The sequence below is a fragment of the Arachis stenosperma genome, chromosome 10 (assembly GCF_014773155.1).
Source record: "Arachis stenosperma cultivar V10309 chromosome 10, arast.V10309.gnm1.PFL2, whole genome shotgun sequence".
Classification (NCBI taxonomy): domain Eukaryota; kingdom Viridiplantae; phylum Streptophyta; class Magnoliopsida; order Fabales; family Fabaceae; genus Arachis; species Arachis stenosperma.
Window position 1 is genome coordinate 127,263,465 of NC_080386.1, and position 72,089 is coordinate 127,335,553.

The 72,089-nt window shown below is 32.0% G+C and overlaps 4 protein-coding genes, 1 long non-coding RNA gene and 2 pseudogenes across 10 annotated transcripts; 3 read left to right on the plus strand and 4 right to left on the minus strand.

Annotated features, from left to right (window-relative positions):
- Positions 1-9,413: 9,413 nt before the first annotated feature.
- On the plus strand, positions 9,414-13,046 carry LOC130956320 (uncharacterized). 2 transcript variants are annotated; one of them, XR_009077072.1, is made up of 4 exons: positions 9,414-9,787; positions 10,327-10,448; positions 10,982-11,789; positions 11,890-13,046. It is a non-coding gene; the product is annotated as an uncharacterized LOC130956320 (long non-coding RNA). The 2 variants fall into 2 exon arrangements; XR_009077071.1 differs by having other exon boundaries at positions 10,982-13,046.
- Positions 13,047-22,140: 9,094 nt separating this feature from the next.
- Positions 22,141-26,501, minus strand: LOC130957677 (uncharacterized; annotated as a pseudogene).
- A 3,033-nt stretch (positions 26,502-29,534) lies between these two features.
- LOC130957678 (uncharacterized) lies at positions 29,535-29,912 on the minus strand. The gene has a single exon (XM_057884524.1). The coding sequence runs from the start codon at positions 29,910-29,912 to the stop codon at positions 29,535-29,537; it is 378 nt and encodes a 125-aa protein (XP_057740507.1).
- A 4,794-nt stretch (positions 29,913-34,706) lies between these two features.
- LOC130954980 (transcription factor TCP13-like) lies at positions 34,707-36,562 on the plus strand. 4 transcript variants are annotated; one of them, XM_057881759.1, is made up of 2 exons: positions 34,707-34,930; positions 35,200-36,562. In XM_057881759.1, exon 2 carries the CDS (start codon positions 35,288-35,290, stop codon positions 36,266-36,268), a length of 981 nt encoding a protein of 326 aa, XP_057737742.1. In that variant the 5' UTR covers positions 34,707-34,930; positions 35,200-35,287; the 3' UTR covers positions 36,269-36,562. The 4 variants fall into 4 exon arrangements, with proteins under 4 accessions (XP_057737742.1, XP_057737744.1, XP_057737743.1 ...); XM_057881761.1 differs by having other exon boundaries at positions 34,712-34,892; XM_057881760.1 differs by having other exon boundaries at positions 34,863-34,941.
- A 9,974-nt stretch (positions 36,563-46,536) lies between these two features.
- LOC130957679 (uncharacterized) lies at positions 46,537-47,761 on the minus strand (annotated as a pseudogene).
- Positions 47,762-51,422: 3,661 nt separating this feature from the next.
- On the plus strand, positions 51,423-55,033 carry LOC130954576 (transcription initiation factor TFIID subunit 8-like). 2 transcript variants are annotated; one of them, XM_057881337.1, is made up of 3 exons: positions 51,423-52,493; positions 53,448-53,526; positions 54,998-55,033. In XM_057881337.1, the coding sequence occupies exon 1, from the start codon at positions 51,467-51,469 to the stop codon at positions 52,454-52,456; it is 990 nt and encodes a 329-aa protein (XP_057737320.1). In that variant the 5' UTR covers positions 51,423-51,466; the 3' UTR covers positions 52,457-52,493; positions 53,448-53,526; positions 54,998-55,033. The 2 variants fall into 2 exon arrangements, with proteins under 2 accessions (XP_057737320.1, XP_057737319.1); XM_057881336.1 differs by lacking the exon at positions 54,998-55,033 and adding an exon at positions 53,839-53,961.
- LOC130954575 (protein LONGIFOLIA 2-like) lies at positions 53,612-58,309 on the minus strand. The gene is made up of 5 exons (XM_057881335.1): positions 58,129-58,309; positions 56,864-56,916; positions 54,945-56,786; positions 54,712-54,865; positions 53,612-54,611 (listed from the first exon to the last, which is right to left on the minus strand). Exons 1-5 carry the CDS (start codon positions 58,274-58,276, stop codon positions 53,821-53,823), a joined length of 2,988 nt encoding a protein of 995 aa, XP_057737318.1. The 5' UTR covers positions 58,277-58,309; the 3' UTR covers positions 53,612-53,820.
- Positions 58,310-72,089: the final 13,780 nt, after the last annotated feature.

Below are 72,089 nucleotides of genomic sequence, written 5' to 3' on the forward strand. Positions count from 1 at the left end.
TTTCTTCTGAGCTATAGGTCGAGCGGCAAGGTCAATTGCCAACTTGTGACACATGGCATTGGGGGTGATTCCTGGCATGTCGACAGGTGTCCATGCAAATAGGTCAGCATTATATTGTAGTACGATTATTAGCCAAGATCGCTCTTCAACTGAAAGTGCACCCCCTATATATGTAAATTCATTTTCATTTTTAGTTAAGGTTACCTTCTCAAGATTTTCCATTGGTTAAGGTCTTTAATTTTCAGAAATATTCCCTGGGATTGAGTTCAGATAGCAGAGGTAATTTCTCTGAGTTCCTGCATACGTGCTAGCGGCATTATCTTAGTAGAGCTTTGTTTTAGGCTTGCGTTGTAACATTGCCATGCTTCTTTATGGTTGTCCCTTCTATTGCTAGCATAGCCCAATAACTTCTTTTCCGAGCTGAGCATGTAGTTCCTCCTCCCAGCATAGCCTCCTGAAATGCAATTTATAATTCCTATTGGTTGGTTAGAATTTCTTCCATTTACCTTTTTCTTTTTCTGTTGAAGTTTGGTTGTTGATGTCTCGAGTGGAGCTGCCGTCTTTGTGTAGTTGTTCGTCTACATATTTGTCAAAGAGATCTTGTCGGGCTAGTCTTTCTAGGAGATCCTTTGTCACTATGCATGCATCTGTAGTGTGGCCAAATTTCTGGTGAAAGGTGAAATATTTTATTTGTCCACAAACCTTTGGTCTTGGTAGATGCCTGCTCTGCTTGGAGGTTTAATAATCTTGGCGTGGAGGATTTCTTCTATGATATCTTCTCTCGGTGTTGAACCAGGTATAAGTGACAAATTTTGGAGTGAGTTTAAATGGTTTTTTAACTTCCTTGTTATTTTGCGACTTGGGAGTTTTCTCGTTATCACGCCGAGGTTGTTGTTTGTCCACCCTCCGAGCTTCGCGGAGCTCTTCAATCTCCATTTGTCCAACAGCTTTCTCCCAAAAATTGGCTAACGTCTTTGGCTTTGTTACTACTATAATCTCTTAAAATTTACCGGGACGAAAGCCACTTTTGATTGTATGTAAATGTACATCCGGACTGAGGTTTGGAATTTCCGTGGTTGCTTTGGCAAAGCGTGTCATATAATCTTTGAGACTTTTGTGCTACCCTTGTTTGATGGTACTAAAATAGTCTGATCCATGCACGTATATTTTTGAAGCGGCAAAGTGGTTAGTAAAGCCTTCGCCAAGTCCTCAAAATTTGAAATAGACTCTACATGCAACTTAGAGAACCAAAGCAAAACAACATCATCTAAAAAAGATAGAAAAGAACAACAAAGTATAGGGTTAGAAGCACCATTAGAAAACATCATCGTCTATAATTTAGAAATGTGGATGTGTGGGTCTTTGAGCCCCTCGTATGGTTTGAGGGTGGTAGGCAACGTAAAGTTCTTTGGCATCTGAAACTTCATAATGTCCTCTGAAAAAGTATCGGATGTTGTCTTTTTCTCCATCGGGAGTGGTTGTTTTTTCTTAACAAACTTTCAACACATGTTCGTCATTTGAATTTTTGTTTTTGGGATTTCTGTTGTCTTTCTTCTCGTTCTGGTTTTGGGCTAGTAGGTCAGTCACCCTCTGAACCTCCGCTTGGAATTCCGCATTTTGAGCCAGTAGGCACCAAATATTCCGTTTGTGATAGTCCTGCCGAACTATAGCGACTTCTATACCCAAAGAACTGTTTTTGCTGGGAGAGCTATACATCAACTTGATTCAAACACTGTGGGTGGAACACCTGCAAAAGATATTCTGACGCTCAGGTCATCAGAAGTGAATCTTTAACTATAAAGGAAAGACAAGCAAAGTAAGTAAAGAGTATGAGTGTGTTATGATGTGTTGCTTTTGTTTCTTATATAGAGTAAGAGTTTGTTCTGTCAATTTTGAGATTTGCCGAGATCCTTGGTCAATTCGAGCATATCGCTATGTGAGTTCTGGAATTAAACCGTTATGCTAATCGTGATTGATTTGCATCCTACATGTTTGAGCTTTTCAATTTTTTTTATTGCCAAAATTTTAGATACGCACCAGTAACTATGAAGTGTTTAATTTTAACAATAATTTTTAAAATATTATAATTATTGTAGTATAAACATCTTATAATAATAACCCATCTTGAAACCGTTATTTACATAACTACTGTGTTTGTGAAAACGAAAGGTTATTGTGCTAATAAAACCAATGTTCTAAAAATCAGACAGGACCGACTAGTCGAATCAGTTCAACCAAAAATTGGCATGTAAAATGGTCCGGTCTCCCTCCTAAACCCGCTGACCCTCAAACCATTCTAAAACCATTGAATCGGCTAGTAGAGAACTATCCAGTTTGTGTGAAATGACGTTATTTTCCCTAATTAAAAAAAAAATCCCCCTCGCGGTTAACCACCCCCACCCCCCACACACACCAAACACCCCTTCCTTTGAAACAACTAGCCCTAAGGATCCTCATACCAAAAACCCACCTTCGTCGCTGGAATCGCCGCCGCCATCCGTGGTTGTCGGCGCCTTCATGACGTCCTCCTTTCCCTGTCCCAAACGCATATGGCCAGAGCTTCTCTTCTAGCTCGGCACGTCATCCATTCTGCCCGTGAAGTCGCTGTTTGAGGCTTCCAGCTGTTGAGCCGTCGTCTCGCTGTCGTGTCGCCATTGACGTCCTACTGTAGTGGAAGGTTAATGGCACTGTAATTTCTGTTGGGTACTTAGATTATTGAATTTGAATGTCTCTGAAGTCTGAATGAGTGATTTGTGATTTTGAATGTCTCTGATTACTTGATTAGTGATTTGTGTTTTGAATCTGAAATTTGTGATAACTGATAAGTGATTGATTTGTTCCGCTGCTGTTGCCGATTTTAAATTTATGTTAGTTCTTAGTAAACTCGTAACCATTCAACTGTGGCATTTTCCCTCAAATTAATTTTGGTTCATGTGAGGTAATTGGTGTTTAGGGTACAAAGTGGAAACCTGCGACCTTCAAGGTGGAAACCTATTTTTACTTTTTAATTGGATTTGTTTGTTGATTTTTGGTTCTGTTAAGTTCTGCTTTTCATTTGGTAATGGTGTTTATGATTGGGTTTATCTATTTTTCATTCTTTTTTATTTTTGATTTAATTTAGTAATGGTGTTTATGATTGGATTTATCTGTTTTTAATTCTTTTTTATTTTTGATTTATTTATTTATGCTTATTTATAATTTATTTATTATTTTATTCTAAAACGATTCTTCTGATTGAACTATCGGTTGAATTGGTTGGACCAATAAACTAATAAACTAATAGTTAGAGCGATTTGATGACTAGTCCAATTTTTCAAACCTTGAATAAAATAGGTTTAATTACTCTGCAGGTCCCTATAGTTTCATCGAATTTTCAATTAGGTCCTTATACTTTTTTCCTTTTCAATTGGGTCCTTATACATGATTTTTTTTTCAATTTAGTTCCTATTAACGTTAAACATCAAAAAAATATTAATGTATTATGAAATTACTTGTATACCCTTGAAATGAAAAAATAATATATAGGGACCCAATTGAAAAGAAAAAAGTATAGGAACCTAATTGAAAATTCAGTAAAACTATAAATATTCAATAAAAGATATTCCTATAATCTCTATTCAATGATTCTATGACATGAAAATATTCCTATAATCCCTTTTATTTTGTCACAATAATTCTTTTGTTTATTTATATACAAATTGTACCAAAAATACATTCTCTTTGTTTTTTTTTTTTACTTTTAAAATACCTTATCTTAAGGTCATTAAAAAAAAACAAGTAATAGATAAAATAAAACAGAAATAGTAATAATAAGTATATATAAAAATTTGGGATAAGTACTTTTTTCGTCCCCAAGGTCTGGGGTCAAAATCAAAATCGTCCCCGACCTTTTTTTCTTATTAAAATCATCCTCAACGTTACAAAACGTTATAAAATCGTCCTTATTCGAATTTTTGGACCAAAATACCCTCATCATCATCATCATCATTCTCCTCTTCACCTTCCTCACCCAACCACCTCCACTGCCACAACCACCATCAACACCACCACCACCACTACCACCACAACCACCATCAACATCAAACTCCTCATCGTAACCCCCCACCTCTCACCCCCTCACCCCATCACCCCATCACCGTAACCCTCCCCACCCCCTCACCCCCTCACCGTAACCCCCCACCCCTCACCCCACTCCCTCACCCCTCACCCATCACCGTAACCCTCCCCACCCCCACACCCCACTCCCTCACCCCCTCACCATCTCACTGTAATCCCCCATCCCCCTTTCTCATGCCCCTCTCTTCATGGTCAACATCATCATCAACAGAAAATTCAAGAAATTCAGAAACAGAAGAAATTCAAAAATCCAGAAATCCAGAAATAGAAGAAATCCAGAAATCCAGAAAATTCAAGAAATTCAGCAACAACAATATTCCATAACAAATTTTACTAAAAATTCAGAGATTTTACAAAAAATCCAGTTAACAAAAGAAGAAGAAAAAGAAGAAGAAGCGGTGGTGTGTGCGCCGTGGTGGTCGCTGGAAGAAGAGAGAGCCAGAGGAGAAAGAGAGCAAGTGAGATCTGAGGAGAGAGAGAGAGTTCGGGAGCAGAGGAGAGTGAGGGGAAACCCATGCTCAGCCATCGTCATGTCTCTGCCGCCGAGAAACGCCGCCGCTGCCACTGAGATCCACCACCATCACCTTCGAGCAGTCCGCCACCGGCGCCGCCTTCTTCTCTGCCATCGGAGGCGGCGGCGTCATCGGATCTCCCACCACCGACGATCCCCTCATGGAAGACCCGATCCAAAAGAATGAGGAAGAAGGAAGTTGAAACTTGGAAAGGAAGGGGTGAAGGGGGGAGAGACCGAAGAGGCTGGGAGTGGGGTGGGGTGGGTGGGGTTTTTTTTAATATTATTTTTATTTTTATTTTAAGGGTAAAATTGTCAAAGTGTTATTATTTTTTGTAAAAAGGACGATTTTATAACGTTTTGTAACGTTGAGGATGATTTTAATAAGAAAAAAAGGTCGGGGACGATTTTGATTTTGACCCCAAACCTTGGGGACGAAAAAAGTACTTATCCCTAAAAATTTCTACTAACTTCTTGATGGCATTTGATGTCTTCCCCTTGGCAATTGGCAAGGCATTCCAAATACTTGCTCAACAATACAAATGTTATGAGCATGTCACTTGTTTCAAAGTATACTGGAGCCCTAAATCCAGTAAGAACACCATATAGAAGAGCACAAACAGAATAAGCATAAGATGCAATAGTTCCTACAGCAATTAGAATATCCATGTTTATCGAACCGTTTTTAAGAGCTTTGGCAGCAGCAATGTAGAAATGCTTCCCAATCACAAATTGAATGATACTCACCAATCCCCACTTCAACCAATCACCCATAAAGAAAGGCCCGCATCTCCGGAATAATAAAGGATATATCATTGGTATATTAGGACACACTAGCTTCATGAAGAAGAGAGGAATCTGACATGCAACAAGCCAAAAATGAAGGTTAAATAGCAGACAAACTCATTTTTTAAGAAAATCAAGATTTTTTGTTTGAGAAACAATATCAAATCTTGGTTTGAATCTTTATATGTATTTTCACCAAGATAATCTGACTTATTTTCTTTGAAAAATAAAAAAGAAGACAAATGCAGATTTAATCGTAGTATTTCTGTGTGAACATTTTTTCAAAGAGAGAACTGTTTGCACTTAAAATGAGTAGCCATCCATGATCTAACAAGTGAATTCACACTGGATTCAAAGAGATAAAGAAAATGTAAGTAGAATGTAACTATTTGAAGCATACACACGGATTATCAAAGAAAGAATTAAAAACATTCACACCAAGAAGCAAACTAGAGATGAAGAGTCAAAACATAGTTGAGCTATCCTCAACATCTTAAGAAGCCATCCTTGTATAAGGATTTCTAACACGTAATTTAAATTTTTCATTGCTTCCCCCTTCAATCCCATCAACTAAGTATCTAGGACGGGAAACTTTAGGATCAAAGACAATATTCCAATCAACAAAGTAGCAAAAGTCACTTCTGCCCTCTTGACCCCCAGAAGATCTCTCAAAATGCCTTCCACAGAATTTACACAGGCCGCACATGTCATACCTCCAATTATGAATAATAATCATACAACAAATTACACTGAGAGTAGAATTGGATAGTGTTTTCCAAAACTAAAAAAGATGAAGCTGAAGAACATATCAAAATATTACATGTTACAGGTTTAAATGGATTATAAGTACAAATGACTGCAAATTATCAGCAGCTAAAGCAATAATAATTTTTAAATACTGACCTTAATTAACTACCGTGACCCAACACAGTAATAAATCCGGGCAAGAACAAGAGGGATCAAATGATCAACCAAAGTTAGTTACTTGTAAGTAACCGATCAAGCTTAAAAAATAAATAAATAAGACGTTGCTATCAAGTATCAAGATGCATGGACATTGACACTAGTTAAGATTTCTAAAATGAAAATGTATAATTAAGATAGAAAATTTAAGAAAACAAATAAACCCGAAAAAAAATAAATAAAAAGGAAAAAATGAAAAAAACAAAATTGAGAGAGAGAAACCAACCTTGACCAAAGCTGGGTTGAAAACTACATTGGCTTTGTTTTGAAGAAGAGCAACGAAGGTGGTAATTACACCGTCGACCGGGCAGAGAGCTGAGCCGACGGAGGTGGAGTATTAAACCATTCTTCTATTTTAACTCATGAAAACAATAAAAAAGTCTCACGGCCCACAAATTCAGTTCAACAGAATACATAAATTCAGTTTTTAATTTTAGTCTTTTATCATCTTATTTTATCTTTATGTTACATTCTTATCTTATCTTTACTTTTATCTTTCGTAGACAATACTCTGTGTATATATATATATATATTTAGTTTTACTTTTATAATTCAATCAATTAAGAAATACATAACAAAGTATTTTTTATTTTTGAGTACTCTTTGAGTACTCTTTACGTACTCTTTCAATTTTGTTATGGTATCTCCCGCCTACCATGAATAATCAACCTTTCAATTTAGCTTTGATACCATAACAAATTAAAAGCAAAGATAAGATAAAAAAGTAACATAAAGATAAAATAAGATGATAAAAGGCTAAAATTAAAACTGAATTTATGTATTCTATTGGGCTGAATTTGTGGGTTGTGAGATTTTTTTATTGTTGTCATGGACTAAAATAGAAGAATGGTTTAATATGAAGCATGCAGGCCAGTCATCCCGGTGACCCTCACCTGAATCCGCCTCATTCCGCTGTCGTCAATTTCGTCGCGGGAATCGTAGGAGTCTAGTAGCCGCACCTCCTCCAAGGGTTGTTTTGGGATTTTGAGAAAATATAAGTGGGTTAAGTTAATTATTTTAACTCAAATAAGAGAATATTCGATTTTTGGATAGAATATTTTGTTATTTTAAACATTTTTGTCATAACAAGGACTAAATTGAAAAAAAAATTAATGTTTAAGAACCCAATTAAAAAGAAAAAAATTATAAGGACTTAATTGAAAATTCGATAAAACTTTAAAAATCTACAGAATAATTAAACCAATAAAATATATTTCGTTATTTATTATGAATTTAGTCTGTTTGTACGCATATGACTTTGTCAAATAAAATGCATAATGATAAATGGCAAAATAATAATTATTAAAATAAATTATTATATATTTATATATAAATATATATTATTTAATTATTTTTAATATATATTTTATACTAATAATTAATTTTAATAATTAATTTTCATGACAAAACAAATGGTAACGTAGTGTACTCTACTCTACTCAATATGGTGGTTACTTAATCTATTAAATTTGTCATGTATCTTCTTATTTTCAACAAAACTTTATCCTATAGCATGCAGTACTTTCATTCAGCCTCTTAAATTCTATTTTTGGGTGAAGAGTGTGTTCTTCTAATCTTTTCATTTCCAACTAAACTTTGTCATTTTATAAAGAGTAAAATAAAATAAAATAAAATGATGAGTGGTATGATGAGTGCTTAAATCTTTTGAAAAGTATTTTTTTTTTCAATAATTAATCTAAGTCGGCGATCATGTTTTGCGTGGCGCGGGGCCAAGACGGCCCAGTTTGCTTGTCAATACTCTATCTTCAGGTAAAAAGAAGATATTTAGTCAATGTCGTGAATTTGTTTACATGTAAACTTAATTTTGAATATGTTATATTTTCATTACTTTTCTTTAAATTATTTGCCTCTTATATAGCCAAATCACTAAAATAACTAGATAAAAAGTGATATGTTAGCTATAGTTCGATTTAAATTTATTTATTGATCTATTAGTTATAATTTGATTTAAATTTATTTATTGATCCATTAATTATAGTTCAATCTAAAATTACTTATAAATTAAAATTTAAATAAAATAAATAAAACATGCTTATTTCAATTAGAGATAATTTTGACTATAATAGGATGGTTATCAAAATATTAGAGATAATTTTAACTATAATAAAATTATCTTTTGAACACATATAAAAGTGGTTACCAAAATATTAGAGATAATTTTAACTATAATAAAATTATCTTCTGAACACATGTAAAAGTGGTTACCAAAATATTAGAACTATGAAATAATTATCTATAGTGTAACAATTCAATAAATATAAAACTCTAAGCACCTAAAAGGTACGTTATTCACTCTAAATAACATATATCTCATCTTATATTTTTTCTTATTTGAGTGTTAGAGTCTTTTTGTAGGTTCCAACCTTCCGGTGTTCTTCGACGATTGAAGTATAGCTCGACGATGCTCTTAAGACAAAAAAACCTCCATATAAATGGAAGGAGTTTTACCTTGACACTACAAGGAATTACACCTCGGCTCAAATTACTGAGTAGGAATATTTGGCGTCCATCGTAGAACACGAGTTTAAATCTAACCCCACTGATATGTACGTTAAATATTCGTGATATGAAAAGTTCAAGTGTTGTTTAGAAGATATTACACTACAACATTTTTGGCCTTAGCCCTAAGGTAACCCTTATTCGAAACAATATTTAATAAAAGTTGTCTTAAATAGAAAAATACAACATTTTTTAAGAGCTTCATGAGTAAGGTAAAGATAACAAATTTTTTGGCCACCCAAAAAAATTGTTGTTTTTGATATCTAAAGCAACACTTAAAAAATATTACAATATAAAATATTTAATACAACATTTTTAAATAAAAACACAACATTTTATAAAGATCATAAAAAAATTGAATAAATAACTTTTATAAAAAGTTGCCTAAAATCATTCATAGCTAAAAATTTTAGAGGGAAATTTTTCATCATATTCCGCCCAATAATTATTTCCCAATCAAATAACTTAAAAAAAAAAAAAGAAAAGCCATTTAGTTTCCTTCAGATCATTTCTCTTGAATTGCTTCAGTTCATCACTACCACCCACCGTAAGCCTTAACTTTCGAAATCAACCCAAATAGCGACACAAACGGCAGCAGGTCTTGTTTGCGGTGCTGTCCACCCCCAACTGGCGACGGCGCGGTGCTCCCTTTCATAGGCGTCGGCACATTGCTCTCCTCCACGGGCGTCGGCGCGGTGCTCTCCTTCGCGGTCATCTTCTCCACGCATGCTGCTCCACAACTTCTCCTCCTCCTGTCTTGGCTCAACGTACGCGGTCACCTTCGAGAAACCTCCTTCCTTCCTCTTCTTCCCCTGTCTCGCCTCCTCTTCTTTGCAAGCTCTGACAACACTACATGCAGCTGTAACCCCCTTCCTCCTCCTCCGCGTATTGGTAAGAAGCTTCTGATTTTTACTATGGAATGAAATTTCTGAATACATTGATTCTGAATGAAGATTGGGAATGTTCTGAATTTTAGTATGAAAAAGGAATTTTTGAATGCATTTATTCTGAATTTCTGCCATGGGAATGTTCTGAATGTACTGAATTTTAGTAATACATAAAGCTGTTATATCATGGGTTTCATGTTGATGCTGATTTAACAGATAGGAAGATTCAAAAGAAGGTGACGATCGAAATCCTCCTGAATTGATACTTTGGCTATAGTCCAATGTTTCATTCATTTGATATGACAATAATGCCGACATTTTTTTTATCTACTGCTTGATGGAATGTTTACAGCTAAGTTTTATTGTGTTAAACATGAATTTCTTTTATAAAAATTATTGTGTACAAAATATTGAGAAACCAAGTTTTTTCAGTTCTTAGTACAGCTAAGTTTTTTTATCTACTTCTATTTAATTTGTTGACTTTGTTATGACTAATCTCTTAGCCAAATAAATGTCTTAATTGAAAGTTATACCATGCTGCAGGTGCCAAAGGCTCAACTAGCACAGTAAAACTACATCTTGGTTGTTGGAGAGCAGGAAGCAGAAACTGGACAGGTGCTTCTAATTTTCACTTTGGATGCTGCATTAACAGTTCTCACTTTCAGGTACAGTTGTTTAGTTGAGTTATAATGAATCTATTTGATGATATTTTGGTTGTTGTTATCTACTTAATCCATGTTATGGTTTTCAGTAAGAATTGAATTCATGCACTTTAGCTTGTCTATACTTTATAGTAGCATTTAGTGATGCGTTATTAAGCAAAGTTGCTCTTATAGTCTCTATGAATTTGATTGTTTTCCTCCACCTTAAATTGAGAAAGGAGAAAACACAATAATAATGTTTTTTATCATGTTGAAAGTTAAAATATATTGCAACTATTGTTTGGAGATTATTCTCTGCAGGTCCTTGTTTGTTAGATTATGTTACTTTCCGGTTGCAGGATTTTAAAGTAGTTCATATATTAGAGCTCTTGATATTTATTGAAGCATATGTCCTAGTTCTTTGAAGTTATCATTTGGAATCACAGGCATCTTACCTTTTCGAACTAATATTTTTGTGAGCCTACAATTTTTTTTCTATCTATATTTATGGTGTTCCTTTTCTTCTCTTTTCTCGCCTCCTCCTCTTCGCGAACCAGAAACTACAAAACCGTAGCAAACCCTGTTCCATTGGTGAGCTCTAATGCATTCCGGTGACCACCCCTCCGCTGCTCTATTGCTTCGGTGACACTACAACGCAGCTACAACCTCCTCTCCCCTGCCTTCTTATTTCTCTATTCTTCAGTTTTCAGGTTTTTGCAAAATCTCGTTTTGATATTCTCCATTTTAATTCATTACAGTTTAGTTAGGATTTAATTCTTACTTAGTAATTTTATTTAGTCAAACTAGTTTTTGCTGATTAGGTTAATTTAGATTAAAATTGGGATTCTCTTATGAGCATTTATCTTAATTCATAAGTAATTAAGCATGCTATTATGATTCTTAGATCTGGAATTTCAATTTATTTGGGCTGGCTTGATTGATTTTCTGGTTCTCCTTGGCTTCTCCACTAAGGTGCGCTTCAAATTTAGCTGAAATATAGAGTCAGAGGGAAATTAGATACCCTTTTTAATGCTGTGGGATACATAGACAGAGAGGTGCTTGGAATCAACCACATGTATAAGCATCCAGATTGGAAGAGAATTCTAAGGCTTACTGCCTTTTTCTTAGGCTTGCACCGAGAAATCACCTTTCGAAGTGCCATTTAGGAAAAATGCTCCCTCATGGTGTTATGCTCCTTTTGAGCCAGAAGGAATTCTAAGGTCTGTAATTGAAAATGTCTTTACATAGTTAATTTGAGTTTTGATGACAAGTAATATAATTATGATATGCAATTGTAGCTCAATATCAGCTATTCTGTCCACAATTATTGGATTGCATTTTGGACATGTACTCATACACATGCAGGTGATGAAGCCTTTGAATCAAAGCGATTATCTAATAATCTTTGATTTTGACATCTCTACAACTTGTGCTTACTCTTCCAGTTATGTGATTTTTTCCATAGGATCATCCTTTAAGATTGAAGCATTAGATTCTCCTGGGTTTATCTCTTCTTACTTTGGGACTTATTCTTCACTTCACTGATGATGAACTCTAATTAACCAAGTGTTCAGCTGGAATATCTTTACTATATATTCTAACCACTCACATGTTACTTCTTTCTGCGTCGCAACCACTCCTTTGAATAAGAAACGGTATACACTAAGCTATGTTTGATAAACATCTGGAGTAGCAACATTAGTATTTTCAGCCTTTTATACAATGATATTATTATATACTATGAAAGTTCTAGTTGCCATTGTATCATGATAGTGATAGATAAATCTTGTACATTGGATTATTGCATTGCATGTTGATATTTGGAGCTTGAAACTATGGTTCATGCCTTTGAAATGGATTGGCATGGATGCCATGTTTGTGTATATTATGGCAGCCGAGGGTATCAAAGGTAAGATTCTTAAGTAGGTAATCAAAAGAGTGGTGGTTGCTTCTTAATATACTGAAGCCCTTAAAAAAATTTATTTACTTGCAAATAAATATAGTTGCACATAATGACGGTCACCACATTACATTGGAAAAAAAACTTATATTAAAAGATGCTATTTCTGGCCTTTCTCTGGTATATTTTAATTTTTTATTCATTCTTTTATTGTCTTTATGTTTTATGATAATTTGGTTGTTGATGAATGTCATTTACCTATTAGGATTGAGAATGATGATTATGCTTTAACTTGTTTGGTCCTTATATTGTGTTAAGTTTACACTATATAGTTGTTTTCTTTAGTATTGATGAATATGGTTTTATTCTTTTATTGGTATTTTATATGATATGAAGATGTTTAGCTTAATAGGTTACTTAATTGTTGTTTGGTCACTGGTGAGTATGGTTGGACTGCAAACATGGGGAGGATTATGAAGGCACAGGCCTTGAGAGATAATGGCATGACTGGCTACATATCTAGTAAGAAGACTATGGAGATCAATTCTGACATACATCCGCATTATGAAAGAACTGACGAAGAGAACGGAAGATGATAAAATTAGGCATTTATTTGTTTTTTTTTTTTGTTGAAGTTCATGAGAAAATATGTATTTTTTTGTTTAGTCATGTGTATTTTGATTTGAATTGGCAATTGCAAGTATATGTCATTAAAATTTACTTAGTTGGATTTGAAACAACTTTTTAATTTAAATATATATGCAAGATATTAGCTTATTTGCTTATTTTTTCTTTCTATTTATTAAATTTAGTTTAAATAATTAAATTTTATTAAAGTGTGCTATATATCCTTTTAAAAAGACAATTCCAAATAAATTTAGATAAATGTTGCTTTAGATATATGAAAAGGCAACACAAAAAAATTTAGGTAAGTGTTGTTTTAGGTTTATGAAAAAGTAACTTAAAAAAAATCTGAACAAGTGTTGCTTTAGGTATATGAAAATGCATCTTAAAAAAATCTGAATAAATGTTGTTTTACGTATTAGAAAATACAACTTGTAAAAAGTGTTGCCATAAAGTCTTATCTAAAGCGTTGTGTTTGGGTACTCTAAGGCAACTCTTTGGTGGAGTTGCTTTTTTTTTTAATAGAAAAGGCAACGTTTTTTGAAGGTTGCCATATAAAGGATTTCCTTTGACACACAAAAGCGTTGCTTTAAACCAAAGGTAACGGCTGTATAGTCAATCCACCAAAAAGCGTTGCATTTTGACAGAAAGTGTTGCCTTTGATAAAAGACAATACTTTTGCTTATTACATGCAACGTTTTTAAAGAGTTGCCTCAGCCCGAATTTGTTGTAGCGTTAGTTTACATTTTTAGAATGTTTTAGTTAATTTAATATTTTTTATTTTATTTATTTAACTACTAGATTGGGCCTTATGTTTATGGACTTTAGGATTTTCTTTGTTTTAACCTAATAAGAGGTTATAAATACCTTCTTAGTTATTGTAATCGTAGTATAGAATGATTTAGAGGTTTGAAAACCCTTTTTTTGGTTTCATGATGAAACCATGATGTGGACAATTGAGGTTGAGGAGTCCCTCTTTTGTTCCATCGGGGAATTGGGTAGAAGGTTGAGGAGTCCCTTCGATCCAATTTCCAAACTATGGCGTTGACAAGTTAGGTTGAGGAGTCCCTTTCTTGTTGTATCAAAAAATTGGGTAAAAAGTAGAGTGATTCTTTTTGTACTCAACTTCAATCTATCCTTTTTTATTTCTATTTCAATTTCAATGTATCTTTTTTTATTCAGTTTGAATCGTTGTCTTCTTATTTATCTTTTCCTTATCACCCAGTATCATCTTATTTGTTCGATTTTCTACCCTCTTTTATAGGTTATAATCAATGGCGGAAGAACAAAACAATCCGCTTCCTCCCCCTCCCCCTAAGGCCGAACTATTGGCTATCAATGAGTCGCTAAGAGCAAAAGTTCAACGGATGACGGAATTATTAAACTAGAAACAGAAAAATCTTGGTATTCGTGATAATGATGACAACCATACCTTGGAAATCAATGTCGCGATGTCAGTCACTCCAAAGTCGTCAGTAAAAAGAACCAATCCTTTTTCAAAAGAGATCATGAGCTTTTAAATGTCCAAAAACTTTACTCTGCCGATAATACTAAAATTCTATGAGAAAATCGGCGACCCCAATACCAATGTCACAAAATTCTATTCGATGATGTTCATGAACAGTGCATTAATATTTCGTCGTACATTTCCCACTTTTTTTAGATGGTGCTGCCTTGATCTGGTTTTCTGTAGGTTATATCAAGTTTTGATGAGCTGACCGACCTATTTGTTAATAACTTTGCCTCACCATAGGTGGTGGAGCAATAAGTTGGGTCTCAAAAATAAATGTGCATTTCACATTCTACTATGAAGGTTGAGTTCGTAACTTTATCAGTCGCGGGTAAAGAAGTGGAATAGTTAAAAATTTTGTTATATGATATAAAGTTATGGTCACAGCAGACGAGAGCCTTTTCAATCTTCTGTGATAATGAATCAACCATGTCTCAAGCATATAATAAGGTTTATAATGGAAAGTCTAGACATATAAGTTTGAGACATGAGTTTGTGAGGCAACTAATAAATGATAGTGTAATTACCATCATTTATGTAAGATCTCAAAAAAATTTAGTAGATCCTTTAACTAAAGGTTTATCAAAGGATAATTAAATAAATGAGACAACTGTTAAAATAGATTAAAACCTATTGTTGTTAAATGATAGAAACCCAACCTTATTATTCTAGTTGACCACTAGTTTTAAGGTTTAATGGGTAATCACTACTAGAAAATTAGTTATTACAGACGGATATTTTCGACGGATTTTATCCCATGAAAATACAGACGGAATTTCAGAGAGATTTTTTTGTCGGAAAATAAAAAAACGAATTAGCATAAATTATAGACGGAAAATAGAATCCGTCGATAATTCTGTCGGTAAAAAAAAATTTTGTAGAAAATAATTACAGACGAAAAAGTCGTCTGTAATTAAATAGATAAAATACTGCGTTTTATTAAATTATTACAGACGAAAAATCCGTCTATAATTTAATTTTTTGTTTAAAAATTTTAACTTTGACCTAATCTATCCCCTCTCTCCCAAAATCCATTCACAAATAAACACAACTGCCAACTCCTACCTACCTCTTTATGTGCTTATTCCTCTCTCTCCCGTCGTACAGTTGCTTCTTCCCTCCGTCGCACGAGCTGCTTTTGCCGCTGCCGGTTCCGCCGCCGCTGGCATCGTACGATCTCTCTCTGTCATCCCTCGCGTCACACGAGCTCCCTCTGTCGCGGCTCTCGTCGCGTCTACTCCCATTGTCGCAGAACTCTCTCCGCCGCCGCTCTCATCGCATCTGCTCCCTCTGGCGCCTCTTCCATTTATTCTCAACAATTCGCTCTCTCGGTTCTTCTCGTAACCATCTCGAATTTCAGGTATATATATCCTGATTTTGTGATTCTATTCTTCGTGATAAATCTTAGGGCTCAATTTTTCTGCGCTAGTTTTAGCTAGGTTTATCATACTCTACTTTTGTGCTTCGTGAATCTATGGGTTTACTCTGATTTTGATGAATTTTTTTCTGTAATCGGAAGCTTTTTTTTTTACCTAAATGTAATATTTTGTGTGATTCATGTGATACTAGTGTGTAATTTTATTATATAATTGTTGATTGACAGGGTTGTTGAAAAGGAACCGTTGTCTATTGATTCTTGCAACTGCAATTTCCCTTTACGCCAATGCTCTTCTTGCATCTTTACGGGCAAAAGTTTTAGCATTGGAGGAGGACTTGTGTAAATCAAAACAGGAGACCTCTGACTACCAGAATCTTTGTCGACAGTTGGAAAAGGTATATGATTTAGCAACTATTCACAAAAATAGTAATTGTGATTCGTGAATCAGAAGGCTAATGTAAGACACTGTCACAATTCGTTAAAATGTTTCAACAAAATGGACTTATCATACATTGTACATGAGTTTGGAATAAAATGCAATTAAGTCTTAAAAATGACAGAATCATATACAGTAACTGCTAGGACAAGTGATTGGGCAATTGATATTGTGGAACCCATTTTTTTGTTCACCATTTCACATACTGAGTAGCAATTTTCAGCATGGAAACCTTTAATTCTTCCTTTTGTATCAGGCATTTGAAGAAAGTGCATTTAGTATTGGAAATTATTGATTTTATTATTTGTTTGAACCGATTAATTGCAAGCTGACCCAAATATACTAAATGCGCCACAAAATTACATTTTGAAACCAGTAGCATAACATCCCCAAATTAATGACAGATTTATTTCCTTTTTAATTCTTGATTCTGGCATGTGCAGGAACTTAAGGACCTGACAGATTAAGAACAACAAATGAAGCCAAAGGTGAGATAATTCTAAATTTTGAAGAGGAGAATATCGTAGTTACTTTTCCCCTCCCAAAATAAAATATCAAGTATCAACAATGAGCTTTCCTTTTATCATGCATCAAATTTACATTTGTTCCTTCTATTTTGCAGCGGACAAAAATAATATCTGATTTGCTAATGTTGGTTTCAAAGGCTGAAAGACAAGAGGCTAGGCTGAAAGTGCGGCAAGACTCATTGAGACTTGGAAATGTTGGTGTAATCAGGTATGAGTGAAGAACAGTAATTTTCTTTTTATATATCTTTTTTTCTTTTGTTTTCTTGATCTTCTCATTTGTTTGGCTATAATTGTAGAGCTGGAACTGTCTTATCTGAAACGTGGGAAGATGGTCAAGCATTATGTTTAGCTGAGATACCTTAGAATGTGTGTCCGATTTTGTTTGTTAATCTTCTGGATCTTCAACTACTTAGATCATGCTCAACCTGCAGAATTTCAATGCATGCTTATTCTTCTTCTTTATTATGTTATTATTATTTCTTTTCCTTTTTCTTTTAGGTCTCTGTCTTTATTCTCCATTGCTGGGTTTTATTTAGTCATATTTTCAATGCTGCAAATTCAGAAAGCTCCAATCTTTATTCCAAATGGTTGAAATGTTTCTGAGGCGATGAAACTAAAATGATGTATGCAAATTCACTTTTTTACTTTTCTATGCAGTGGAAGTCTGAACTCTGAAGGAGCCTAAGGAAGAGCAATTTTTGCTGCAAGTGAAAAAAAATGACCATTGATATGCCACCATCTGTGGCACAAAGTGTGAGGACTAATAGATCTTCATTTAGTTCAAGCTTTGGCCATGAGGATAATACCCCTCTTCACCACTATTCTGCTGTTACTAATGGTGATTGTTATGAAAGTGATAGCTCAAGTTTTGCACTACCATGAGTATCATGCTTTCTTTTCAAGATTCATTGCATTATATTAATGCAAGTGTTTGATAAGTATTTTTGGATAAAAAGGTTGGAATTTTATGTGTTTGGTGTGTTGGCAAATGATCAAATCTGAAATCAATAAAGTTGAAATTTCTGAAAACATTGTATGCTGCTACTCACCATAATTTTCATATTATGTACTTTTTTCTCCTTTCCCCATTTGAGTGGCTAGTTTTATGGCAATGCAAGAATGAATTCTCTGATTGTGACTTAGTGATTTTATTCATTTGTTGCAGCTAAACGAAACTAACCTGTTCAAGAATTTTTTTATACTGCTGTTTTTTATTTGTTATTGAGTGTTTAATTCCATGTCATTCAGTCGTAGCGCGCTCTTAAACTAATACTTTTGTGATCAACTGATGCAATATCAATCACTTGTGTACAGTAATACTTCTAATAGCAATGCGCAACATGACATGGAGATCAATTCTGCTCGTGTTGCAGCAGAGGAAGATGTGGCAAAGAACATCAAGGATCTCTTTGAGCAGTTTGATGGTAAGTGTATGGTTCCATTGCATAGCAAAATTGGTTGCAAAAAAGCAGCAAAATTGTTTTATTATTGGCATTCTGATGTGTGTGTCCATTAGCAATATGGTTTCAGAACTCTACTCTTTATCATTTTAGCATGTTTCATACCTCCCACCATATTCAACCTGTTCCTGCCACATTGTTTCATTATGAATATAACTAGTATGTTTTATCACTAGTTAATATATATATATATATATATACTACTCTTATGATTTTGTTTTTGTCTTAGAGTAATATCCACCAGGGAAGAATATATGAAATAGCATCTGTTTAGTTGATTGTGATCACTATTCCTTCACATGTATTCCATCTTTATGATAAGATTAAATGCATTATTAGATAGTGGAGATCCATTTGCATTCCTTCAGCTACAAATTCTTGTTAATAGTTATTTATTATCTGATACTCTACAACTCAAGGCTTTTACTTCTGCTCAGTTAAAGTGTTGCAAGACTCATGTAGTAGTATATTCTTAAAGATTAATGTGTTATGGAATCACGGCTGTGTAGTCTCAGTTTAAAGTTTCTTAAACCAAAATAAATTGCTTGCTTTGTTTTCCCTGTTTTTAGTCTTTTGATTGTTGGCATCTCTTCCAAGCAAGTATTGCTCTGGGATCATCAGTCTTATGTATAATGCTTCGGCTTTAATATTTTTTCCCTTTGTTTGCTCTTGAAAATAAACATGGAATTATTTTTATTTGTGTAGACTTGCTATTCAAAGGCTTGAGATTGCAAAAAGTGATTTGCAGCACAGAATTACAAAGGAGGTAGTTTTTTTGGTGGTTCATTTTGTGCAGTATTTTATAGTTGTTTTTATCTTAATGGAGTTGTTCTTTAATTTCAGGCTAGAGGCAATGCTTTGGAAGAATGTACTTGGTTCAAGATTCAAGACAGCAGAAGAATGTACTTGGTTCAAGTAGGAAGTTGGGACAGACGGGTCAAAGCTCCAACTCCAATGATGTCAAGGTGGGAAACAAAAAACATGCTCCTATGAAGAAGCAGACTCCTGTCAACATCCAGCCCCAAGACACATCTGTTGAACGCCTTATACGGGAGGTTACTAGTGAAAAATTTTGGCACCACCCAGGTATCAAATAGTTTTATTATCACTACTACTGCAAATCTTTACAGTGATTGATAAGCTTTTTTTGCTTTCTATTAGAATTTTTCTTTCGTGTGTTGCCCTTATCTGATCTCCTGTAAATGGATTATGATTTTTAATTGAAAATTGTTTGGCTTACGCAGTTTGGATCTTAGAAGAATTGAACAAGTCGCCAGGAGAAAGAGAAAACATTGAATGGATCTTAGAAGAATTGAACAACTTTAACTCAGTTTGGCCTTAATTTTAGACTAGGTTTATGTTTATATTTAGGCAATTCTGATAGTGGTTAGCTACAAGAGTAGATTGTTTTATACACCTTTAGTGTATGTCACGGTACAGGTTTTACAGGTTTTTTTTCAATGGTATTTGTTTTGAATTATAGTTGATGTATCAATTTGTTTGTGTTTTTAATTATATTGACTTGTTTATTTATAGTACTTTTCTTTTAATTTGATAATATGATGAATTTGTTTATTTTTTGAAATAACATAAAATATTCAAATACAAATTAGATAAAAATTTGTATTAAATTTATATTTATTTTGTATGAAAACAAGTTTATTTTGCAATGAAAAAATCTAAAAAAATTATATTTTAACTTACTGACGGATTTACAGACGGATTTTCTGTCTGTAATCAGAGTGTGAGATGATTTTCTAAAGTTCTAATTACAGACAAAAAATTTGTCTCGAAAAATCCATCTGTAATTACAGACGGAAAATCCATCAAAAAATCCGTCTGTAATTACAGACGGAAAATCCGTCGGAAAGTTCGTCGTTTTCGGGAAATGGATGGAGAATTTACAGAGGGAAAATCCGTCGGTAACTGGTAAAAATCCGTCGGTAATTTTTCGACAAAAAAAATTCGTCGGTAAATAATTTCCGACGGGGCTTTTGCAGAGGGACAAAATCGATCGGTAACCAAAAATCCGTCGATAATAAAGACTAAATCTGTCTGTAAATCTGTCTATATTAATTCATTTTCTAGTTGTGAATAACAACTTATTATGTAGCAATTGGAGCACTGAGGTATAGGATTTAGTGCTATTTACAATAAATTAAGTAAGTGAATTAAAATTCTTAATAGAATGGTAATATTATTTATCAAAAGATTTTACCTCTATGAATATAGGAGTGGTATCGCTCTAATCGAGAATTTTAGAGGTTTTATTCTCGTAAATATTCATGAAACTAAGATGAGCATAATGTCATATAAGTGTTTAAAATTATAAACTCTTAAACTTGAAGGTATAAGTAATGTGTGTGATTTTTAGTACTAGCATATATGAAGTATAGGTTTAATCGATTAGAAGCCTATTACTTCGTTAAAACTTTAAAATTTACACTACAAGAATGATTAATTTTAGTGACATATTCTTTATGCATATACCTATATGATATTTAAATTTTGTAAATAATGGAATTAAAAGGTATTTACAAATTTGATTAACTAATATTATTAATAATATTATTATTAATGTTGTTAATAATATTAATAAACTTTTACTAACCACTCATATATTGTCAATTATAATAATGGTACATATACCATTTGGTTAAAGAGATACAACCCTTTAAAAATGATGATGTACGGTTGAAACATTATACATTTGGCTAAAGGGATACAACTCTTTAAAAATCGTGTATGTTTGAAATATTGTGCCTATTGACAATAGAAGAATCACAACAATTTATGTATATGACAAAATATAATTGTTGTGTGCAATATATATAAATAAACTCTTGTCCATTATTTATACATACTGATCAAGTGTGTATTTTAACTATTGAGAGATTTTTTTTATTCAAGAGAGTTGAAAATTTTTTATTATTACTAATTAAAAAATTTATAAATTTTATTGTATACTGAGATAGTATTATCATCAACCGTATAGTAATTAAGTATGGGACAAATATCTCACTAAAAAAAATTAAAACAATACAATTGTGACTTGAATCAAATAAAAAATAAAAAATTTTGTCATCTTCTTAATTAATCATAATTTTTCAACAAAGATAGAAATATAATCATTTATGTTGACTCTTTTTATCAGTTTAAACTGTTGAAAGGAATGATATTATCGTTATCAAAATTAATAACTGTGTATTTATATATAAATACATATATTATTTAACTTATTTTTAATATATATTTTATATTTTTATCATTTAGCGTTACTTTTTCTTTTTTTCTCTTTTTATCTTTTAAACGGCTATATGTCACGGCCTTGGACACACTCCAACGCTACCGTGCCGGCACTCGAATTTACTCAACCTCTTGAGCTAAGACCAAGTCAGCCTAACCCTCAATACTTAGCAAGAAAGCTAAGAACGCAAGAGAACACAAGAGAAAAGAAGCTTTGGTGGAAAGAACACTTTATTACTCAAGTGTTGGTTACAAATGATTCACACACCCTCACACTAACTCTTACCTCCTATTTATAGCCATCCACCTCCTCAATGGATAGTTAGGATTAAATCTAATCAATGGTCTAGATTAATCATCTAGAACCTTCTTTATAAATATCTATCCTACCACTACTTTCTAAATACTTCTAGATTATTCCATACAACTCTTCATACTTTTATATCAATCCACACTCTTCTAGAATATTCTATGATCTTCTAGAGTCTTCTAGAACCTTCTAGGGTATTCCAGGAACTTCTAGGACATTCTAGAACGTTCCAAAACCATCTAGAGTATTCTCAAACACTCCAGAAAACTATACAAACACTGTTAAATCTAACCTTCTAAAAATTTACCGTGACATTCTCCCCCACCTAATGCGCAGACGTCCTCGTTGCGTTCTGTTCATGATAGCGCTCTAGGTGTTCTTGGAATTGCCACAGATCTTCACGAGCTTCCCAACTAGCTTCAGTTATCGGAAGTCCTTTCCACTTGATCAAGTATTGGATACTTGGTGGTACTCCTCTTCGTCGCACGACGCGATTAGCTAAGATCTCTTCGATTTCTTTATCAAAGGATCTAATTACCACAGGCAGAGCACGACTCGAATCACCTCTACTCGGTTCATCTTGGTCTTCGTGATATGGTTTAAGCATACTCACATGGAAGACCGGGTGGATCTTCATAGAGGGAGGGAGTTGTACTTTGTAAGCAACTTCCCCAACACGTCCAATGATCTCAAATGGCCCTTCGTATTTATGGATTAAGCCTTTATGAACCTTGCGAAAGGCTTTGAATTGTTGTGGAAGAAGTTTGATCATTACCTTGTCTCCCACTTGATAGCTTGCATGCCTCCTCTTCTTATCTGCCCATTTCTTCATCCTCTTTGCAGCTTTGTCGAGGTAAGAACGAGTGACATCTGCTTGTTCTTCCCAAGACTTAATCATATGATAAGCTCCATGGCTCTTTCCTGAGTAAGAGGAAGAAAGAGAGTGAGGCGTAAGCGGCTGTTGTCCAGTCACAATCTCGAACGGACTCTTCCCTGTAGACTCACTCCTTTGCAAATTGTATGAGAACTGAGCAATGTCGATGAGTTTTGTCCAAACCTTCTGATTAGCGCTTACGAAATGCCTTAAGTAACACTCGAATAAGGCATTCACTCTCTCAGTCTGTCCATCGGTTTGAGGATGGAAGCTTGTTGAAAAATGAAGCTCCGACCCAAGGAGTTTGAACAACTCTGTCCATAGTCGTCCTGTGAAGCGTGGATCTCGATCACTAATGATGCTCTTAGGCAATCCCCAATATTTCACCACATTCTTGAAGAATAGTCGTGCTGCCTCCTCTGCAGTGTAGTAGTAGGGGTGGGTATAAAGGTAGCATATTTTGAAAATCGATCCACTATCACGAGAATAGATCCAAACCCCTCAGACTTCGGTAAGGCATAAATGAAATCTAGAGAGACACTTTTCCACGGTCGCTCTGATGGAGGCAGAGGTTCCAACAACCCGCTTGGTGTCTTGTTTTCAATCTTATCTTGTTGGCACACAAGACAAGTCTTCACATAGCTCTCTACTTCATCTCTCATTTGAGGCCAATAATAAGAAAATTCAATGAGTGTCAAGGTCCTTCGCTGACCTTGGTGACCAGCCCACTTGGTGTCGTGGCATTCTCTCACTAATTTTCTTCTTAGATTTTCCCATTTAGGGACGTATAGTCTTCTCCCTTTAGTGTACAGAAGGTCATTTTCTAGACAAAATCTTTTGGTCTTACCTTCTCTAGCCAACTCCACCAACTTCTTGGCTAATGGATCGTGATGCAACCCTTCCTTGATGGTGTGCACAATATCTCCTTCAACCATAGAAATGACCGCCAATTCAGCCTTGCGACTCAGCGCATCTACTACCACATTAGTCTTGCCTGACTTGTATTCAAACTCAAAATCAAACTCAGCCAAGAAGTCCTGCCACCTAGCTTGTTTGGGGCTCAACTTCTTTTGAGTTTGGAAGTAGCTTGTAGCCACATTGTCTGTCTTGACGATAAAGTGTAAACCAAGCAAGTAGTGACGCCAAGTTCTCAAACAATGCACTACTGCAGTCATCTCCTTCTCTTGGACGGTGTATCGCCTTTCTGTATCATTCAACTTGCGACTCTCAAAGGCAATCGGATGTCCTTCTTACATTAGAACCCCTCCAATGGCATAGTCAGAAGCATCAGTGTGGACTTCAAATACCTTTGAGTAGTCGGGTAGTGCTAGTACTGGACCTTTTGTGATAGCAGCCTTCAACTCATCAAAGGCCTTTTGACACTCTTTTGACCATTTCCAAGTGTGATTCTTCTTGAGAAGATCAGTTAATGGTGCAGCCTTGAGGGAGTATCCCTTGATAAACCTCCGATAGTAATTGGCCAACCCAAGGAATGACCTCAATTCAGATACCTTGTTTGGCGGCTCCCACTCTTTGATAGCCTTCACCTTTCCTTGATCCATGCAGAGAGTTCCACCTTTAATGATGTGTACCAAGAAGTGGACTTCGTCCCTTGCAAAGGAACACTTTTCCTTCTTCACATATAGGTTATTCTCTCGCAAAATCTTGAACACGATTCGTAAGTGTTCTACATGTTCCTCCAAAGTATTGCTATAGACAACAATGTCATCCAAGTAGACCACTACAAACCGATCAAGGTAAGGTCGAAAGATCTCGTTCATCAAGGTACAGAAGGTCGTAGGAGCATTGGTCAAGCCAAAAGGCATTACCAACCACTCATACGATCCATACCTCGTGACACACGTGGTCTTAGGCTCATCACTATCAGCAATTCTCACTTGGTGATATCCTGACCTCAAATCTAGCTTTGAGAACCACTTGGCTCTACCAAGTTGATCAAACAAATCGGCTATCAAAGGAATGGGGTATTTGTTCTTGATGGTTACCTTGTTCAGTGCTCGATAGTTGATGCATAGTCTCAATGAACCATCATGCTTCTTTTGGAACAAGACGGGTGCGCCATAAGGTGCCTTCGATGGACGGATGAATCCAGCATCTAGCAAATCCTTGAGTTGCTTCTTCAACTCTTCAAGTTCTGGCGGTGCCATCCTATAAGGTGTTGAGGCGGGCGGCTTTGCTCCTGACTCTAATTCAATCTTGTGGTCCACCTTCCTCCTAGGTGGTAGTTGTTTTGGCAACTCGGGAGACATCACATCCTTATTTTCTTCAAGAACTTCCTTGATTTTGGGAGGAACGTCTTCTCTTTCAGATGTTGACTCCTCTTGTAATAGAGCCAAATATGTAATCTCTCCCTTCTTGAACCCTTTCTTGAGTTGCATAGAAGAGAGTATCGGTGGTCCTCCAACTTTAGAGACTATAGGGACCATGCATGGAGACCCTTTCTCCATGACGCATACTACGTCGTAGTATGGCATAGGTATTGTATTTGCCTTCCTTTGCAAATCGAGCCCGATGACTATTTTAAAATCATTCATGGGTGCTACTGAGAAATCTACAAGACCCTTCCAAGAACCAAGAGTCATCTCAACCCCTTTTGCTACTCCCTTAAGGGGTTCACCCTTGGTGTTCACGGGTTTGAACCAACCATTCTTTTCGGTGATCTTCAACCCAAGCCTCTTTGCTTCATCAGGCTTGATGAAGTTGTGTGTAGCACCAGTGTCGATCATAGCCATGACAGGTTTTTCATTGATAAAGGCTTTGACATACATCAAGCCTTTCTTTTCTGCAGTGCTTGCCTCTTTACCCTTCACAGCATTTATGTGTTGGATGGATCCAACACACTCAGTTACTTGAGTTTGGGCCTCTCGTTCCTCGGTGATAGATGCCAGAGTCCCTAACTTGGGACAATCCTTCATTTGGTGTGGTCCCTTGCACACGAAGCATCCTCCTTTAGGTACAAAAACCTTCTTCTTTTCCTCGTACTCTTTCTTTGAAGAGTATTTTCCTTCCTTCTTAGTTGAGAAACTCTTTCCCTTGTCTCCCCCACTTTTAGTAGAACTAGGCTTGGAAGAAAACTTGGGTTTAGAGTCTCCCCTATGATACTCAGTGAATGATTCGGCCACCACGATAGCCTCATCGACATCCTTAACATTCCTTCTTTGTAGTTCTTGCTTTGCCCAAGGTTGGAGTCCATCAATGAAGAAGAACAATGCATCCTCTGATGCTAAGTTGGGGATTTGAAGTGTGAGAGTAGTGAACTCCTTTACATAGTCGCTAATCGTACTCTTGTGCTTCAACTCCCTCAACTTCTTCCTTGCTTCATAAACCACATTCTCAGGGAAGAATTGTCTTTTCAACTCCCTTTTGAAATCTTCCCATGTGGTTATGTTGCAAGTACCCTTCTCCATATCTACGCTCTTTCTCCTCCACCACAAAGTAGCATTATCAGAAAGATAGAGAGCTGCAGTGCGTACCTTTATTACTTCTTCGACCACCCCTTGGCCTTCAAAGTACCTTTCCATTTGCCATAGGAAGTTCTCCACCTCTCGAGCGTCCCTCACGCCTTTGAACTCCTTTGGCTTTGGGAGATCAATCTTTGTCATCTCCCTTATAATGGTTGGTCGAGATTTTGCCTCCTTGAACCAAACTCGAACTTCCTTAAATAGCTTCAAGGAATTCTTAAGCTTCTCTTCGATTTGGAGCATGCTTTCTTTGAAAGCATCTAATTCTCCCAACACGTGAGCCTCGAGGGTCTCCTTGTCATGTTCTATCCTTTGGAAGCGCTCATCCATAGAGGATAGAACATTTTCTAACATAGAAACTCTTTCTTCTAAGAAGTTAGAGTCCTTACCTCTAGGCTCACTTGAAGAATGGATCTTTTTGCCTCCCCATTGAGAAGGAATAGCATCCCTTCCCCTTTAAGACTCAACATGCTCCATGGTGATATTAGAAGCCATTCCCACAAACCACTTGTGCTCCCTCTCGAACCTTGCTCTGATACCAAGTTTGTCACGGCCTTGGACACACTCCAACGCTACCGTGCCGGCACTCGGACTTACTCAACCTCTTGAACTAAGACCAAGTCAGCCTAATCCTCAATACTTAGCAAGAAAGCTAAGAACACAAGAGAACACAAGAGAAAGGAAGCTTTGGTGGAAAGAACACTTTATTACTCAAGTGTTGGTTACAAATGATTCACACACCCTCACACTAACTCTTACCTCCTATTTATAGCCATCCACCTCCTCAATGGATGGTTAGGATTAAATCTAATCAATGGTCTAGATTAATCATCTAGAACCTTCTTTATAAATATCTATCCTACCACTACTTTCTAAATACTTCTAGATTGTTCCATACAACTCTTCATACTTTTATATCAATCCACACTCTTCTAGAATATTCTATGATCTTCTAGAGTCTTCTAGAACCTTTTAGGGTATTCCAGGAACTTCTAGGACATTCTAGAACGTTCCAGAACCATCTAGAGTATTCTCAAACACTCCAGAAAACTATACAAACACTGTTAAATCTAACCTTCTAAAAATTTACCGTGACATATAGAACAAATAGAAAATAAACGAAAAGGGATGAGAGATATAGACTTTTTTTTATTGACGGTTAAAAAATTAGATGCATAAATATCACAATATTACTAAATAGAGATACCTAAAATAAAAATCACAAAATAAGTGTTTGTCCCTCTCATTGTCTTTCACTCTTTAATTTTCAAGTAGGCAAGGTGCTATCTTTGATTCCTGAGCGGATAATAATAACAACAACACATATACAGTAAAAGTAGGAATCATCTTCTAAAGATAAAAGAGAAGATAGAATAATAAATATTTTGCTTTCAATTCTCCCACTCCCCAAAAAAGGAGTATTGCCTTTTGGATCTTACTTCGTCTTCATCCCCTTCAGTCTACATTGCTTAGATATATTCTTCTTTGTTTCTTCCACATTATTCTCTTTTTTTTTTATGTTCTATTATTCTTCATTTCTTTGGCATCAACAAAAATTAAAAGTAGTATTTGGGTCTGCCTTTTACTTTATTCACTTATAAATCATTGTTATTGTACTTTCCCTTTTTCTTGCATTTCCCATTTATTCAACATATGTTTTCTTATATATATGTTTTTTTATATCTCTTTTTGGGTGTCTAGCTGAAGTGCTGCTTCTAGGGCTCAGCTATATACAGCATCAGCATGCATCAAACTATTTCTAATTTGAATAAACATAAAACCAACACATCTTAGGGTTTTCATTTCATGATTATATATATGATCTGTTGAAACAAATAATTTAGGGTTTAGAGTTTTTATCATCACTCTGTTCGTTAGAAAAAAAAAATTGTTATTAGATATAATAAACAAATTATTTTTTACATAATTAAAAGTGTTTAGGATCAACTTGTTTATATATATATATATATAAAAACAAAATTTAACCTATAATTCAACTATGATAGGTTTTCTAATTTTTTAGAGGTTAATATTCAAATTCGTTTTTAAAAATTGATTTATTTTTTAAATTAGCTTTCAAAAATTTTTGTTAGTCATATTAGTTTTTGAAAAATATAATCGTAAATCAAATTAACTATTCCATTAATTAAATGATGATGCGTTTTCATTACGTAGTGTCTTCTGATATGTCATTATATCTAATTGATAGAATGATCAATTTGACTAAAGATTATATTTTTTAGACATTAATATGACTAACAAAATTTTTTAAAAACTAATTTAAAAAATGAATTATCTCTTTAAAGACATATTTGAGCTATTATATTAATCCAAATGTTTAGATTTGTGGTTTTTAAATTTTCATTTTATATTGGTAATTTTAGATGCAAAATTTTTTTTTATCAATTGATTTTTGTCTTTTCTCTAATAGGACCAGTGTGAGGTAGAATAAAAAGCAAAAGATCAGAATAGTTTTCCTTTTTTGCTTTTTATGGAGCATAAAAGAGGAGTCACTTCTTTTTCTTTTTTCCCCTTGATAAACAAACGCATAAAAATAGTATCTTTTGGAATGTTATTCCAGATTCCATAGATGAGAGAAAAAAGAAGAAGAAGAAAAAAATGTGTATATAATTACAATGTTAATCTACAATTTTTTTATTCTCATAATGTGTAAATATATATATATATATATATATATATATATATATATATATATATATATAAAGATACTTGATCTAAACTACTCCATTTTCTCCCCTTATACATATAAAGACTTGAGCAGATTTATTATTCATGAGTTTCTTCTCATCAATTACTTTCTGCATGTCTTAGGGTTTGTCCTGATTTTTAATTTGGGAAATCCACATCAAGAACTGAACAACTAAACAAATTTGTGACTACCACATGATCAATAATTTTGTTTGAAGCCAACGTGCGTATAGCTATGATCAGCATAAATAAATAAATAAATAAAATTAAACAAGAAAACTAATTAACTAACATGGTCTACTCTCATTTTTGCAAAAGAAGGGAAAAAGAAGCCAGAAAAAATAATATTATTAGCCATATATGAGCTAAAAAATTGTTTATGTTGGGAAAAACTCAACAAATTAAAGGTTCAAAACAAGAATTTGTCTAACAGTGAAAGTACAAAAAATAATTTTTTTACAACTTGTGTGATTAAATAGACAATACCAAAGATATTACAAGCAACAATTATACTGGCAGAAATTAAATAATCAGACACCAGAATTTTAACTTGGAAAACCCCCCCAAAAGAGGGACAAAAAATCCACGGGACCTAGTCCAGTAAAATCTTCCACTATCAGAATAATGGATACACAAACATTCTTCCTAATGACACTAGGGCATCTCAACAATCAACAAAACTTGCAACTCATCATTCAAAGTGATCTCATTATTTGTCAGTTGGTTCACTGTCTCCTGAAAAATGCTCAAGTACTCCGGCATTGATTTACCTTCAGTATACTTCATATTGACAAGCTTCCTAATCAAGAATGCTTTGTTTTGCACATTCTTCTTCTCATATAACTCTTTTAATTTGTTCCACATCTTCTCGGCGTTCGTTTCGGTGTCAACATGTGGATACACGCTAAGATCAAGCCATTGCCTTATCAAAGCAACTGCCTTCCGATTCAGCTTCTTCCATTTAGTATCGGATTTGGTACCTTTGGATTTATTCCTCTCCACAGAATCATACAAATCCTTGCTATATAACATATCTTCAATGAGGGATCTTTTAAATTGAATAATTTTGAGAATTCAATTTGACCATATTTGATCCATAAGTATTTTCCTTCATTTAATCGGCACAGAAATAAATAACCAAAACTCTTTACCTAAAGAGTGTGTAATATCATTAGTATGAATGATATGTGGCTTAATTGATTTCTTCTTAAAATCTCTCCAAAATCTCTCCGGTGGTCGAAAACTCTCCAAAGTGGCCAACAGTTTAGTCATAAGTTAATATGAAAAGAATGTTAATAAATATGATCTCTTCTTCCTTCTGATCTCTAATTTTCAAATTTGGTACTCATCCTAAGTCACTCATAACATACCCTTATAAAAGAGGGTACGTAGTTTTCAATGTGGGGGCATGTAGTTTAATTGAGAGGGTTCTAATAACTTCTTACGTTTGGTATATATCTACATCCAACACTTGCTATATGGCTAGACGATCAACCATTGGAGACTTCACCCTACTATTCATTAATATTAGATTGTGACGTGTGCTGTGGGATATATATATATGCACGCGGTAATTAGAATTATATTTTCAATAACTATGATGGAGTATAGTTGGTTCTGTTTTATGGTTAACAAAAACAAACAAATTAAATTGGTTAAAATACAATCATATTTGATTTTTGTTTGTTTGTTAATTACTTGAAATCGATTCAATTTGATTAAAATTGTTTCTTTGCCAAAGTTACCAATAAAAACGCAATTCACCGTATAAAAGGTATGACAAACGTAATATTGTAAAATTATTGCTTGAAACTTGTGCTTTTATATATATACATGATAAGATAAGATATGTGTAAGATTCTAAAATGGTGATTGGCAAATGAAGAAAAGAAAAACTTGCGTACGTTTCTTTTATCCATTACACACACATGAACGTGATTAATTATTAATTGACTTGAATTCTTTTGAAAGAAAACATGGGATTATTAGACCCACTTGTCAGCTGTTAGGTTCTCTTCTCATGCATGCGTATCTTTCTCTCTTTTGTGTATGTGGTCTTGCTTCTACTAATAAGTCACTGTTTTTAATAGATAAGTAGGGGCGGGAACATTTTATCTTATAAACCCTACTTCATAAGCATCAAATTCAAACGTATACTAATTTAAATTACATTGAGAAATCATAGAAAATTAATTTTTTAATTAGTTAATATTAATTAATTTTGTTTAATTCTAAATTTTTTTATTTTTTAGAAGATTTAAAATTTAAAGTTTAAAATTTAGAATTAAATATTTAAAATTTATAATTTAAAATTTAAAATAAATAAAATTAATTAAAAAAAGTTAGCTCTCTAATATTACTCATTTAAATTAGAACATTACGTTGAATGTCGATTGAGATACACACATATAAAAAAATAATATTTTTTCACAAAAAATATCATAAACTAAAAATTAATTACTAAAAGTGTATTTTTATTTTTAGTGTTTTTGTTTTTAAAATTGTGAAAAAAAATAGAAAGTTAAAACAGAATTTTACTATTTTTATAATTTTTTTTCTTTCATAAAATTAAAAAATAAAAAGCCCTGAAAATAAAAACACAAACTAAACACACTCTAAATTATTAGTAATATATATTAGTTCATACATTTTTTGATAAAATAATTATTATTAAAGTAATTAAATATATTATAACAAAATAATCAAATATTTTATGATATAATTAATCACAACTTTCATGAAGTTCAAATACATTTTATATAGTAATTGATCAGTGATTAATTTTACATTCACATAATATGATTATATATATCACATGTAAACTGATTCAATATAGTCCTTTTTATACTACTCATTAGATAAGATGGGAAATATATTTAAATATAATATATACATAATATATAATAAAGACGTGTTATAACGATAAAAATACAAATAAAATATGAATAATAAGTAACACATCTTTAATTCTATATATGTACTCACTATTCATCACTGCAGACTAAATTATAAATTCTTAAAATTGTGAGATTATAAGTATATAAAAGAGCATTCTAAGTTTCTAACTATATATATATATATATGATGTCATTGTATATTGGTCCCTCACGGCCTCACCTATATGTAGCTTTCGCTGTCCGAAGTAGTTATTATCATATGCAAAGGCATGACAAACTCTTGCTTGGACTTGAAACCACAACTTTTGAATCTAACTAAAGCATGAAAATTCTCTGTTTTCTCTGCATGTGATGCTTTGCCGTATTTTTGTTTTTTCTCTTACTACTCTCTATCTCCTTTTCCTTTCTTATCCTTTTTATTGTCTTTAATTTTTGGATCGATATAAAGATTATTCCAAAGAATAATAAAGATGAAAGTCTGTGGATAAAATATCAGATAACTTTGTAGCTGGTGGCCAGGGTAAAAACTAAAAAGAGAAGCCATTTATAGTTAATTTAAAACTTGTTAATTACAGACGATTTAGGTTTTTTCGATGATGGACAATTTTAAGATATTCAGTCAATTTTATCATTTTTTTTATATTTTATCTTAGTTTGTTAGCCAAATACAAAAATTTAATTCTTATAAGACATTTTATTCTCCTCTCTAATCAATACGAAAAATTGTTATTATCTTTATCATTGTCACCACCATATATATCATCACCTCCTCCTTCTCCTCTCCTTCTCTCATTTGATTTTCTTTTCTTTTTCTCCTCCTCCATCTTTATCGTCATCATTATCATCATCATCATTATTATTATCATTTTCATTATTATTGTTATCTTCTTCTTATGTATAAATAATATTTATCATTTAGTTTTGAATTTTTATACTTATTCTGCTTAATTTCGCTACGTTATTTACTAATTTTTTTACTTATTTTTTTATCAAAATTTGTAAATCTGCAACTCAAATTTTCATGAAATATATTTTTAGTTCCATCATATTATTTAGTTAAAAATTTTAATATTAGAGTGATGACATTTCGATATTAGAGTAAATCTTTAGAAATTTATGTGTTAATTTTATATATCAGCAGATATATTTACTTCTTATACGAAAATATCATTATTCATTATGTTTTGAATTTTTACACTTATTCTATTTAATTTTATTGCATTATCTATATTTTTTCACTTATTCTTTTTTAATTAAAGTCTGCAACTCAAGTTTTCTGAAATAAATTCTTAATTATATCACATTAGTTAAAAATTTTAGTATTAAAATAAAGATATTTTAATATTATTTTTTAGATTTTTATGTATTGTTTTATATATGAGATGCAATTCAAGTTTTCTGAAATAAATTTTTGGTTATATCACATCATTTAGTTAAAAATTTCAGTATTAGAATAAAGTTATTTTAATATTATTTTTTAGATTTTTATGTGTTGTTTTATATATGAGATAAGCATTCAATTCATTAACAGTGTAATATTTTTTAAAAAAATTTAATATTTTTTTGTGACATATTATTGAATTTTTTATGTAAATTTTAAATAATTTCGGTGCTATCTTGTTTTATTTTATAGAGTCAATATGATTTTTTGGGATTTAAAATTAGAAATTCAATTTTGTTAGTTGTATATTAACACAAATAGAATGCTAAATTTGAGAATATTAATTCTAGTTTTTAATTAAAAAAATATTTAAATTCTGGTGTCATTTCAAATAAATTTTTTTTTCTAATAAGAATTCAATCCAATAAATATAAATCTATGTTTATTTAATTAAATAAGATTGTAATCAAGTACATACATATTCATTTAAGTCTAATATAAAAGATAATATTGCTAAAAAAAAGTAAAAGCAACAGAAAAAGAAAAAAAAGAAAGAAAAAAGAATAAAAAGAATAAAAATATAACATTAAAAGAAGATTCATGTATTTTTGTAGTAAAATTTTGATGTTAAAATTAAAATTTTTTTTGTGTTATTATATATTAAGAAATTTCGGTATTATTTTTTGATAAATTTTACACAATTTAAAACTCTCCTCCTTCTCATTCTTTTTATTTTTTCTTTCTTATTTCATTTTTTTAAAATTCTTTTTTTTTATTTTTTTAAAAAAATAAAATAAAAAAATCAAATAAAAAAAATAACGGTAATAACACCTGAGAAAAAAATAAAAATAAAACACAGCAACAATAGAAGAAAACGGCAAAAAAAAAACATAAAAAAGAAGAAGTGCACAATTTTATGTGCATATAAGCATATTGTGTGAATAAGTGTTATTAGATTTGGACCAATTTAATTAAATTTAGTTATAAAAGATATTTGGACGTCTAACGGAACAATATAAAATATGTTTCGCTTTTTTTTCTCTAACCGAGGTAGGACTTCAGACATGAAGCATAGTAGCTAGAGCATACAATTTTGTGATATATAGGTTCCAAAACATTATTGATGAGGGCGTTTAATGTTTTCCCTTTGGAAGTATATCAACAATGAAAGCATGCAGCAAGAAACAAGTCTTTACTTAATTGCTATACCTATTCACAAGAACAACGTTTTTCATTCTTGAATGATATTTAATTTTGTCTGAGCTTCAATTCTATTATATCACCCCCACCATGTGAAAGTGTTTCATGAGTAACAAAATGTTTTGTAGTTGTCAATAAATTCAGTGTGCCCAGCCGCTTTTTGAAATGTGTAACAAATAATGGTCCCTTCACTGGTAAGTGGTAACTAATTGGTTAACAGAATTTCTTTTAACAATAAGTGTGGAAATATCTGCCCTAATGTGGAAATCATCATCAACCATGTCCATGACAACAACATATATATATATAAATGATAAGATGAAGAAGTAGCTACCAAATTTATTTGACCAATAGGGTCATATGCCACGTGGCCATGTATCCACCATTGCTTTATCTTTCAGTGCGCCGTGGTCGGTTCCATTCCAGAATCTCTTCCTTAGCTTCCTTTCCTTCCTTTTCCTAATTAACTATTCAACTCTCATTCTTCACACACACACTCTTCCTTTTCAATTTGGCATATAAAAAGAAATTAAGGTGCACATCTGTATGGTAGTTCATGATATTTATCAGTGGTAGGTACTAGGTAGTAGTGTTCATGTATTACTATTTTCTTCTTCTTTAATTTATTATATTCTATTTGCTAGGGTTTAGTTATGTGAAGTAGCAACATATTATTAATAATTAGTCCTTCCTTGACCCCTATTTAATTGCTTTGACTTTGATTTGGTCTCTTTAATCTCTTCAACTGAAATTAAATTAAACTACATACATAAATATCATTATCATTATTATATTATTTTTTCTCAAAGCCTAATAATAATTTCATAATTTCCTGAACTAGGTACTATGGAGTTGGAACCAGCTGCAAATCAATTCAGAGTCAAGAACAAGTTTGATGAAGCAGTAGTCAAAGTTAGAAACGAAGAAGAATGAAAGAGATCATAGATTCATCATCATCAGATCTTGCAGCTGGCCTGGTTTCAAGAACAACAAGAAGTGATGAAAAAGCAATTAGTAAGGGTCCATCACCATCATCATCACATCAATGGCTAAGATTGAAGGATCCGCGGATCGTACGGGTATCAAGAGCGTTGGGAGGAAAAGACAGACACAGCAAGGTTTGCACAATAAGAGGGCTAAGAGACAGAAGGGTAAGGCTTTCAGTTCCCACAGCAATTAACCTCTATGATCTTCAAGACAGGTTAGGGCTCAATCAACCAAGCAAGGTTGTTGATTGGTTACTCAATGCTGCTAAGCATGAAATTGATGACCTTCCCCCTCTTCCCATTCCTCCTTCCAATTTTACCCTTGCTTGTTATCCCTCTCTTCCTACTAATAAATCTAATCATAAAGAGCAGGATAGTAGTAATAATAGTACTAGTGCACATGTTTTGCCTAATACTTTTTTATTACCAACAACAATAAACCATAATCATCATCCTCCTTCATTCTTGGGATTATTGAACACTATGCCATCATCAATTGGTAATCATTTTTACCAATCAGCTTCTCATGATGATGTTGCTCATCAATTATTGGGGAATAATAATAGTAATAATAATAATAATCTTGGATTTGTGAACCAAACAGATTTACATGGTGGGGTTAATGTTGTAAATTTACCCTTTCAAAACTTAGGAGCTTCTCAAATATTGTGTTGTTCTCCTTCTCCTCTTCAACGTGCGGCGGCCGCGGCGACGACCACCGCGACAACAACACAGTCGTATTTTTCTCCTTCTTCTTTTTCGCATTATAATAATGATAATGTTGCTGCAGCAATGGAAATAATGGATCCAAGGCAAATCAACCACCACCATCAGATGATGATGGTGATGAGTAATCATCAGAATCTTGCAACATCACCTAATAGAAGTGAAAGCCAATCTCATGCTGATGATAGTGCAAATTAAAGTTAAACTACAAAGGTACTCTACCAAAATGTGCATGGATCATGATGATGAGAGCAGTTAGCTGCCTGGAGTTTGATTTGAATAATTATTTTCATTCGTCTTATGCTAATTCATATTTATTCTGTGTTCTTGTATACTGATTTTGATTAGTTTATTACTATTATGTGTACAATTTTCCGTTCAGTTTGAGTTTGAGATTTGAATTTACGTGTTATATGACATACAAAGGGTTATAAAGAATGGTTTCATTTTAGCTGTAACTAATGTTATCTCATTTTGATAGTGCCTTTAGTTTGGGATATATTAAAAGAAGATATTCATATCTTAATTGTGTGTTTTATTAAACCCTTAATGATACAACATTATTCTACTTTTTATTCATGCTTCGATATTTTTACATCTTTGGTATTACATGAGAGTATGAGACCAAAAATATATATAGCAAAGGAAACCATATTAAATCTGCCATAAGTTAGATGCACTAGTCTTCAACAAAATTAAATTAATTAATTAAAGTTATGTAACTTCATTTTGTACAAGAAATCACATTTTTTATATAGTAGTAATGAAACCAATCAACACATTAAATATGTTTCATCAATTTTTTCCTACAGAATTTTCTTAATTATTATTGTTATTGTTATACTATAAAATTACTAGAGATGTAATTATTCATATGCTTTTCTTTATCAATTTAAATTTTAGAAGAAATAATTTTATGATATAATATCAAAGTTTTTATGACCGAAAAATATAGAGTTCAATCTTTGTTATTCTTTAAAAGAAAAAAATAGTATAAAATTTATACAAAATTTAAACAAATTTTAAAAAAATTCTTACTTAAGAGAACATGTTAAAAATATAACTATTTATGTTTTTTTATTAACTTAAATTTTTTAAAAATATAATTTTTTATGATAAAAGTATCTTAAAAATAAAATATTAATTATCATGTGTTAGCTTTTGTCTTTGAATACTATTTCTAATTTAGCAAGGAGATGCAAAGATTTGTTATTCTCATTTTCATCTCTTATATTGTTCTGCGTTTTATTTTCTTTGATAGATTAAAATTTATACTTTTATCTAGAGAAATATTAGAAATCAACAAAATTTATTATTTTTAATTCATAGTTAATGAACAATATTTAAAAATGTAATCTAAAAATATATTATTGAATTATAGACTAAAAAAAATTGAAACAATAGTTAAAAATAATAAATTTTGTTGGACTTTGAACTTTTTCAAATAAATATTACAAGGTTACTAGTTTAGGTACAATTTGAATGAACAACTTAAATAAGCTCTTTTAAAAAAAGAGTTTAAAGGATAAGGACTATTATTAATAATAGCTTATAAATAAGTTATTTTGTATTTAGATTTTTAGTTATAGAAATACTTATTTTAAAGTTGTAGTTAGCGTTTGGATAAATAACTCAAAAAATATAATTTTTTTTACACAAGAAAATAGAAATTAAAATAACGATAATAACAAATACTTTTCAATATTAAATGTTGATTTTACATAACTTAATCATTAAGATTACAATTGTTTAGGCAATTGATTCTTTATTTACTCTCTTATTAGTTCCATTTTTAGACAATTGATTCTTGCTACTTAATATCACCTATATCGGTGTTCTTGTATGTGGTGAATACAACAACAACAACAAAGTCTTGTCCCACTAGGTGGGATCGGCTACATGAATTGAAGGACGCCATTGTACTCTGTCATGTATCATATCTACAAAGAGACCGTTTACATATAGATCTGGTTTGACCACCTCATGGATGGTCTTCTTAAGTCTTCCTCTGCCTTTCACCCTTTGTCCATCTTCCATCTCATCCACCTTCCTGACTTAGTGTTCTGCCGGTCTTCTTCTCACATGTCTAAAGCACCTGAGACGCGATTCAACTATCTTTTTCACAATGGGTCCTACTCCAACTCTCTCCAATTTTAATTCACACTAATCTTGATGGCAATGCCAAAAAAATTATTATATAGTGAGTGTTTGTTATTTTATTGTGTATGATATGATAGGTGAAAATAAAAAATAAATATAAAATATGTGTCAATATATATTTTGGTGCTGTTTTTTTTTTATTCCTATTAGCCTCTTCCTTTATTGGGATCAAGAGTTTGTTATAGCTAACTCTAAAAGTAATAGTAAGCTGTATAAAAATAAAATCACATGACACAATGTTAAATACAAATTTAATAATAAAAATAGAATGGTAAAATAATAAAAAAAATAGCTGAAGGGAATATATACAGTTGGTGGTTCAGATGGAACATTATTTTAAAATGGTGGTGGAAGGCCAATAATTTCATGATAATGGAAGGCCAATACTTCGAGCATTAGATGGAACATTGCTTAAAAATGATGGTGAAAGGCCAATGCTTCTAACAGATGAAACCTGCGTGAAAACAGTAGTAGAGGGTTAGTATTTTCAGCAAAAATTAAACATGAAACATTTTCATAGAACTAAGAATGAAAATAGATTTTTTTTTGTTTTAAAGTCAATTTTTTTCAAGAAAGTGATAAAATGACTTATCAAAAAAGAGAAATTATATATTTCTACTTTTTTAAAAAATTGTGAATTAATTTTTAAAAAATTAAAAATTTAATGTCAAACACGCATATTATGACTTTTTCATAATTTAAAAGTAAAAAGAAGTAGATTCTCCTGTTTTTAAAACGGACTCTTAATGTATTTGATGAATTTGTTGTGACGGGTGATGATAAAAATATAATTTTTAAGTGTAAAAGTTCGGTATTCTTGAATATTTCTTTGAGACAAAAAAATGTAATTATTATTATTATTTATGTTTTTATCTGGTAAGATTCACATGTTATTTGTTTTTATATAAAATTAATAATTAAAAATTATTAAATAATAATTTAATTGTCAATAAATAATAGTTTAAATGGTATAATTTTTTCATATTCAATTAAAAGGTTGCGAGTTCAAATATTCTATTTTTGGTAAAAAAAATAATAATTTAATTAAATTTATTAAATTATTTAATAATTTTTAAATATTAATTTTACATAAAAATAAATGTACAACATAAATTTATACGCTTTCATATTGTATTGTTAAACGAGACATTATTTTTTAAAAAGTTATGATAAACGATAATAGTGATTGACTGATTGGACAATGTTTTCATTAGAGTTTTGCTCGATATCAGGCAAATGTTTTTCGCACTTGAATTGTATGTTGATTTTGATGATATAGATGGAGGTATGACCAGTAGTTCTTATTTATGGAAGTGTGGAAAGTCATTCCTTTATCATGTATACCCGATTAGCCATATGTTGAGGTTCTTGTACATTAAAAATCTATCATTTTGATAATAAGTAAAATAAACAATATTGTTTTGTTGCTGGTGTTGTTAACTTACTTTGTTAATCAACGCATTTGAATAATCTTGGTATTTTGAAACTGAAAAATGAAAATGTAGAATTAAAGATTAATTGATTAAAAATGATGACGTTAATAATTATGGCTCATACAAAAAGTGGTTAAAATATTATCCATAATAATATATTCATATAGATGATTGATGATCCATTGGATGATGAGGAAGATTACCAAATACATCAGTGCTTAGATTTGATTATCGATATGATTATTTATATTTGTATGTGTAATAGATTTTATATACATTCTTAAATTTTTTAAATATTTTAAAATAAAAATTTATGTATGGTTGTTTTTTTTTGTAAAATTGATAATTAAATATTATTAAATAATAATCTAATTAAATATATTAAATTATTTAATTATTTTTAATCAATAATTTTATATAAAAATATCTGTACCTGCATTTTTACCGTATTTTAATACTAACAAAAGTTTACTATTTCCATGAATGATGCATTGGTTCTTGAAGAAAAGTTCCTAAATGAAGAAGCCGTACGTGATTGCAAGACTTGCGCATAAATAAGTCTATGGTTTACAAGTAGTATACATACCCAAATGTCTTACTATATTATACCCAAATCTATTATTATATGAGTATTGCCAAATCTATTATTTTAAATGAGTATTCGACGAGTGGAGTTTTTTTGTTCTTGACAAGTGTATAATTCTATTGGTTGACACATGGAAACAAAACAGTATATAACTATATGAATGTGAATAAAATAATGGGTTAACGTGATAAAATTATATTCTCATCTTTTTTAAAATTCAAACTTGCCTATAAAATATTACTCAGGGCACATCCTAAACTATTACGTGAAACCTAAAATTACTTCAGAGTGTTATTTACTCAAAAATAATAAGTATATTTCTGTTTTAAATCCGCATAAACATGGCAAAAATATATAATATGTTAATGAATGTTAATCCAACAAAATTTCAATAAAATTTTAAGGTTTATATTATGCATTTATGAGAAGTTTTAAACAGGTTTAATGACAAAAAAATCAATGACATTGAGATAATTTTTCAGGATATCAAAGTAAGTGTATTAGATTTGGTTTCTAATAGTGTTTTTACTGACATGCTGTTTGTTTTTACTGACATGCTGTTTTCAAAATTTCTAGGATGGTAGGATCCGTGCTTCAATCCCAAAATCATTGGTCAAGAAGTGGAGAGGTAATATTGTGGAGTTTAGCATATACTTGATGTCTAATTTCATAGTGATGGATAAAAAAGAGAAAATTAGAACAACTACAAATAGATGGACCATCAATTTTTCACAGAAAAACACTATTCTTCCGATATCTCATTCCAGTTTTCTTCTAGAGGCATTTTCTTTTAAGCCTATCATGGAACTGCTTGGAGCTGACTGTTGAAATTTTCTCAGAATTTCTTAGCCCAAAGATTATCCATGTTAAATCATTAAGAAATAAAATACTAGAATGCGGAAGCATACCTGAATTCATAAACATGAATCATGATTGGGAGAGTTTGGATCTTGTGATTCATTCGATCTTTCTTAACCAAAGCCTTCTCTATTCATAGGCAGCTGAATTGCAACTTCTCTGATGGGAAAAGAGTTGCTGAGGCGGGCTTGGTATATTGGGGACCAAAACCCTGAAGGCACTATTTATATTTGAGCATGGCAGCCATTAAACCCTAAAGCTCAAATAAAAATAGTATCTAAAGTTCAAAAGAAAATATATCTAAAATTTAAAAGATAATTATCTAAAGTTCAAAAGATAATATCTGGTTTTATTCTCATTTAATTCCAAATCAAAAGTAATTATGACTTATTCAATTTAGCATTTATAACAATAAATGAGATCACCACTATATAAGTCATTTAATTTGAAATAGCATAATTTGTGATTATAATTAGAGAAAAGGACAAATAGGTCCCTGACCTTTTTTCCCGCAGACATTTTCGTCCCTGACAATTGAAAAATACTTTTAAGTCCCTGACGTCCTTAAAGGTTGGACGGATCAGTCCCTCCATCCAAATGCCTCCGTCAGACCCAACAGAAAAGTCTGACGTGGCTCCCATAATGCCTATCACGCATACGCATGGGTCATGCGTATGCGTCGCCTGGCAGACTTTCCTCTCATGCGTACACATGTGTCACGCGTACACATCGCCATGAATTCAGCAAATCCTCTTTTTTCATGAATTCTCCACTTTGTATACATGCTTTTTTTTCATTTCTTTCAAGCCATTCTTGCCTTCAAAACTTTAAATCACTCAAACAAACATATCAAGGCATCGAATGAGAGAAACATATCGAACAGAAGCTGGTGATATCTGGGGCATCCAGGAGGAGCCCTGCCTGTGCGGAATGACTCGTCCATCCGATCCATGGTGACAGGCGCGACGGTGTGAAGCTGGAAGACGTCGCCAATGAGGATCTCGTCAAGGAGGACCTCCTCTTCCTGCTAGGTCCCGGATGGATCTCCCTCATACCAACCTGGCGGTGATGTATCCCAGGCTGTCCAAGACTGCTACCCACTGGAACCAGATGAATGCCACGCTCTGTGCCCCGAGGGAGGGGGAGGAGGTGGAGGAGTCAGACCCGTAGGTGAAGCCACGCTGTGCTCACCGTCATCCTCCTGGTGGTCGTACTCCGCCTCCTCCTCAGACTCTGCATCACCCCTAGCCCGACGAGGCCTGGCCTTCTCCCTCCTGACCGGCTCACCTGGTTGTCGCTCTTTATGGCCCCTCTTCCTCCTACAGGTTGTCGAGTGTCCTCTCTCACCTCCCTCACACATCTCCTCCGATCCGGCACGCCCTTCAAGAGGTGAGATCGTCTCTCAGCTGGCTGGTAGTGGGCTGGACATCGGGGGCAACTCTATGAGTCTCGGGTCCTCTAAAACCTCCTACCCTGATAGATGCCGCACACGACAAGCCCCACGCCACCAATCATAGTACTCTCTGGTCAGCCTGGTGTCAAACATATGAAGCACGGTGATCCTGCGATCGGGATCGAACCTCTGGGACCAACCATCATACCACTGTTGGGGTCGCTCCAGCCTCCATACATCCTCACCACGGCCAGTGGTGGTCAGATAGGCTCCGTTTGGTTTGTGTATGTACTAAGACATAGACATTAAGACATAGACACTTGAGATATAGACATAAAATATTTGTGTTTATGTATGATATTTGGATATAATAGACATGACAGTAGTGTAGTGTCTAATATTATGTTTGGTTAATAAGACACAAGAACACTACATAATTAAACTGACTATTTTACCCTTCTAATTTAAATTAAAAATTCAATCATTTAAAAAAAGACCAGAGAGAGGCAGAAACCTCAAATTGAATCGAGGGTTTCTCCCCCTCACCTCATGCCCCCAAAAATCTCCCTTCTCCCTAGTTGGCGTCATCCTTCTTCGTTATTCTGTGCAATCCCCTTCTTTTTCTTCTTCTGTGTGGTCTTCTTCTTCTTCTATGTGATCCCCTTCTTCTTATTCTTCTTCTTCTTAATTGTTGGTTTTAATTGTTGCGAGTGTATTTGCTAGGTTCAGTTTAACAGAGAGAAGGGAGAAGGCATGGCTCATCGATGAAAAGCACTGTTTGTAGAATTGGCATCAAAGAAAAAGCCAATGCCAAAAAGCATCTCCTTCGCACTTGGTAGGTATCTACCATACTATTCCTAATATTTACAGGTTCAACTATATCTTTAAGAGTTATAATTTTGTAATTTAGGGTTTAAGGTTTACCGCATTTTGGAAATACGGTGCTTGATATGTGTAGCTGCGCCAAGCCAAGTTTATAATTTTAACAGTTTACATGGTATAATTATATCCCCAATTTCATAACTTTAATGGTTTAACTAAGTATTGATGAATGAAATTGAAAACTGCATGTGTTATAGAAGTGTGGATTAAGAATTAAAAGAGTAGTAATTAGAAAGATGAAAATAAGCCATGCTCTTCCATCGATTTTGGGATTAAGAAGAACATATATATTCATATCAATGTTTCTTGGTTACTTTGTATAAAGCATATGATGATTTCTTAGTGGCATGGAATTGAATTAGTTACAAAGGTAATACTTTTACATTGGTTCTCATAAATGATTCATTATAATTGTATGTTCTTGGAACTGGTTCTATATTGTTTTAGCCCTTTTAGATGTATACATTCAATGTGTTTGATGACTTGTTTGTATGTGGACAAACAATATGCTTACTTCAGATCTATTTGAACGACGTTTGTTACAATGTATGTTTCAATCTAGATCTTTTTTGTATTTTTTTCAATATTTTGAAGCAAATGGAACTTTTTTTGAATATACACGTGATGGTAAAAGAAAATTTGTATTTTTCTAGAAGAGCAAGCTTATAAGCTAAATTTCTTTGTGGACCAACCTGCCTTTATGGATCTTCGTTGGGTATGCTTCAGTTTCTTGTTGTGCTTACATTGTTAGAAAATTTACTTATAAGTAGAACTAGTGTAAAGTGCTGAAGTTATGAATTTCAAAGGAATACAGTGTGTGTTGTAAGAACAAAGCATATTTTGCTTCTACTAAAGTTTTGTTATTGAAATTCTTTTTGCAGGGAATGTTTGTGCAATTCTTTTTTCAGGGAATGCTTGGTTGCTATGCACAAATAGAAGTTGGTCACGGATCAAATATTCAAGGGTTTGAGACAACTGCAACTTTTGACCAAATATTATTTTTGAAAGTTGTATTTTTTTTTTTGTTATTTGGCATTGTATTTGTACAATGAATCATGAAGTTCATTGGTATAGTTTTAGGAAATACCAAATTGTATGAATTGAAAATTGTAGGAATTGAAAATTAAATGGAAAGTGGTTTATTTGAAATTTATTTTGGCTTACTGTTTGTTTTCAACAATGAGTATTTGGAGTATATTTTGTTTGCTTTGCACAAATATGTAAATGCAGGAATTTGAAACTCAAGCTGCAAACATCATGTATGAAATCTATACAGAAAGTGTATTATTTTAGAAAGTGAATAATTTTGTTGTGGTTTTACAAAGTGCACGATCTTGCTGTGATATTAGAAAGTGCACAATTTTGCTGTGATTTAACAAGTGCCCAATTTTGTTGTGATATTAGAAAGTGCACAATTTTGCATGTGATTTAAAAAGTGCACAATTAAAATTCAACTATACTTAAGTGCAGAAAATTAGCATAAATTATGCAGAATTCAATAAAATTTTGCAGGAATGCACAATTTTAAGTGTAAAATTATACAATACAATTGAAGTTCACCTGATGGATAACTTAGTGCATAATAGCAGAAAATTAACAGAGAAAAGAGTTTACCAAAATAACACTGAGAAGTCTAATAAGTTTATCAAAATACCCTTGTAAGTTTACCAATATACCCTAACAAGTTAACAACTAAGACCAACTACACCAACAATAACTAAAAGTTGTCCATAATATCTCGTGCAAATGCCGCTTTTTCCTTGTCTAAACTCCAAAAGGTTACCTTCAATTCTAAATTCTGCACAAATTTCTTTGCAATTTGCACGATTTCCATTGTGTTGAAACCAAGACTCTTCAATGTTCGACCAAGATTCACTTGCTCATTAACCCCAGACATTGCATTGGCTAGTATTTGCACATGCTTTTCTTGATCCTGAACCGCAGCCTTAAAAATTTCAGCCAAGTTTGATAGGATTGCAGCATCCTTGCTAATTTTAGTTGCAGTTTGACGTCCTTGATTTCTCTCACTTGATGAAGCAAAAGAGGTCGAAAAGGTATTGGGTAATTCGCTCTCAGCAGCTGCTAAATCCTCCATGTCAACATCCTCTCCGTCTAAACCCAAGCCACCAGCTATGGCTGCAGCAAGTGTAGAGCCCGGAGTACCATCTTCTTCAGCATCTTTTCCACTGCATGCTTCAAGACCGGTAGCTCTATCCTTGCCAAAAATATTTCCAAGACGTTCAAACAACGAAAATGGCTTGCTTGGAGTATGGAGCATCACATTGCAACCCTATACCATATGACAGAGTATACATTAACAAATGCATATGCATACACTTACATGAAAACTAAAATGTACTTGTAAGAACAAAGAATAAAAGTGCAAAACCCCAAGCTTCCAGCACTTGTTTACTATCTACTTCAACACACACCTTTTGAGAATTCCATCCAAAGCCACTACAACCCAACATCTCAGCCGCATACATATATTTTTCTTTCCTTGTGTTTATTTCTGATGTGCTTCATAGTGAGACCACATCCAGAAAACTTTTCGTTCATCTTGTTTGCCAGCTTTTGAAATGCCCCTGCCCCCTAGTTTAAATTGACCGACATCGGCCCTCTTGCCTTAAACAACCAATTCCTCCATGAGGACCACAAACTGTTCAGTTTCTTGTTCAGTCCACTGGCGTGGTGTGGAAGCCATTTGCTGCTGGATAAGATATATGCACAATAATAAAAAGGAGCACCATATAGTATAATTATTTTCAGGAATACATAAGAATTCTTATGCAATGAGCACAAATTTACTAGCATGAATATAGCAAAATTTTCACTAAATTAAAACAAATAATTACCAGCACAATATCAACACACTTCAACATTTTCAATAACAGTATACACGTTTAACATCTTGTGAAACAATTAAAACAAACTTTTATCTAGTTGTGTCTTTAATTAGAATACAAGTCATCAAACTGAATTGTACGCTGATACACATGCCACAAGGGAAAAAACTCAAATGAATTCAAATATAATAATAGTCGACGACAATTGCATACATCATAAAACTATCAAAAATAAAAATTCTACGCGCCATGTTCTTCTCTCTCTATAATTCCCACATTTCAGTTGCTAGGTCCTCACGCCATTGTGTTCACTCGTGGCTACTTTCCACAACATCAATTGTGTCAGCTTCATCAACAATAGTATCATCTCCTATGGGTATGTGTTCCAGCGAAAGAGTTGCATCTTCTTCGCAATCAACATCCATATTCATACGAATAAAATTTTGTAATAAACAACAAGCGATAATAATGTGGCTTTGAATCCTAATAGGGTATAATGACGGACTTTGTAGAATCGCCCATCTTTTCTTAAGCAATCCAAAGCACCACTCAATCACATTCCTAGTCGAAGAGTGCTTCTTATTAAATAACTCTAGACGATTTTGTGATGCACAATGACCTTGAACCCACTCATTTACATGATAGTGAACATTTCTATAAGGAGATAAAAATTCTCTACCATTGGTATAGCCAGCATCCACTAAATAATAAGACCCTAAAACGGAAGGATGAAAAAAAATATAAGAAATACATTGTAATTCTTTAATAAATAGTTAAAACTCTTATCAAAAGATTAATTTAGACATACCAACAGGTATTTTCAAGCCATTATGTCGAGTAATTGCATCCCTAAGTACTCTTGAATCAGATGCCGATCCTTCCCAACCGCTAAGGACATAGACGAAATTCATATTCCGATTGCAAACTCCTAAGACATTGGTGGATATTCAAGATTTCCTCGTCCGATATTTAGGTTTATCATTCTTCGGGACAATGACATCTATGTAAGTTCCATCTAATGCTCCTAGACAACTTTATCAAATGTTAAAATAATAGTTATTACACACCAGATAAACTTGACCAGCAAGAAATTGAGCTATATACAAGACCTACCTTAAACCATTTCCATCTGGGATCCACACAATCTTTCGATACAGGATCTGCCGTTGCAAATAATATACTTTGAACACGCAAAATCGAACACAATACCTTGTGAAAATACCTACTTATAATTTCACCAGACCTATAGAACCTAACTTGTACACTGCGATTTTTGGTATGGTGAGCTAATATGATTAAGAAAGTAGCTACTTGCTCGCCTATGCCAACATGACCATCTTCGTCCAACCCACCCTGAACTTTTAGCAATTCACACAAATTGGCAAATGCATTCAAACTCATTCGTAACTCCCATATGCAATTTCTATCTCCACCTGCCCCAATAATATTATCTAATGCATCTCGCCTTAATGGCAATGTGTTCACTCTTCGACCAATCGAAGAATGACTCCGCCTTTTATTCCTAACATACATATATAAAGTAACTAAGATAAATAACATTAACGTATCAAACTGCATTCTCATAATCCAGTAATATCTAGCAAATAGCTTAATTTGCTCGGAACGATCCATCATCACTTCCTAACAAACAATAAAAAGTAAATGCGTAAAAATAAATAAATAATAAATATTTGGCACCAAAACATTCAAATAAGCTTTATATAATCACCATAACAAATCCAAAAGAAGCAGAGCTAGCAACACTAGAGCGGGTTGGGATCAAACTGCCGTCCAAGAAATTTAATATCTACTACCCTATAGTTACCATCAAAGTCTTTTTCCATAAACCAATACTCTAAATTATAAAAAACAAAATAAAAAAATTGAATTAATACTTTAAACTTCCAACTCCACAAAATAAAAGATCCATGACCCACACCGAATTCATACTTATATAAAAGCCTCTAAATTTTCTCATTAATATCTCAAAACTTTCAAATTCAGAAGAGACTACAACTTGAATTTCAAATCTAATGCAGTTTTAAGTCTAAACTCATAAATTTTTCTGGGAAAGATGAAAGACACCTAAACTATGTGCTTTTCATTAAATAATACATCCCAAAAATTGCTTGCTACTCATACAACATAAATAGTTTTCTTGCTGTTTGAAAATACAAGAAAGGCAACTAGACCATGACAAATATTATTGAGTTATTGGTTGAATCTTTATAGGTATTCCTCATACTAAACAACAATAAAACCCAATACTTCTAATTTGCTCATCATCCCGCATTAATCCCCAAAACAAATTTCAACAATCACAATACTTCACAACCTACCAGTATTATTTGTTCATTTATTCACACACCACTATTTTTTTAAAAACTAAATGTATTAAAGTTCATGGTAAAAGAGCAAAGGAAGACAAAAATTGAAAACTTGAGATAATAAAAGAGAGGGATAGCATAATCACAAACCTTCAGTGGAGTTTTCAAGAACAGAGAAAGGTTAGAGAAGCTCCACAAAAGTAGCCGTCAATGAGAAAGCTCCACAGAAGATTTTGAGACTTGTTAGGGTTTGTCAAAGGTAGAAGAAGAAGAAGTCTGGTAAGTTAAAATTGTAATAAGGATAAAATAGTAAAAAAAAAACTCAGATCAGTGTCCATCACTTTTCGTCCGTGTCTCATCATTTCATTGAAACATGAAATACGTATATTATGTGTGCTCCTGTGTGTAAGCGTGTCTTTCATTTTTTGTGTCTCAAAAATCAAACAAAAGACACGTTCTGTTGTGTCTATGTCTTAGCCTAACATACACACAAACCAAACGGAGTGATACCTATCGTTCAACACAGTAAGTAAATAAACTAGTATCATTATCAGAATAACAAACAACTACATTCATATAACTTTCAAAAAACTATCCAACATTCATACCTGTCAAAATTCACTAGAGTGCCTGGCACTTGCTGCTCTTCATTGAACTGCCGTTTCACCCGATCAACGTGGTGAAACCAAACAATGTTGAAGCAGACCAACGGGACGGCTGACAACCAGGTCCCTCACTCCTCCTCCTCACGGAACCATTGTGGGCACAGAGCCTGCATCGCAGGGTCATTGTAGACTCTCCATGAAAACTGAATAAAAAATATCTCCGACATCAGTAACCATATACTATTTATCTAACTGTCGAAAATATAACGTACTACAATACATCACGTATTTAAAATCACAATATATTTTATTTCATGACTAACTTCATCGAACTGTAACTGGTCAATCGAAACCCTCCAATGCAGGACCCTGGCCTGATGCTGATCCTTACTCTGTTGCTGCAATCCAACCAACCTGAGAGTAAAGGAAATATATACAATTCGTTAAGTAACAAACCATATGAATTGACAATAATATTTAATGCAAATACAAAAATAAACATTGGTTACCTCGCAGCCAGTGGATACTAGTGGATTTCTCTATCTGGTGAATATCACTGAGAAAATCTCTAATAAATCCAGCTCATAACAGCAGAGTGCAACATGCGATATCCGTGACGCCCCACTATGTTGCCGAACAGAGTGACTGGTACGTTCAGGCCAATACAGTCGAGCCCCAAGACAACGCCCTACACTCCCTGAAGTCCTGGAGAAGCGGTAGCCAATGTATGTGCACCAGTTTGTTGGACTTGTCTGTCATCAGATACCCTCCGATCAGTAACATAATATAGCACCTGGTGTACTGTCGGAGGGTCTTCGGGTTGTCGGTCGGGGGCATCTGGCGGACACGATTCCGCAACCACACCAGCTTTAATGTGAAAGACTCTTTCCTCTACGGAACCTGCTGTGCCACCACTGGAGGGCTGGCACCAAGTAGCTGCTCCATCATAGCCCACGTATCCATTCCGTACCACCTACCGAAGTCACGGAGACACCCCCAAACGGGGTTGCCGTGTGCGCGTAGGCCTAGGTGGTACGCCACGTCCTGCAGGGTGATAGTGACCTCACCCCACAGGAGATGAAACTTGTGTGTCTCCGGACGCCATCGCTCCATGAGTGCCGAAATCATAGAATTGTCAAAAGTGAAGTCCCTGAGTGGCACCGTGTCGCCGAATCCAGCCTCAACCAGATACGGGACGATGGCGTCCGGTGGAGAAAAGGTATGGCTCACTTGCCAGGGCAGTAGAAGGCGAGGCCTTTGAATAATAAAATAAAAATTCAGCCTTATAAAGAGATGATGATAAATTTATGCACATTATTGAATTCTTACTCTTTTTTTTTGTGTGTTTAGATTAGCTTAACATGTGATACAAGCAAATATTTCTATCTAACTTACAGATACTTCTAATTAAGAGCATACTTTCATGTTTCTAACCTACACATGTCTCTAAATTACATATGCCAGGATACCTTTCATAATTAAAACGTTATACATACTAACAACCTAGCACAAGAAAAAAAAAGTTCAAAACCAATAATTAAGTCATAACAACCTTACACAAGCAAATAGAGTTCTAAATTCCTTTTAGAGACCTATCAATAAACTATTTAACTACGTTCTTGTCAATTTAGGACTACCCTAACAATGGCCACATACTTAGATTAAACAAACAGAACGCAACTAACCTCGAAGTCGGCCGCCTTGGCGTAATGCATGTGTCGTTCAGCTTGTTGATGTCTCTGTCGTTCCCTGCCTGACGCGCCATCACCGTATCAGTCTAAAATAGAGTACGAAAGGGGCAAAATAGGAGAGAAAGAGGTTGACTGAGTCAAAATGAGACCCAGACTGCCGTTGTAAACGACTTCTATTTATAGGTGCGGACATGTAAGCGGTCTATATCGTTTACATTGTAAACGAGATAGACACGTTACAGCTGACGTTTCATATCTCGTTTACAGCATATATATTAATTGTCATCTCGTTTACCGTATAAACAAGATATGACTTGCAGTAAATATTTTTAAATTATTTATTTTGATAATTATTACAATTATTTTATTTATTTAAATAAAAAATCCTATTAAAACAACATTATTAAAATAAAAATATTTACCTTAAAGTCACAAAAAAAAGGATTTACCTTTAATGAAATTATCCAAAGTATATTAGAGAGAGTTATAATAAATTATCTATTTTGGTTAGCGCTATATATAATTTAATTTCGATACATGCATTCATTTCCTTACTGGATGATTAGACGATTTTATGAAGTATTCTACGGGAAGTGCATCAAAATTAAAAAATATATGTGTTTTTTTTTTCAATTTAAGTTTTATGAAGCTCTGAACATGATCAATGGCGGTGACGACACTGGAAGAAGCTTTCAACAGAGGAAGTTGTGTAGCGGCGGCGACGATTTTGCCAAAGCAATCGCCAAACTCGTTGTGGCACAACTCTGCGAGATCGAAGGGTTCCAGAGTTTTCAGCACTTAGCACTTGACACATTATCCGATGTTGCGGTTCGTTACATTTTCAATACAGGAAAATCTGCGCATTACAATGCTAATCTTTCAGGAAGAAATGAATGCAATGTGTTTGATGTGATTCTAGGGTTGGAAGATTTGGGATCAGTTCAAGGCTTTGTGGCTGCTTCTGATGTTGATCATTGCCTTGCAGGTTCCGGAATTGTTCGGGAGATTGTTGATTTTGTTTATGAATCTGAACAGATTCCGTTTGTTTTCGCCGTTCCGAAGTTTCCGGTGACGAGAGAAAGGGCGATGAGTCCTAGTTTCTCGCGAATTGCGGAAGATCCTCCCGGGGAGCATATTCCGACTTGGTTGCCGGCATTTCCTGATTGGAATGGAAGAGGGATGGAAGCTAATACTGCGAAGGAGGAGCATTCTCTCCTACATTTGCAGAAGCATCTTTTGTCCAATGGATCTACATTTGTTGATCATGGTGATGCTAAGGCCAAACGAATAGCTATAGAAAGTAATCCGTTTCTTGCTGCGCCTTTGTGGGATAAGGAAGTGGCTTCTGTTGTTCCTCCTCCGGTAAAGATACTCAATGATGTGGATTCAGGGAATCCTCCTGTTGTGGAAAATTGTGTTGGAGATGAATGTGTTTCTGTAGTGGAGGCATTTGCTCCGGCAATTGAAAGGGTAAAAGGTGCACGGTGCGAGTTTAGGGAAGGGAAGATGACAGAGCTTCATTTGAATAAGAAGCATGCTGTGAGTTTTAAGATTGGGACAAGAAATAAATTGTTGGGAAGGTTGGCGGATTTGAGTCCGGAATGAAAGGAGCCGCGGAAAACAAAGATGAGCTCGTTCAGTTGTAAGTCATAATTGTTTTCAAAAGAATTATGATACTTGTTCTGCAGGCTGTTATGGTAGCTAGTTCTTTGATAGTGAAATAGGTCCTTCTCTGCTTATGGGCATTATAACATGGATGTTACAATTTCATAGTAACATGCATGTTACCATTTTGACAATTTATTTTTCAGGTTTGTGCTTGTCATTGACATGTTACTATTTAGTTGATGATTCTTTTTCTTTCAAGACTGTTGTCACCCTTTATGACCTTGTGCTATATATTGCATGGAAATATTGTTGAAACTCTAAGGGAAAAAGATGCTAAAGAGAGAAGAGAGAAAATACTATGAAAATACTATTTATGTTCCCTTGCCCTTGTGCTTTTCTTGTATCGCATCCAAACCATATGCATTAGTTAACTACAAAGTGTTCCTTTCTCCTTCCCTACCCTTCCGTCCAAAACAAAACTCGTAAACATCCCTCAAGTGGTATCTGGTTGAACTACACCTAGTAACTGGCTAAGGCACCAAGTTGCAGCTTCATTTGATCTTTATGAGATGGTATCCTTGTAAAGGAATTCAATATTTAGATATTTTGTCGATTCCATAGCTCAATTTCTTGTTCTATTATTATTTCGAGTTTGTCTGCAGTTTGTTTTTGAGATGTGCCACTAATTTGTGGGTATTATCATTGCTTTTAAGATCCAGCATGTGAAAAACTTAGTATTAGTTTGAGTTGTGATTTTTTCTCTCTTGGTTGGTTTGGTTTAAAGTAGAAAGATAATTTATAATCAGTTATATTCAGATTGAATTTTACCTTGCATAACTGAACAGAAGTCTACTGAATGAAGGAATTGGGCTACAGCACCATACTGTGTATATAGAAAACATGTCATGTTTCCAAGAACATGTACTTTTTAACCTATGCTCTTTGAAGGTGAAAGTAATTGAGATATTTTCTTAATTTTTGTTGGCAGACACCAGACAATGGATACATTAACTATCTTCAAAGGCCACAATCAATGAGTTTAATATGGCTATTGAGCTATAGTGAAGGTAATATTGAGATATAGAAGTAAAGAAATTTAAGACATCTTTGGATGTTAAAAGGTCATGCCCCTGAAATAAACACTTCTGTATTTCTGCATTTATTTGATGAACTATAAATACATGGAAGAAAGATGAAAGAAGACATAAGTGTTAATGAGTTTATATACATCATAATGGTTACTATTAAGCAACTTATTTTTCCTTCAAAAATATATAGTGTATATAAAGTATAAACTATAGACATAAAACAAAGTGGATAAATCAAGACTATTACTTCTGAAACCACTTAATTGGAAATTCCTACTTCGGAAACAGCAGTTGCCTGCAATGCCTAGCTGGATAGTTAGCTACTTCAGCTCTCACAACTTCTGTAATCAAATCTTTAAAGATCAAGCGTTCAATATCCAACACAACATTTGGTATCTCGGTGTTGCACTCTGTTGAAATTGTGGGTTGATGCATTAAATCTCCCCATAAGTGACTTGTCGATTCTGCAACCTCATCAACCAACTCAAAGTTTGTGTTTTTGGGTTGTAAATTATCAATTTCTGTGCAAAGCTCATCCAGAAGTTGCCGTCCATTCAGTTTGCGATCTACTACTGCTGGCTGATTTGGCAGGCACCAGAGCGTGGAAGGACTCTCCAATATTAGTTTTTGTACTAGAATCTCATTAACAACATCAAATATGAGTTTTCTTTGCATTTCTTCAAGATTATTTATCCTAAGAATCTTCCCAGCATTGTGCTTCATATTGAACTGCAGCTTGTTTGTCTTCAATAGTTCAAGTGCAAAGAACAACTTTGGGTTTATCAGGTGACCTGGTGAATGAACTGCCTGGATTAAGCTGGGGCTACTGAGCAGCCCTGATGCGAGCAATATTTCTGCTATGTATTTACGGTCAGAATCTTTTCTCTCTCTGCAATTGGTGAATTTCTCGCTATTATCGTCATTTTGCCAAAGAACTTTATCCAAATTCTGAGTTTGAAGGTCATCATCACTGGTTCCATTGCTGAAGTTGGCCTTTGTGTTATTGAATGAAAGAGGAAGGTCCAATGCATGCCCTATGTTATCAGGAGTGGCTAAAGCTTCATCTGTAGAAATATAAATATGAAAGAGTTAAAATGTAATCCAAACTCCTTTCCTATAGATGATTTTGTGTGAATATCATGAAAACTTAAGTGTAGAATATACCTAAATCTTTTGAGGTTTCTGTCTTCTTTTTAATTGGAGAAGGTGGGTCTTCACTGTAAAATTGCAGATCAAGAACAGAAACTGGACTTTGTTGTTCTGAAGTAACTGTTATCATGGCTGTAGCACTTTCCTTGTTTAGCTCCTTTGTAGCAGTCTGATCAATGAAAGAATATTAAACCTAGTACTTTATGCTTATGGGCAACCATTGTATAATGGGAGGAAGAAATACTTACATTTTGATTCATGTGAGTCACCTGTTGAATGGAAATGCTGTTGTTGCTTTCAGAATGATCAGATTGGGTGCCGTCTATATCACGGTGAGAATCCATGCTTCTGTTGCTGTCAACATTGGAGGAAATAACATCAACTTGATGCTTAAAGTTCCTCTTTTGACACCGGATCTTGCTGAAGCCTTCATTTCTTTGCTGCAAGGTACAAACTTTTTGCTTAGGGGTGGAACTTAGGGACAATGACTCTGATGATTGCTTGTGTCGTCTTCTTTTACTTTTGGACTCTGATGATTGGTTTATAGGTGAACGCTTCTCAAAACCAAACTTATTTTGTACTCTTGGGCTTCTAGTCTCTGCTGTGTGGCTGGAGTTATTGGTGTCCTCTCCATTGATGACCTGAGGGACTTTTGAGGCTTGCATTAATTTTGAAGTTTTCTTCATGTTACTCTTATCTGCAGAATGGAAACGTTGACTAAATGAATTTGTTGGACCGGTTCCTTTTGCGGTTTGACTTTCAAGATTGTCAAGCAATCTTCCATCTTTGGGATCATTGGTAGAAAACTTGATGCGGCCTGATTTGCCATTAGTCATTTCTTTGGTAGCGACATTGGATGTCCTTGAGATTTGTGCTGGCTTCATGATGATAATTGGAAACTTTCTACCCCGGGGTGAACTTGAAATATCATCAGTGACAAATGTTGGGTCGGTGTGTTTTCTTGGGGTCTGTAATTCCGAGCTTTCACCGAGACCTCTGTCAGAAGGGTAATTTGTTTCCTGGTCTCTTGTAATATCTAGTGAATCTTTGTATCTCTGCATTGCTTCCAGAATCTGCTTAAGGGCTCTGAGATCCTTTCCTGAATTTTTAAACTGAAGATCTGCAATCCTTTTCTCAATTTCACCATATACAGAGTGGGAGGGTTTTGAAGCTGTTGGCGAAGTCTCACTTCCCTTGGAAACTTGTAAATCAGGATCTTGGCTTGCATCAGGTTGCCTCCATGGGATTGGTTCAAGTGAAAATCGTGAATCTGGTGTCGCATTTCTGATTAAGGCATTGTCCCTTCTAGAAGTCCCCAAGCACTGGTTTCTTGTTATGGGGGAAACTGGACTTTGGTGTTGGTTATATCCATCACTCATGCAAGACATCTGCGAAGAAGTATCGCAAGCTTGTGTGCAATCTGGGAGTTCTTCCAGTCCCATTAATTTTGCTACAACACTCGATGCTCTCTTAGGAGTTTCTGGTTCTTGCTGCTGCTGCCTAAGCATTGTGCTCGAACTCTCATATCCTCTCTCTGCACCCTTCATGAGATTTTGAGATCTTGTTGCTTCGCTATAACTCTTGTTGGATCCTGCTCTGCTGTCCAAGGAAAGCCTTGGGATTTCCTTGTGCTTTAATAATTGTTGCATTTCCCTCTCATCATAAGAGCGTCGAGGCGAATCCCATGGCCTTCCCCAAGACTTAGCAAGATTATGGACGGGTTCATTGGTGACAATGCCTCTGCTATTGACAGATTTAGGCAACTGCAAAGGCCGGGGAGAGTCGATGTGTTTCAAGATACGGCCCTTCTTTTCCTCTTTAGCTGCAGTTTTGACTGATAACCCTCGTGGCTCTCTCTGCATCGAGTCTTTGACAATATCGTGGAAATCCAGGGAATGATGAACTGGGGTGTCGGGTTGTTTTACTGCTTCTGGATTGGAGTTTTCTTGGATCTTGATTTGGCTGAGAATTGTTCTGTTGAACTCTAAGGATGACATGCTAGATGAGCAAGAGGATGATGAGTTGGAAGTTCCCGATGATTCTGTGGAGAATTGTTGATTCTCTCTTACAACCTTCACATTATTGTTGGCCTGCAATTACATTCAAATATTTAATTGTTTCTGAAATTTTTCTCTGATCATTATTGAAATTTCTGGTATCTACTCACCATTGCATTTAGCATCTTATTATTCAGCTCTTTGGCTTCATTTCTTGTTTCACCTGAGAAAGGGAAGGAAGTTTTAGTAGGAAGTATATATATATATATTAAAAAGAGTCTGAAGAAAGGTTTGCCATCATGATATTATCCATAGAAAAGCAAAAGATATCCATAAATATAACTGTATACGAATTTAAGTTGAGCATAAACAGGGAGCACTTTTATTTATCACAGAAATATGGGTGTCTATTGCTCAGAAGCTTTAACATATTTTTGGAAAATCCCAAATCTTATATTTGATATATTATTGTTATTATTTGTAGAATCATGTGTCACTTGGGAATGTATAAATTCTTCTAGGCTTTATAAAAATTCTTCTAGGCTTTATAAGAACTTCAACTCTTCAAGTACTCAACACGTATAGGCAAACAAATCAGTGAAAACTCAGAAACAGGAGAAACTTTTTTTTTCTTGGTTTAAATAACACTGGTGAAGGGTGTTATTCTAAAATTCAGCAATTTTCAAAAATACTTTCTCTAATATCCGAACATTCTATTTCAGGCCAAGAAACAGGTTTGAACCTCCAAGAAAATTTCCAAATTCCAAGAGACTTTCTCTAACCAAATATAATTTTTAAGGTAACTTTCGGAAAAAGATAAAAAAGCAGAGTTGCTTCAATTTCAAAATAGATAATAATATTACCTCTCTCATGCATACAGCCAAATAAATAAATAAGATTAAAATTAAAAAAAAAAGGCGCTTAGACAAAGATGTTTATCAGTGATTAGGCTGTTTTTTTTCTTTTTTCTTTTTTTTTTTTTAAAAAATCTCGTTCATAGTGCGCTTTAAGCCTTGACAATTATTAATTTATTATCAATAGAAAAAGTGAACAGACAGGAAATGAGAGAACTATGTGAAAGTAAATAATATTACTGATATATATATATATATATATATATATATATATATAAGATTTAATTGGGTGTGACCATTACTCACTACTATCGGAAGTTAGCTATTTCAAACTTAATAATCAATAATTAATTATAACATGTCAATGTCAATGTTAATATTAGTGTCTAATTCTAATTTTCAGCACTAATCAAAATAATTATAAAATTATCCACACATCAATGTTCTAAAACACAACTATATGAAACTAAATTAACACTTATCAGTCACCAAAAAAAAAAAATAACACTTATCAGAAATCAAAATTCATATGTAACAGAAGGAATAAAAGAAAATACGTCAGTTTCAGAAAATGTATGTACCAGGTGGAGTAGTATTATTATAGTTGTTGTTTGTAAGGAACCAGTGACGATGATCAAAGAGCTGAAAGAATCCACTGATGCACCCCATCTGCTTCTTCAAATCTGGATTCTCTTCCTTCATTGATGTGAAAACCTTCTTACTAGACATTCCTGTATTTCAAAACCTTATAAGTTAACTAACTATATACTATTATTATACAATACCATGTCCTTGTTTGGTACTTCTATGAATATTGTGAAGGAAGAGTTTGAAATAAATGTGTGAAGGTGAATAAGAAAAGGCTTAGGAATATAACAATACAGGGCATTGAATAATGACTATAGAATGAAGTTGCATAATGAAAATGGATGAGGATATATATATATATATATATATATATATATATATATATAGTTGAGTTTAATTTATTGAGGTACATGGTTACATGTGTATGCATGTGAACAGAAGAGAATGTCCATGGAATCATCAAATAATAGATATTAGATAAGAATGAGACATTACACAGAAAATTAAACTACATAAATTAGATGTTGGGTTTTCACATAACAGCCGTGAGAAACTATATAAGAATATATATGTAACTTTGTGCAACATGCATAAGGAACAAAAAGAAGCAGTGAAAACCAAGTAATCCCCCAAAGTGCAATTGTTATACTGCCACAAAATGTACAGAATTTTTTTTTTTTTTTTTTGTGTAACAGAAACAGCTACAGGATTGTATTATCTAATTTCTATAGTAGGAATATATAAGGAGCCTCAGTGACAAGATTTTAATTACATTAAGCAAGAGTCAAGAGATGAGAAAGATAGGCGCCTCTTGGAAAATGATAGGTTATTAGAAGTAATAAATAAATTAATAAGTTTTAAATTTTTTATTCTTTTACAATTTTGTTAAAAAAGTGGTAATTTGATTAATAAGTTGTTTTTTAAATTTGTATCATTAATATAAAATATAATTGATAAAAAAGGATAAAATACTTAATTTACTAAAAAGTATTTAAAGATGAGCCATATATATAACATATATTAAATAAAAAATTATTTAATTACTAAAAAATATAACCTTTCTTATTTAATAAGAGACTAACAATGTGTGGGTCAATTTAACAGTAGATGATAATAACAATATAGTAATAAATTGGTCAACATACATTTTGGTTCACACTTTCACTATTGATAAATAATTTCATGTTCAAAGTTTTTATTTCGGTAAAGATAATTCGTTTCTTGAAAAAAAAGTAGATTACATTTTGTTCTTTTAGTTATTAATTTATATCTATACTCAATAATTTAGAATAACAGCGAGAAAGAAAGAAAGAAAATAAATGAGACAATAATTATGTAAAATAAATTTGATCTTTTATAATGATAATAATTTCCAATCATGTAAATTTTTAAAAACAAAGAATTATTTTTAAACAAATATAATAATGATTAATTAATGAGTAAAACAAACTTTTCTAAAATATGACTCAGATCTGCTACAGGTTCATTTCCTAGCAATTCTATTTAGACAAAACAACGTGGGTGGGTCTCTGCCTCGCAGCCTTGGACCTCTCTAAATTCTAAAGCATCATGTGGAGCTTGTCAGACGAAAAAAATAAAAATTAGTTGAGTGGACTTTGTATCAAAATAAATAAATAAATAAAAGAAATAAAATAAAAAAATGTTTGGAAAAATCAAAATTCAAGTCATGAATAACAACTTGAAAAAATTAACTTAAGTTAATCAAATGATTAATTTGTTTGTTTATTTAAATTTCGTTTTATGTATGTACGCAATAATTTATTAACTATCAATCAATTTTAAATAAAATTCTAATTTTGCGACAGATTAATATTTATCCTGACGGATTAAAAGATGCCGTAAAAAGAAAGAAAAAATCATCAGCAGAATAAAATCGAATTAACTAATGTAAGCCTAAACTTGAGTTTAATAGTTTATGAAGTTATATCCCTTCATAAATTCAATACACTACACATGCAATATGTCGAAGTTTACTATTATTTAAATTATAATAATCATGATTCTTGGCGTTATACCATTGTAAAATCATGCTGTCTAATCGCAACAACAAACTTATCCATAACGAGAGCAAGAGTCACATAGCCAAACTCATGCAATATCTCGCACCTCGCAATAATTTTAGTTATTTTTTTCTAATAATATTAGCTTTTGCTTCCAAAATTGATATTTCATTGTAATTGAATAATGCTAATTGAACAAGTTATTTTTATAATTAAATTTAATAATATCTTTTTTTATCTTTTAACTAAAGTTTTTAATTGATTATTAATTTAAATTATTAAATTAATTTAATTAAATTTAATTATTAAAATAATTTAGTCATATAGTATTACCAATATCTGTAACAACAAAAATCGACTGAAATGGTAAAAGTTTCGAGTCTCTAATATTAGTTTTAATTTTATTTTATTTTGAGTCTTACAAGATAACACATAAATATTTGTGGAACTATTTATTATAAGGGAAAAGCTCAGTATACAAGCGATTAGGGCTTGTAATTATTACAAGTTCATTAACGCCTAATCCACCAAAACGTGCTGCAACTCCTACGTCACTTACACGCGCTATATTTACGCGTTTCACTTTTTTTTTTTGCCTCATTTTCTTCTTCTTCTTCTTCTTCTTCTTCTTCTTCTTCTTCTTCTTCTTCTTCTTTCTCTGTGTCTCTTTTTCTTCTCTTCCTCCCTCTTTTTTTATTGAAATTTCTTCTCCTCTTTTCGTTTTCTCTTTCTCCTTCATCAAAATCACCAGAAAAAACGAAGAAACATTATTCAAGGTACGTTTATTGCCTTCTCTTTCTCCTTCTTCTTCTTCTTCTTCTTGCTACACGTTCTTATTTCTCTTCCTGTTCTTCTTCTTCATTTACGTGCTTTTCTCTTTGTTTTCTTTCTTCGTTATTCTCGGTTTCCATTGTTTTTTGACATCAAGCTCTGAAATCGTTTTTGAAGAAGATGAGGAGGAAAAAGAGAGAGTTCTGAATTATGCATAAGGTGTACTTCAACGAATTTTGGGTGTATTTCTTAAATTCTTTGGGTGTATTTTTGTAATCCTTTGGGTGTATTTCTGTAAATCCTTTGGGTGTATTTCTGTAATCCTTTGGGTGTATTTATGTAATCGTTTGGTTTATTTCTGTAACTGTTTGGGTGTATTTCTATAATTCTTTGGGTGTATTGATTTCAAGAAGAAATATACTGTCTCTCCCTATATTGGGTGTATTTCTTAAATCCTTTGGGTGTATTTCTGTAATCCTTTGGCTTATTTCTGTAACTGTTTAGGTGTATTTCTGTAATCCTTTGGATGTATTTCTATAATCGTTTGGGTGTATTTTTGTAATCGTTCGGGTGTATTTCTGAAGTTCCATCGTCTTCAAAACAATTTCAAAGCTTGATTTCAGAAACCATGAAAATCGAAAAAAACAGAAGGAGATCGAAGGCAAAGAGAGAACGCTTTTCCATACAAATCATACAAGTCATTTATATTTCTTCTTCTTTGTAACGCGCGTATTAGGCCCATCTTCTTCTGCTTCTTCTTCTGTAACGTGCGTGTTAGGCCCAACTTGTAAGACTTGTAAACAAAAATGACTTGTTAAAATCCGCAACAGAGGTGTAAATTTAATTTTTTATCGGGTGTATTTATAGTCTGTGTTTGGGTGTATTATGCAGATCTCTATGCAGACCGTCATATATGGGTTCCAATCTATCTGGATCACCACTTCATATTATAATACCTGTAAATCAGACATTTTGAATATACCAGAGAGAGTTTAATTATGGAAAAAAATTTACTTATAATTGGATCAAATATATTTACACCATGTGTTCAATTTCTTACAAGAGTATATAACGGTTACATTAATCAGTGACAATATCATTAGAATCTATCTGACAAAATGGACTCAATAACAATGAGGATGGCCTGGACAGTCTTATTGCATCACTTCTCCTCGCTCATATTTCTGAATTTCTCACTCAACAGATGGGTTGCACACTTTAGGTCCTGATTTGCTGTAAACAAAGCAAAATTAGAGTTAGGTATATTTCTATTATGAAAAACTGATTTGATCGAAGACATATATTTGTTCTTACATTTTTTTCAGCTTGGTTTTTGCCTTCCATTTTTACTGCAATGAAAAATATACACATAGATATCAGTCAGATACACCCATAAATCAACCAATACACACAAACCGATTTTATAAGTATTTAATGAGATCAGTTCAAAATGATGTTCAATTGACTCAAACAACGATAAATATACAAGCTCTAGCAATATTACAATGTCAAGCAATATGCACCCAAGGACAAGCAATATTAGAACAGTTGCAACAGTTGATTATATTACATGATATGGGTTCAAGAATATACACCCAACAAATTACGCCGTATACACCCAACAAATTACGCCGTATACACCCAACAATCAACCATATACACCCAACACATTACGCCATATACACCCAACAATCAACCATATACATCCATACAAATTACTCCATATACACCCAATAAATTAAGCAATATACAGCGAAAAATCAGTTACGAGAAGAACTAGAACAAGAAGAACAGTAAAACTTAGAACCACTTTGAAGAACAGTAAAACCTAGAGGAACTTACAAGAAGAGTAAAACCTAGAATAAGAAGAATAGTAAAAACAGTGATATGAGATTTAGAACAAGAAGATCAATAAAACCTAGAAGAACATAGAAGAACAGTAAAACATAGTTCTTCGATTTCGAAATCAGAAACAGAAATGTGGAAAATGTACAAGATGAGTAAAACAATAACGTACCTTGAATAATATTTTGTTGATGGTTTCTGCTATTATTCGCGACGAGTTCAAATGTCTCTTCAGTTTGGAATGTTGCTCGAAACTTTGTGGTTTGTGTTTTCTTTGAAGGAGAAGAGGAAGAGTTAGCCATGACGAGCGATTATTCCGAAGAGTAACCGTTTGAATGTCGCACGTGGGTTGACGCTCCATTCAAAGAGAGTTAATGCGCATAGACAAGTTATTGAGTTGGGCTAACTTGTAAGGCTTGTAAGCCTTTTTTGCTTGTATGTGTAGCAGACCCCATTACTATAAATAGTAATTTGAAATTAAAAATAAAATTTGTCTCTCTAATGTTTGTTAGTCTTAATATAATTAGAATTTTATATTATTTTTAATTATTTTTATTAATATAATTATACGAGTAACAAAATTTTATTGATTTTTTATTAGAATGATATTGTATCTCTAAGGTGATATCAATTTCATTTCATTAATAAACTCTAATACAGATTTTAATTTTAAATTAATTTATTTATTGAAGATATAAAAAATAATACTCTAAAAATATTCTATTAAAAATCTCTAAGTATATGATTTTTTTGGGGAAAAAAACAGCAAGAGAATCAATTGGTAAAATATTTATTGAACTTAAATGTGTTTTGATTTTAGTAAGCTATCAATTATCATATATGAATTTACCTCATTTTATTTAAATAAAAATATATTTAAATAGTCATTCTTTTTAAGAAAAAAACATATTTTTTAAATTAGTTACACTATGACCACACTATTACAAGTAATTTAGAGATGTCAAATAATAAAAAAAATTATCTAATCATATAATAAACTAAAAAATCTCAAGAGAACCATCAATACAAAAAACTAACTATTATAATGGAAGAGTTCAATCCTTCATAAAAAAAATTTCAGGTGTTAATTTTTGAGGAGAGATTTTTTTTTTTCAAGTATTAAAACCTCAACTCATAATATAGAGACATTAGTACATGTCGCTAAAACGCTAATCTTTTATAATGAGGTATTCTCGTTTCTGATTCTTCTCTTGCATAAGATATCAAAAAGGAGATATTATTGGACAACAATTTTATTATTCTTTGTTCAACTCCAGTCTAATAAGAACCGTGGAAAAGCATCCGACAAAAACACTGAACCTCCATCTAACTATACATTATAGTCAGAATCCACCTCAAACTCAAAGAAGAAGTTATTAATAATTGAGTTCAATGTACTTTAGATAAATGAATGTACCTCTTGACTATACGCATGGTTTTGGGTTAAGGGTGGTCCAATAATGTGGAGACACTAGCTAGGGTAGACTACCCATAATTATATCAGAAATGTTAAGCCAACTAAACTTTTTTTTTATTAAATTAAATTTATATACACATATTTATATTCTCATTTTTATTTTCATTCACTTTTCATTATTATCATTATGGTGACATTACTTTCATGATCTTTTACTACCTTTTTTTCCTCGTTTATCATTATCATCTTAGTTTAATATCACACAATCAGTTTAATGAAAACAAAAGTAACACAATACAAAAATTTTAGGACGAGTTAAAATAAAATAATTATAAATTAATATTACTAAATTACACCCTTTTTCTTTTAACTCAAAAAATAAGAAGTAGCGATTTTTGAAAAAAGTGTGGCAATGTATAAACCGCTATAAACAGTAGCGGTTTATGTAAGATTTATCTTTAACTTTTTTTAATAAAGTAAAAAAATTATTAAATATTAAATAGATAAGAATTGTATTAGATGTAAATAATGTGAATTGAATTGTTAAAATTTCTACTTGATTTGTACTAAAATATAAATAAATATAATTTAAATTATAAAATTTTTAAAAAGTAATACCAAATATGCTATATGAGTACACTATATCAATAAGTATTATTTACTTAAATTCAATTTTTAGATAAATAAATTTTAAATCATAAAACTTTAAAATTTAAAAAATTAATACCAACCTATTATATGAATAAAAAAATGAATATTGTCTATTTAAATTTAATTTTTAGATTAAAAAATAAATTATAAAACTTGCTATACGAGTACATATAAAAATTATTCATTTAAATTTAAAGAATAATAATACTATTTTTAAATTATATCTTTTTATAATTTAAAAAAATTTTAAATTGATTAAATTAAAATAAATTAAAATAAATTAAATTAAAAAAATAAAATTAACATAATTCAAATCGATTAAAATCATATTACAAACATTTTTTATTATTTTTTATTTTTAAGAGTTGGATCCCATCATTCCCACTGCTATTATTGTTATGGGACGGTTACATTCTCTCTATTCCGTAACCATTTTGGTGACCCCAAGAGCTTGTGGGGGAAGGAAAGCTTTGTTACAAAAGGTGCAATTGTACTAAGTTTTCTTCTTTTGCGAATCCTGGCTACCAATAACGAGTTTGAATTTCTATTTTTCAGTGGAATTACTGCCATCTTCAATAACAGTAGTAAAACTATCTTTATTAGAATTCTTAGAACTATCATGATCATGGTCATTTGGGTGTAATCTTCTCTCTCTTCTCACTTCAATTCTGTTTTTTTCTGTTCAGATGAGAAATCAAAAATGTATCGTGTCAAGTGACGAGACAAAATGAAAATGTCTCGTGGCTAGGGACGAGCTAAAAACAGAAAAGTTTCTTCTAAGTCCAGCAAGTGTTAGCAAACAAAAAAGGGGCTAAGATTCAACCCCACATTCTCTTAGCCACTGAAACCATCAACGTTGAATCTCTATTTGCATCTAATACAATTTTTATTTATCTAATAAATTCTCTTTTTATCTTATTAAAAATTGTCAAGGATAAATCTCACGTAAACCATTATTATTTATAGCGGTTTATATATTGTCACACTCCTTTAGAAACCACTGCCTATAGAGGTTTCTATATACACTATTTTAACCGTAAATCGCGACTGGTACCAATAGCTTTTTATATAGATATATAAAAAATTACAATTACGTCTTGAGTTTGAAAAAGTTGTAATATGGGTAATATTAATTTGTAATCAATTTATTTGAGTAACTTGTCCAAAATTTTAGGTTATTAATGACATAAAAAATCAGTTGAAAACAATATAGTACGAAAATTTTGATAAATAACACAAAATTTTAAAGAATCACATGTCTAAAATATTAATTCACTCAACCATTAAAATAATTTAAATGTGTTTTGGAATAAAAACAAATAACAATTTATTATAAATGACACATAAATAATTAAACCTTTTATATATGAATTCAATACCACTCAATTAGTTTAATAATGAGAAAAATTAGTTAAAAAATTATTCATATATATGACCGTTAAAAAATTTTTTGTGTCAAAATTAAAAGATTTTATATGTCACAGCTAAATAAATTTCGGTACAATTTTTTTAATAAATTCTACACAATTCAAAATCCTCCTCCTCATCATCATCATCATTATCATTATATTCTCATAATTTTTCTTATTTCATTCTCTTAACAAGAATCTATGTTACGGTTAAAAATTTTCCATATCAAAATTTTAAAAAAAATCCTATGTCATGATTAAAAAATTTCAGTGTTATTTTTTTAGATAAATTATACACAATTTAAAATCTTCTATTCTCTTTTTTTTTATCATCATTATCATCTTTTTTTTCTTCTTCTTGTTTTTTTATTTATAATTCCTCTTATATCTCACTCTCTTAATAAAAATACAAATAAAAAATTAAATAAAAGATGTTGAGAAAAAAAATATGGCAATAATAACAAAAATAAAAGAACAATAATGATGAAAAAATATACGAAAAAAAATATGTGATTTATGTATATGTAGTATAAATAATTTTTATTAAATTTGAATTAATTTAATTAAATTTAATTGACAAAAATACTTAGATGATAATGAATCTGTAATTATATATGCTATAGGAATGGAAAGGCTCATACAGTCGCTTTATTATCTCTAAAATGATATGAAACTATACATTAAATAATCAATTGAGAGAGAAGGGGTCCTATGGCAAGAAAAAATTGCTGCTATGTGGTTTTCGCCGCAATTTTTCGTCCCTTATTCTCATTCTGCCACTCTCAAATAGGTTTTTTTTTTTTGGAAAAAATACACAAGTCTCAACACAGTTATAATTAAAAAAAATCACAAAAACAGAAATAAAAGATAAATAAATAAGATCATATAAGGTATTACTACATGTCATTTAAGGTATCTCCAAGACATCTCTCATTTTCTTTTGTCATTGGAGTAAAAATTGAGACCAGGGGAAAAGATCGAATCTCGGTTGAGTGAAAACATCTCATTTCTCTTTTCATATTTTAATAATATTTATCCACCAATTCTGTTATGTCTATATTTTGTAGGGTAATTAAAAACTATTTTGATATTAGACTAAACGAAATTTTTTGTCAAAAAATTTAAAAAATAACTTCTAAATTTTAATTTTCTTAGTTTTATCTTAAAAATTTTTGCTTTATGTCAAATATACTCAAACAGCTAATGTTTTAAAAAATTTAGGAAAACAATACTTGACAACTAAAAGTCAGTAACAAAATTTTGTGTCTAACTTATTTCTTTATGTTAAAAATTGTTCTTATGAAGTTATTTTTGAATTGATCATAAACCTTTTTAAAAATTAGTTATTAGAAATATATTTAATACGAATCAAAATCTTTTTATAAAAATATTGAAACAAAATAAAATTTAGAAGTATTTTTAAAATTTTTGACAAATTTCATAAACAAAAAATATATTTTACTCTTGATATTAATATTTTTATTTATTTTATTAATTACAAAAATAATTTAAGTATACCTTTAATTAAATAATAAATATACGGATATCACAAGAAGAGTGTTTACTATGTATAAATAGTATTATTGTTTATCAATTATTAAATTTACCAATATCATATTTTAATAATATTCTTTTAAGTAGGGATACAATTGATATCTAGAATCGTTTATCCATGGAGATGCTGTTTGTGAATCTTCACTGTCATTAATTTTTAAATAGTTTAATTTATTATATTAATCTTTATAATTTTGTTAAATATAATTTATAATTAAATTTTTATATTTTTTATTTTAATTGAGTCTTATATTATTTTTAATTTTATAATTATATTTTTGTTAATGTAAAAAAGATTAATTAACTGAATATTTAATACATACTCACAATTAAAAATTAAATTAAATTTTTTATTATATATTTTTTAAAAATAATATTATATTAATTTTAATATTTTTTATACAAAAATAACCTAATTATAAAATTAAGAATAATATAAAAATTTAATTAAAAAAATATAGGAACTCAATTAAAAATTTAATAAAACTCTAAATCTTAAATTCTAAATTCTAACAACTAACAGAATAATTAAACCGATTTAAATAGATGAGTTAGATATGTCACTTATGAATTTTTTATTTTTTATTTTTTATTTTCTCAGAGAGCAAAATATATATCCATAGAGTGAGAAGAAAGTTGGAAAATAGCAAATAAAACAAAACAAAGCAAAAGCTTACACAATCAAACAAACAAACTTATCAATTTATGCACATTTTTATAGTGCCAATGCTTTACAGCATGTCTGGAAACAAATTTAAGGGGCAAAAAAAAATTACTGTTTTTGTTTGTTTGATTGTCTTGAATCGATCTTGTGAGGGGTGAAAATTTTTTATTTTATTTTTAATTTTAAAAAATTATTTTGCATACTAAAATTTATTTTGATCAAATTAGTTCTTAATTATTCCCTAAGTAGAGTCAATCTTATTAAATTGAATAAAAAACACGAAAATGAGGAGAAATTGAAAATGAACAGAAAGTAAGTAACTAGCGGAAATACAGTGTTCAAATTAATGTTAATTATTTTCATACTGTTTTTAAAATTTCCCTTTTAAAGAAATAACTGTATGAGAGAGGATTTATTTTTAAATCACTGTGAAGATTCAAATTTTAGTCCCCATCCCACCAGCTTATATAAATTGTATTTTTTTTCCTAAACAAAAAACCTAGAAACAACTTAGGGTATATTTCGTTTAAGTTTTAGGGGGAACTATTTTTGAAAAATTAAATTAAAAATAACCTTCAGATAAATTAATTTTAAAAGAATTAAATTTTCTTTGAATATGTTACAAATAAAATTATAAAATTAATTTTGTTTGGAAAAGATAAAATCAGATTACTTTGCTTTAATTTTGAAGATATAATTAGCACATTGCATATTAAAATAACTTTAAAGTAAATTGAAACATTCTCAAATAATAATGTAGATGAAGTAGCACTTCACTTGTTGCCACCAAAATTCAATTTAGGCAACAGAATCTGATGATGGTTTAGTAGGAAAAAGTTAAGAAAGCCTATGCATGTCTAATTACTGTACAATCTCATTCTTAATTATTCACAATAATAATTAAATTTCTTCAGGAACAATATCCTCTTAAGTTAAAAAAAGTTAGTAAAATAAAGAGTTAATCACTTTTAAACTAAAATTAATAGTAATTAATCTCTCACTTTATTAATTTTTTATTTTAGAGGATTTAAATTCTAAGTTTAGGTCCTCTAATTATAAACCAAATAAGCCATTAATTATATGTTACTACTTTTATAGCTCTCTTAAAACTTTGATTATTGTAATTAGTAGATTAATCATTTATTAAATGTAATGAGAAAAATAAAATAAAAATTCAAAAGTATATATATATATATATATATATATATATATATATATAAAGTTTGCTAAAAATTTTAAAATACCTATATATTTATTTTATTTCAGTTTTGTTTCAAAAGTTTTAGAGTTTGCATAAATTGTATTTTCGACAGTTAAATTTTTAAGAAGTATAGAACTATTTTAATTATAATATTTGACAAGTAGGAGCTAATAATAAAATTTTGTGTCTGATTTGTTTGTATTAAAAGTTGTCTTTATTGTTAAATTGATTTTAAGTTTTTTGAAAAATTGATTGTTCTATTAAAAGTATATTTAATACAAATAAATTTTTTTTTGAGATAAAATTAAAAAAAATCAATTTTAATAGTATTTTTAAATTTTTTTTTGATAAATTTCAGAGAAAAAAAAATGTTTTGCCCTTTTAAATATTATCCTCATGCATGCACGCTCATAGTTGCACAATTATTAATGGGGTTCTGGCTTTAACTTCTAGGATGATCGATGATGACCCTTTATATAGTGTTTTAGTTTAGTCTATTTAATATTATTGTACTAATAAACAAGGACAATATAATTGAAACCAACAAGCTAAGGTACATTTCATGCTTCTTATACCTCTTTTCATGTGCACTTCACTTATTTCTCATTTGTCTTGGTATAATTGAACATAAACATTAATTAACTTCAATTTGATAAAATAAATAACTTTATTTAGCTGTATAAGAATTAACTTTGATTTAATAAAATTTAAATTATTATGTGCATAATTATTGTGTTCCTATAACTAAAACAATAGCTTCTGTTTTGGTCGTGCTAGTGTTTCCAAAATTGATACACAAGCTTCCCACGTTGTACCAAAAGGTACAATAATGCTAATAATGAACCGCTTATGTAGCTTCTTCTTAATTAAAATTGTGTATAATCATGGGAGTGACTCAGATAAAGACGCCAAAAATATAATTTTATAAATTAAAGATATTTTTTAATAATTAAAATTTAACACATATAATTGATTAAATTATGTTATTTTTGTCGAAATTAGGCTAGACAAATTGATTTAACCAAAAAATGGTGAATCGAATCTTAAACTGGTCTAAATTAATATTATTTTTATAAAAAATAACTACAATATTCTATTATAGAAAATGACTAAAATACTTCTATTATATATATTAATTTTGAGAATCTTAAATTTTAGTCCTTTATTTTTCTATCGTAGACTTAGAATTTAGAATTTTTAAAATTAAAAAATATATATAATAAGAGTATTTTAATCATTCACTATAATAAGGGTATTGTAGTCATTTTTTATAAAAAAATAATATTAATTTAGATCAATTCAAGATTTGATTCACAATTTTTTTGCTTAAATCAATTTGTCTAGCCTAATTTTGACAAAAATAACATGATTTAATCGATTATATATGTTAAATTTTAATTACTGTAAAACATCTTTAAAAAAAGACGTTTTAGGCATCTTTATTTGAGTGGCTCCCTACTATAATAAAGTTCATTTGTACGAGTGATCAAACGGATAATTGATAATTCTTAGGAGGATCTCATGCTTATTACTTAAAAAAAAACTTAATTTACAGCATTTTTTAAATATTTATAGCAATTTAAACTGTTGGTATTATTAAGAATAATGATTTTAAAAAACGACATAATTATGAACGTCATTCTAACTAGTTATTACGATAATTTTTAAAAAGCTGTCTCAATTTTTTGAATTAAAACAACAATTTTTTAATATGTTAAAATGACAGTTTAAACTGTCATTATATCCACTAATTTAATATTTCATTACTAAAAGTCCTTTTTAAATAATCTAAAATTGCAGGAAGAGTAAATAATATAATAATTTATGTGAATAGCTGAATAACATGAAGATTAATACATATATACATCGTACCATACAAGAAGTTATAGAAACGTTTAGACTTGAGAGTTGAGACTATGTTACTTTTACTACTCTTACTCTATCTCAAATTAGAAATAGACTATATAATATTTTCTGCTATAATGGAACAAAATGCTCGATTGTGATCACATATCACAAATACCTTATTAGCATATCTAATTTCAATCAATTTTACATGTCTAAAAAATTCAACCTAATTAAAAATTAACAGCATAAATCACTATACAATTTCATCGGTTCACATTTCATGACTCATTGCAATAACAATAACTCAATGGTAATCATAATCACATCAATTACAATCTAAAATTGCAATTACAAGTTTATAATAAGACATAAAACCAAATTTAACCACACCTCTTCTTATTCTTGTTGTTATTGTTAATCTTGTTACTTTTTATTCATCTACTCGCGATAAATTCTCGCAAACGATTTAAAAGAAGAGATTCATCACAGTAACAAAAAGCAGAGAAATAATTTGAACTTTTAAATCTTAGAATATAAAAAAAATAGTAAGTTGATCTGTCTGATTTAAAACGA

Excerpts from the sequence above, each read along its gene's own strand:
- LOC130957678 (XM_057884524.1), bottom strand. The coding sequence starts at position 29,912 with ATGTTATATAGCAAGGATTTGTATGATTCTGTGGAGAGGAATAAATCC.
- LOC130954980 (XM_057881759.1), top strand. The coding sequence starts at position 35,288 with ATGAAAGAGATCATAGATTCATCATCATCAGATCTTGCAGCTGGCCTG.
- LOC130954576 (XM_057881337.1), top strand. The coding sequence starts at position 51,467 with ATGTGTTTTTTTTTTCAATTTAAGTTTTATGAAGCTCTGAACATGATC.
- LOC130954575 (XM_057881335.1), bottom strand. The coding sequence starts at position 58,276 with ATGTCTAGTAAGAAGGTTTTCACATCAATGAAGGAAGAGAATCCAGAT. Across the intron at positions 56,917-58,128 it reads TAATAATACTACTCCACCTG|GTGAAACAAGAAATGAAGCC; the intron begins GTACATACATTT and ends TCCCTTTCTCAG. Across the intron at positions 54,866-54,944 it reads TGACTCACATGAATCAAAAT|ACTGCTACAAAGGAGCTAAA; the intron begins GTAAGTATTTCT and ends TTCATTGATCAG.